This window comes from Haemorhous mexicanus, chromosome 3 (genome assembly GCF_027477595.1).
Source record: "Haemorhous mexicanus isolate bHaeMex1 chromosome 3, bHaeMex1.pri, whole genome shotgun sequence".
NCBI lineage: Eukaryota > Metazoa > Chordata > Aves > Passeriformes > Fringillidae > Haemorhous > Haemorhous mexicanus.
Genome location: NC_082343.1, coordinates 42,706,145 through 42,778,233, shown reverse-complemented (window position 1 = coordinate 42,778,233; position 72,089 = coordinate 42,706,145). Strand labels below are relative to the sequence as shown.

At 38.6% G+C, this 72,089-nt stretch overlaps 1 protein-coding gene across 1 annotated transcript; it reads left to right on the top strand.

Annotated features, from left to right (window-relative positions):
• Positions 1–18,708: 18,708 nt before the first annotated feature.
• On the top strand, positions 18,709–51,652 carry THBS2 (thrombospondin 2). The gene is made up of 22 exons (XM_059841530.1): positions 18,709–18,905; positions 20,023–20,097; positions 21,020–21,576; positions 23,034–23,118; positions 27,500–27,693; positions 28,489–28,629; positions 28,859–28,955; positions 29,682–29,852; positions 30,687–30,863; positions 31,611–31,784; positions 32,225–32,352; positions 32,465–32,617; positions 33,679–33,897; positions 36,955–37,062; positions 38,804–38,963; positions 40,410–40,528; positions 40,939–41,173; positions 44,034–44,261; positions 44,748–45,019; positions 46,004–46,101; positions 48,352–48,491; positions 49,138–51,652. The coding sequence occupies exons 1-22, from the start codon at positions 18,899–18,901 to the stop codon at positions 49,143–49,145; spliced, it is 3,546 nt and encodes a 1,181-aa protein (XP_059697513.1). The 5' UTR covers positions 18,709–18,898; the 3' UTR covers positions 49,146–51,652.
• The last annotated feature ends 20,437 nt before the right edge of the window (positions 51,653–72,089 follow it).

Sequence of the window (72,089 nt, the reverse complement as noted above, 5' to 3'; positions counted from 1 at the left end):
GTTTGGTATTTATGGCTTATTTGGATTGTATGGTCAGACAGTATGGCAAATGGCCCATAAGGAGATTGGGTTCTGTTCAGGTCTGTGAAATAACACAAACGTTTATCTGGCTGAAATGGTAAGATACAGGGAGCCTTATTCCACTCAGCAAAAATATGAGTGGAAAGAATGGGGTTTATGGTTTACTTTCCATGTCTACATAAATGAAGTCTTTACTTCCTGACATGGCATTTCTCAAAATATGGGTTATGGTACATACCAGGTTGACTCAGGTAGAACATCACTGCCATCCAAAAATGACATTGCTTTTCCAGTAGGCCAGAAAAATATGTCTTGAATAATGCATAGTAAATAAATCTTTCAATAGCACCTATTTTATTAATGGGTTTTTCCCATTTCTAGTGCCTTACTTTTTTTTTTCTCCTCTCTGCAATTTTCGCTCTCCAACTTCTCAACCTTTCCTTTTCTGCCTATATTTTATTTTATTTCTTCTGTAGATCATCACTTTAAGGAAGCATCACATGCTGTTCGTGCTGAATTCAATCTGAAGAGATGACCTGATGGCTTTTGGGCTGCAAATCTTGCAATTCTATAAGGAGGAGTTTGTAAGTCACCTTTCCTTTCAGTCACCATCATTGCTATTAAGGAATGCCAGCATCAGCCTCTCCAACTGGCTGCAAAGGATCCTAGATCACAAACAGCTGAATCTTAGGGCTGCACTAACAGAACAGCTTCTTCAGAGAAAAAACCAGGGAAATTTCTGTTGCTAGTGAAGAATGACCTAGACCCCATACCTTCCTCACATCTTTGGTCTACTCATAACTTCAATCCTTGCATCTCTCCTGCATATTCCTCCCCCTTTGCAAGCTTCTGAAAACCGATGCAATTCTCAGCAAGCTTCTTTAATTCCTCCTCAAGTAGCAGTCCCAACCTATAACATTTTCCCTTGTTATGTTTAGAAAAAATAAGATTTGGGTGTTAATCATGCTCAGGGCAATGTGGCGACTACAGACAGAAGAACTACGAGCAAATGAAGGAAGGGAAATGGAAGAAAGTATTGCAATGGTCTTTGTATTAGTGCATAGGCAGGGAAGGTATTTAAGGAGTTGCTACTTTCTTAATGTACTTTCCACAGCTCCATATAGCCTTTAAAATTATTCTGTGCACAAAACTTGGACAAACAGCTGGAAATAACAGAGGTAACCCTATCCAGTATCATAGAAAGCACTACAGTTACCCCAGGCCCTGCACCTACAGCATGCTGGTTCATATATCAATAACTGTTGGTTCCTGTTCATGTCCCTGAGGGGTCTCAAGATTCATTATGCAAGTGCATGCCAGCATCACGGTTTCAATCTAATTTCAGTGTCTGAACCAAAAAGAAAGTAAAATGAGTTTTGGACACATCTAAAATCCCAGACTTTTCAAAAGCCAGGAAGCCTTTTGTTAAGTGACCAAACTACTGAATCTGGGCAGGAAGCAAAGAAAATCTGCCCTCTAAAGGCAACGTTTGTGAGCTAACTCTCAAAATGGGCTCAGAGGGATGTGCTGAATAAATCCATCATTCTAAGTGGAATATGGAGATCCAATGGCATCAACTGAAAATGTGTGCTGCTTTGTAAGAAAGAAATCTTTCTGTACTTCTTCTGTAATGCACATCAGGTTCATTCCTCAGTTGAAGTAAACTGACCCAGCCTTGACACAGTCACTAGAGAAAAGCCAAATTATGTTGTACTCAAGGTTTTAAATGGGAAAATTCTCCTTCTCCTGTTTGCAAATTCAGTGAATAGAACAAAAAAATGCTGGCTTGTATTTACAATATTTTTTTCAGCAAAATATAGCACTTGAATGTGCATTTGCCTCACTTGACATTTAAATTAGTGTAGACAGCTTTAGCTGAGCTTATCCAGAATGCAAGTGGTGCATTTTCCTTACAGCCTTCAGGTCATCTAGTAGATAGCAGTCACATATCTTTCATTGGCTGTATTAAGGATATCAAGGAGCACTTATTTGCTAGATTCAGAGAGCACAGGTGTTAGTTTGGCTTTTTTTCTAATGAAACATTTTGTTTTCTTCTTGGAAAGGGCATCCAGGGTTTAAATATAAACAGTCTCTCCTCAACTGATTTCAAATGCTGAGATTCAACATAACATGAATTGAACCACTGAACTGTACTTCACCCACCACAGATTTCCTTTGTAGTCCTATATTTTCTCATCCCCTAAGGCTATGGGATACAGGACTGCTGCCGTAGTGCACTCCTGGCATAGTAGCGTGCACTGAAGTGAAACATATTTTAGGGGTCATGTAAACGGAAGTTCTCATTTCCCTTGGAGACAGAGATGTCTGGAAACCCTGCCCTTCATGTGAGAAGGATCTCATCTGGGGAGAACTAAGAAGCTGCAAGTGTCATTTCTGCATACTGTCATTTTCCCAGCAGGGAATTCCTCTTAGCATCAAACAACTAACTTCTCAGACTCTTCTCAGAGGTGTTTAATGAGAAGTAAGTGCTGTGCAGGTCCAAAAGCATTATTTTATTTAACTTCAAAAATTTTATCAGATCTACCACTATGACATGTAGAACTGAGAGAAGAAAAGGAATCAGAAGTAATTGAACAGATTAAACAAGCAAGAGAATAAATCAAGCCAACAACACACAGCCTATGAGGACTGGTTTGTTCTGGAAACCACTAAGCCAACCTCAGATGATTTCTTTTGCTAGTTTTGAGTGCTAAAGAGAAGATTTTCTTTTGAAAAATCAGGTGCAAAGCAACTTGGCAAGGGCAAGGAGCAATTCAAGGAGGGAACAAAAGAACAGAGAGAGTCATTACAGTCATCACTCATGCAGACAGAGAAGAGAAAGTGAAGGGAATTTTACTGTTGTCATGTACAGCATCAATCACTGCATGTCAGTAAAGACTTCTTTGGGCCAAATCCAAAAAGCTAGTCGAGGAAAAAAATTGCTTGTACTGTTACATCAGCCAAAGAGCCCCTATATACAAAGAGAATGCTTCACACCTTTAATTCCTTCCCCAGTCATTTTTTTTCAGATATGCATCTGTATTTTTTTCTGCAGAATTGTCAAGATTTTGCTCAAGATTTCTGACACAAGCCAATGAACATTTGACTAGATGAGTCTACTCCCTGCTCAACTTATCGTCCATCACTTTCTTGGACTGAGGAAATAGTCCTAATGGAATATGTAAAAAAGTAGTTTCATATTTCTTGTCTAAAATATTCCAGAAGACTTTTTGCAAACCATGACAGAGAAAGGAAATAGCTGATGGAGATATTTTTCACACTTGGCTAACCACAATGTTTAAACATACATTTATGATAAATATCAATAACATTTTTTCTCAATTAAAATATGCATTACATAACAACCAGGGGACTGATGTACTCACACTATTTGCGGACTTTTGACTTTCCATGGTTTGTCATTTTTAAATTACATGGACTTGAAAAAGCCATGGGAGTTCCTCAGTGGCTGTCTGACTGGTTAGAACTCAGAGACAAATGATATGTTTTCTTAGAATATCAAATTTCCTTCAAGACACTTCTAAAAACACTCGGAACAGATATAGTGTCAAAATGTTATGGTCTTAACTATATTAAATAAAAATTCTCTGAGCTTTATTATTAAAGAGCTTAGAACACAAAAGCTGCTACCCTATGTAACAGAAACTTCAACTTTAGAAAACAAAGAAATGTAATTAATGTACCTACTCTCTTCTCTTCTGTCTCTGTAGCACCCTCTTTCACTGTACATCCCAAAAAAACATCTGAGAAGCATCTGGAAGAGTTATGAAGAGCTTTTTATATAGGATCTGTATGATGGATTCCTTGACCACACAACTTAGTCACTTGTGCCTTGTTTATATTCAGTTCTGTTTGTCAGGAAGTATGCCAGGATAATCCTAGCTAGTACATTAGTGTTAATTTCCTTGGAAAGCAATTCTAAAACTAGAATCTATATATAGATCTTCAAACACTTTGAAAAAGTGTTTTATGCCCAGAAATGCAAAATTGATTTTATATGCATTGGGTTATAGCTACATTATGACATCTTTGTATGCTCCAAGCTTTCAGCTCTGCATGCACATACCAGATGTATGCATTTTAACAGGGGAAGTGATGGATTCTGCACCTGGAATGGGGCAATCCTGGCCGTATGTGCAGACTGGGGAATGAGAGGTTGGAGAACAGCCCTGCACAATCCTGAAGGGTACCTGCAGGGCCCTGGGGGTCCTGGTCGATGGCAAGTTGAACATGAGCCAGCAGTGCCCTGGCAGCCAGCAGGGCCAACCCTGTCCTGGGGGACATCAGGCACAGCATCACCAGCCAGGCAAGGGAGGGCATTGTCCTGCTTTGCTCTGCACTGGGGTGGCCCCACCCTGAATATTTTGTGCAGTTTTGAGCACCACAATGTAAAAAAGATATTAAACTATTACAGTGTCTTAAAGAGGGCAATGAAGATGGTGAAGGGCCTTGAGGAGCCACTCTATGAGGAGTGGCTGACGTCACTTGGTCTGTTCAGCCTGGAGAAGAAGAGACTGAGGGGAGACCTTGTTGCAGAACTCCCTTGTGAGGGGAAGGGGAGGGGCAGAGACTGATCTTTTCTCTGTGGTGACAAGTGACAGGACTCAAAGGAATGGCCTGAAGTCGTTTCAGAGAAGGTTTAGGATGGCTGTCAGGAAAATGTTCTTCACCCAGAGAGTGGCTGGGCAGTGGAACAGCTCCCAGGGAAGTGGTCACAGCACCAGCTTGACAGAACTCAGGAATTGTTTGGGCAGTGCTCTCGAGGACATGGAGTGATTCTTGGGACTGTCCTGTGCAGGGCCAGGAGTCGAACTTTGATGGTCTGAGTGGGTCCCTTCAAACTCAAAATATGATTTAATGTAATTCATGTTTCAAACAGCATCCATGCAAATTCTAGGCCCTTCCTTATGACCCCATGTATTCTCATTTTTTCATTTTCTTGGAAAAGAAATACAGCTTGCAGGCCAGAAAGTAGGCATCACTCATTTCTGTCATTGCCTAGACTGGACATCCCATGGCTCAGTGCACAGATGCATGCACATTCCGTACAGTTGTACGTGACCATGGGAAACTTCCCAGAATGCACCCATTGGCAGGTAGCAGGAATCCTGCAGGCTCTCCAGAGGCACCAAACCTGAAGTTAGGTTACCTGTCTTTTTGAGCCTCACAGACACTGAGTCAGTCCATGTGTGGAGCTCCTTTGCTACTCAAGACAAACAAAGCCTCGACATTATTGTGTCGCTTGTCGCTTCTTTTGGCTCATTTTCCTGGCTGGCTTTGAACTTCCACCTTAAACCTTGAGAAAGTTTTTATGTGAACTCCTTCCCACTACCTCTTTGCCTAAAAGGCCATGGCTATTATATGCTTGACACATATCCAAAAGGTCTTGGTTCTTTTTTGAGAAAGGTTGAGCCAAAGTTTGAGGCTCAGTTGTACATAGAAAATGAAGGATCAAGTGGCTTTGTGTGCTGTTCCATGGGTACAGGAGGGGGGTACTTTGGAATCAATTGCTTAAATAACCTTGAACCTGGGACACAAACCTTACCTTCAGCCTCAGGAGTCCAACAATTTTCCAAACAGCCGGGGTTATATGTGAATTTTGGAGTCTTTGGAATAGTCATCTTTGAAACAGTAAACCACTGTCAATCCCAACTGTAACTCAGTCTTTATTCTGGCACTGTTCCTGTTTCAATCTGTGACATTTTTGACTAAAGAATGATTAAAACTGAGTAGGGACATCAGAATTTGTTCCACACACCATAATGCTGAGACAGTGCACACTGCTGTTTCAACTACAGAAATGCATGTTTTCCTGGCATGACTTCCCAGTTTGATGTAGAGCTTAGTGACCTCTTCCCACTCCCTGCCAAAAGCAGCTGTAATGAGGAGTTAGTTACTTATGGCTGTCCATTTAAGTTGAGAAGTTCTTTTCATGTTGGTCTCTAGGATACAATTTAGTAGCGACCATTTGAGACTTCCCAAGTCTCATGGGTGAAAGAACCAACAAAAAAAAATCTTCTGGTTGTGGTGCAAGAAACATCAGACATTTCACCTGGAGATTTTACTTGGAGCTGAGCATTTTTATGTAAACTGAATACATAGAACTAACAAGAAAAAAATGTCAGGCATGCAAAATGTTCCTGCACAATATAAAAGATCAGCTTCACTTTGTGAGCAGTTTTCTGTGACTTTGTGAAATGTGCATGCCACTTTTCTTGGATATCTAAGTTTTCCTGCAAGACTCCTTCTACTTCTGGAGGTGAATACAATGAGGATCACTTTTTCTCTTCATGTTGCCTGCTTGAAATATGAGCAGTGTATTTACTGTGGATTTTCTTTCATGCTTTAAGACTTGTATTGATGCCAGTTCAGTTTGTGTCTAAAATAAGTCCAAATTAATTTTTAATCAGTACAGAATTCAAGGATGTTTTTATCAGTTTTTGGGTTGGTTTTGTCAGGTCTTTTTGCCCCAGCCATTCTTAACTTCAACCTTTTGGACCAGGCAAAGATTTAGAGAGAAATTTCTTATTAGAATAAACACTCAACAGATCATGGTCTGACTAGGAAAAATTCCTTGATCCTCCCTTCCTAGGAACATTCCTACACAGTGAGTGTCAACTTCTATTTCCTACTGACATAAATCTCTTCTGTTTGCTTAATATTTGGTAGTGTAGATAATCTGATACTTGTGGATTATCCCAAGGGATCCAGTAACAACTGCTATATACGTGATAGAAATATTACAGGCAGTGTAGATATCAACATTTCAGCATTGAGGCAATTTGATTCTCTTTTTGTTAGCTTTTAAGTTTTTCCTAAGCTAACACTCTCAATTCAAATTTTCTAGTTTTGAGGCTGTCCCAGAGATATATTTTTTGAAATGTTGAGGGAAAAAACTTGGGAAGGTTGTTTATAAAGTTGGGAAGAGCACATCTTACATATGATATCCTCAATTCAAACAAAAAACCCATAATTTAGAAGCAGCTTTGCATCTCCATTTTTGGAATAAAATATCAAAATTCAATCAAAAGAGCAAGCAGTTTTACTTGGAAATGCTGAGAAAGTAGTTTGGGAGTTACTTTGAAGTTCAGGTCAGGGGAGTCAGGAGTCGGGGAACGTAGTGCTGGTCAGGAGATAGAAGGACATTTGGGTACTAGACAAGAGATGAAGGCAGGAAGGACATCATGTGATTGGTGTCACACATGGGGGACAGATAATGGCATTTCTTTAAGAGAAAGACATTGGAGTATAGTAGCAAGAGAATAAGAAATGATGTCCAAGAGAGACACTGGCTTGATAGAGAATTCTTATAGATCGTTTTATCACTCTCACTGCAGAATTGAACTTTTAGGAGTTTGAGTTCATGACTCCCAAGAGATATTTGTGAAACCGGCAGGAAAGGGTAGGACTATCCTTGTCCAAATCCTACATCATTACTCAACCACTGCTTTTCCCACTCTTTAGTATCTGCAATTTTTGTCAGAAGTCTGTACCTGATGATCCAATATGCGGGCAAATGTTTGACATGAAGGAATTCCTGGGTGTTTTCATTGGGTCATGTATCACTTTTAGAACCTCTAAATAATGAGGTGTGGTACAAGAGCTGGAATAAATTTTCACTTTCTACCCTTTCAGCCTGTCAGTCTTGGTTTATCTTGCTCTAACAGAGCTTAGAAGGTCAATTTCCTTTAATGAAGGAAATTAACTGCCCCTCAGAATCTGAGTCCAGCACTGACTTAAACATCCAAATCTATACCTGAATCTAGAACATTCTCTGCTTCTGTGTTATGGATTTAGTGTCCTCATTCATTGATTCATTCGGGGATTTTAGGCATTGCTTCTTTGTTCTTCACTGTTAAATTTCATTATCTGCATTTTTCACATTTGTCCTTTTGGCCACATGTTGAATTGGGAGAGGAGGTAACGACTTGGTAGTCAAAGAACAAATTATTAACTCAGAGATTAAGCAAGAAAGACCCAAAGGGCCTTCAAAATGTTGGATACACGGCAACACTAAGGAAAAAATGGTGTTCAGGCTTATCAGAACAATGTGTGAACTCTGACAACTCAGTCATTTACCGTCACTGCAACTTTTAAAGTCATGTTTTGTTAATTTTGGTCTTTGGTAAGCATTTTGGATCTTGTTCATTTCAGACTAGCTTTTAAGAAGGGGAAAGTCATCCTCTGGAAATGCCTGTGTCTCTCTGTTGACCACAGAAAGACTAGAAGTTGTACAGCTAAGTGTTGTATAACCAGCTTCTGAGTTAATTGAGAAAAAAAAAGTATATTTTTATCGTTAGGGCAGCTCTCAATACATCACAATTGGAATTTTCCAAAATCTCAGTTTCCTCTTTGACAGATTTTTGTTTCTCGGCAAGCATAGTCCCATTAGTTTTAAAATTCTCCTTCCATGGTGCTGTGCCATGACCTGCTTACCACTTTTACAATGCACAGACGTACACCAAATGTGCTTTTTATCATGAAGACAGATGACTAAATGCAGTTGTGAAATAGGTTGCCTATAAAGCAATCCAGTAAAGATCAAAGAAGATCTTGGGCTGGCCTTCTGTTATGAAAATTCTAAAACACATTTCCTTTTGGCTGTGTGTTCAACCTAATACAGACCTCAGTGATGCAGAAGTCTGATGACGTTTTAATTATATCTGGGACTGAATTTCTAAGAAAATCAGCATTCTAACCAGCCAAGCCTCAGAAAACAGCTTTTATTGTCTTTTTTCCAGCAATAAATTGAGATAATTTCCTTTTGCGTTCTTGCATAGATTTGACTTTTGGAGACCATATATATAAGGCAGTTAGAAGCTACTGATTTTTTTGTAAAACTAATCATTGCAGATTTATAAGTCAAAGTCAGACTGTGTCTTACCAGGAGAAGAAAACTATTGTATGCTTAAAAGAGAATAGAAACCCTCTTAACTGAGATAGTAGCAATGGTCAATGAGCAGCTTAAACACCTATGGCTACACTACTCACATAATTAGCCAGGATGTCTTTCAAGCTTGTTTGAACTAAAAACTTTTAAGTTTAACTGTCACCGTCTCTCTGTGATGTGTTGAAGCCGTCAATGCAGAGATTGTATCAGGGCAGTCTTCTAAGCAACACATAACAACAGAGACATAACTCAAATTTACATCCTATTTACACTGGAGTGCTGCATGCCTCTGAGGAGAAAGGAGGGTGGAAAGACAAATTTACACTTCAGCATAAAAATGCAACCCAGTGAAAGCCACTTAGGACACATGGTGCAAATAATCTCATCCTCTGGTTATGTGTCATCCATCAGCTCCCTTCAGAAGATGGTTTAAGAGACTGGAAGCAGTATTTGGCTGAACACACCCTACTCCATATAAGGAACCCCAGGCCAGATAAAGAGATGATAAAGAGATTGCACCACTTCCATTTACAGAGTGAAACGCATTTTTTAGAGGTGGTGTCTAGTTTTACTTTTCAACCCAAGAGGCTAAATTACTAATTCTAAGCAAAGCTCAGGAAGCTAGATTTTTATTAATTACTAACAACTTGATTTCCAACAAACAAAGAAAGTTAATCTAATTTTGGATTAAAATATGTAGACACAACTAATATTCCACTAACTAACTTATACTAGAAATTAATCTGAGAAAATCACAAGAGTACTGAGAAATTAAGAAAGGACACAAAACAGGACTTAGTTAACCATCTCTGATGGTGTAAAAAATAACCAACTTTAAAATATCTTATAAACTGCCACTGGATTTAAAATCATAAACTTTATTAAACTGAAAATGGCTCCTCTTAACTTGTAAGAATGTGGTCTCGAGGGGACTCAGGTATTAGTTATTGAAAATTGTAGCTACAGTTCTCAGTGAAAGGTTGATGCAGGGAATACACTTTAGCACTTACTTTATATCTGAAGAGAAATGCATAAACAGTTGTCCAGGAATGTTTCTTCAAGATCAAACCTGAACAGGACTATAGACTATCTGGTAACATCTTCTTAACACAAGTCATATGTTGCAAGCCATAGAGAAAACTGAAATGTTGAGCAAAGTCTTAAAGTCCTTAAGAGGAAGTACCCCAAACAGCCATGTTATTTTTCATTTAGTATCCAAAATTCAGTGGCAAGAATATAAATTTCTCTGCAGAGTTTTATAAAAAAATTGAAAAACAACCCCTCATAAAAGCTTGTCTCTAATAATTAATAGAATTACGTTACCATAGACTTACGCTATAGGAACTAGTGTCTCTGAAGGTGTGTTGAATTGCTTAAAAAACAGAGGCTCAGTCACTTGTTTATTCCAGTGTGGGAGCCAAAGGCATTTTAGTATGATTTTGAGTGTCTGAAACAACAAATAAAGATATATAACCAGCTTTATGTAAGAAAACACTTCAATACTTCTGGGATGCAGAGGGTGGTAGTTGGATACCTCCCTCTGCCACCCTCGAGTGCCACAGTAATTCTGGGGCCCAATAGAAGGAGAGAGCATTTGCATAATTTAACAAAATTATTGATCAAAATTACATTCTTTACTTTGGAAGAAAAATATGGTTGACTTTTTCTATCTCAGTTCTAAAAGAGCACTTATTAAGAAATTTAGTAGGAAAGCTAGTACAAAAATAGTTCTCCCAGACAGAAACTTAATTTTCTTTGGAAGCCGGATCAAGAAAATAATTAAAGGCTTTTCTGAGCAAAATTTAAATTCTTCTGCTGACATTTATATTAGGAGTTTGTCATTTATTGTCTGAAGGATCTTTTCACCATAGATCATAGATTAAAAGCAGTAGTAAACAGAACATAGAACTCTTTTGATTGCAGTAATAGTTATAAGAGAAAGATCTTCACTGTGGGTGGCTGAAGAGAGTATTGCAGAGAGGTCCTACAAGGGGCTCTTCTCATTGCAGCCACCTTCACTAGTTGCATACACCTGAAACAAAATACCAAAACTACTGAAGTCTTCAGATGACATAAATATTTGACGTGGTGTCCCTTAAGAACACACAATTTAATCCAATGAAACATGAAAACATAGGAAGCAGTGACTCTAATCTTTGTAAAGTGACATACTGCAATAGTTAATTGAACAATCCATCAAGAACTACAATAGGATTATGAAAAAGCACTTACATCTTGGACACACATAGGTAGGCAAATACCAAGTAGAACAGGGAAAATATTTTTATCACATATTTTACTGGAAAGCTATATCTGCTTCTGGTGTTCATATTTCAAAAATATACATGGATTTTGAAAACAAGGAGGAAAAAGAAAAGGCGAAAAAAGAGAAAAAAATTAATTAATAAAGGGTATTGAATATTACGTCTCAGGTGGAAGAAAAGGCTAAACTCCCTGAGTCAGATATTCCCAAAATTTACATCACCAAATAATTTCTGCATCAGGACTTTGAAGGAATTGGCACCAGAGGTTCCAAATCCAGAATTTGAATCTGTCTTATCTGTGACAGTCTCACAGGAAATGGGTAAAATTAAAAAATAAAGGAGGAGAGCAAATCAGATCTCAGTAAAGCACAGTGCATTTTAAGATACTGAAACCAAGAACAAATGAAGACAGGAGGAAAAAACTGGATAAAAGTAAGATCTATTTGCCAAAAGAAGTTCATGGCGGTTTTTATGCTAAGGTAGACCTTGAAGAGAAGGAAAATGCAAAATATCTAATTCTGCAGTTGTTAGCGAAACATTAAGGCCCAACGGCAAATGAAGAACTATCAGTTAAATTGCAGGAAATGAAGATTGCTACAAGAGCTGGAATTTTGAATGAAGAGTCATCCAGGCTGGCAGATAAGTAGCTAGGAAACTGCCTCAGGCACAACTTTTTCTGATGACTGTTATTAAGCTGATGGGTTTTGGGTAGAGTTTTATAAACATGCAAAGGATTAGACCTTTAAGTGGGTGCAGAAAAAAAGAGGAATAACAGTAAGAACAATTAAAATTAAGTGACTAATTGCTTGTTTGCTATTTTGTTTTCAAGGAAAAAATGTATTAAATTCAAATTAAAAGCATATGAAAGGCATTCTGCTGTATTTGAACAAGGGGTATCTGATGACAGGATTAACATGTAGTATATATATAAGCTAAACAAAAAGAAGTAAAGCTACATATTTGCACCCAAGCTGCGTTCAAAATTCAGTGTCTTAGCATAACATAGCATAGCACAAGGAGCTTACCATGTTTATGGAATGGACACATCTTTGAACAGTTACACACTTGTCCTCACATAAATGCATTAACAGAACCCCACAAAATTCTCAACAACCTGCAGGATTCCACCACCAGTGACATGTGACACAGAATCACCCCAACATCTGCAAATCATTCATCCTATTGCAAAAGAGCCACAATCACCAACCCTACTTCTCTTTTCCTTATTGCTGTGAACCATGCAAATTGCCATGCAAATTTAGGATGCATTATGTGGTTAGCTGAAAGAAAAATTAGAAGCTTTATGCTCAGCAGAGCTTTTCTTGAAGTAGAGCCAGCTTTTTCTTGGGGCTTCATAGAAGTAAACATTAAGAAACAGAAAATAATTAACTAAATAAATGCAAGACAATAATAAATACTAACATGCCTCTTCATCTGACCAAGTAGTATTCCATTGCTGTGCCCCCCTTTCCACCATCTCGTTGTAAGCATTCATGGAAAGGAAAGTGAAGCAATTCCAAGAAAGCAGTATCACTTCAGAAAAATGCAGTTAATTTCTGTAAGGTTAGTAAACAAGTAAAAATAATATCAGTAAACCTTGTATAGGTTGAATTACATCACAGTTGTTTAGCTTATCATTTTCTTATTGTCAGAGAACAAGTATAGAAACAAGAAGATAATGTCTCCTAGCAAGGGGAACAAATCGCAAGGGGAACAAAGTTTCCTTGTAGTCTATCACTGAAGTGGAGGCAATCAGTCCTTGAATAGAGCAAAACATAAAGCTAATCACAAATCAATAAATTCATTAAAGGCTAGTAACTTGCAAGAAGTGGCAAATCTGCAATGAATATGTGTGAAAATACATGGCTTTGTTTCTGGTGTATGTTGTAAGGAACACTTTCAGCATTCCATTATATGACTACACCAAATTGAGTAGTCTACAGTTATCATCAGAGCAAATTTCTCCCTGTTCCCTCTTCAAGAGCAGAGACAACTACAGTGGAACACAGAATATAACAGCAAAACTGACTTTCTTTACCTTTGAACTCTTTCAGAGGATGGTTGAAATTATTTAATTCTATGTGGATGATGTCTGTCAGAGATATTTCAGAGCAAAATGGATGTTTGTAAGCATAAGTACCGTAAAAGGTCCTACTTTTAACATGTATAGCCAAGTATTTGTTTGGGAAGTGATGGTGTGCTAACAGGGGAGCATGAATGCTGCCATCTGACTCTTCTAACCATTTACAGATAAGCAAGATGAGTTGGATTTTAAATATTTATCAAGAATGAAAGCAACAACTATATGACCACACCCAGATTATTAATGTGCTAGGGGAAAATGTGGTCTGAGTGTGGATGATTTAGGAGGGGAAAAAGAGGAATTTGTTCAGCTTTAATCTTCATAATCATTATCAGGCCAAAGCTTAATGATGTTCTCTCTCCCAGTTACAGACACAGCCAGCAGTAGCAGCTTTATGAATTGCTTTCTTTCATCTCGTCACTTCACCCTGTGGGACTCATGACTCCATCCGTGGGAGTTTTGAACATATGGAGAGATATCAAACCCCCAGACTGTTCTCTGAGGCCTTTCAATTTTTTTGCAATCAATTTCAAGTCTTTTCAGTATTTTTTTTTTTTTCTTGGCCTGTTGGAGCATTCAGTTTCTCTACCCGGTTATGCCTCCCAATCTCTCCAGACTCTGTGAATCCCATGTTTCAGGGACACACTGTACCTGGTGAGGCCATATTTTGCTGCCAGCCAGCCAACCTGCCGTACCTATAGAAAAATGGGGCCCAGGGGAAGAGTTCGGATACCCAGGCCCCTGCTGGAAGGAGAGAGAAAACATAGCAGAGGCAGCACCCTTGGTCAAGGGACTGCATGTCTACCAAGAAAAGGGGTCCTCTCCTATGTTTGCACCTCCAGTCCCCAACAGTCACCATGCAGCAGTGGGAATAATCCACAATTCACAGGGCAGTTATGCAGGTAAGGCAAAGACCCACCATAATTCTGATGAAACCAAGGTGTGGGTCTCATTGCAATAAAAAATTCTTTTTAGACTAAGATCATTCAAACATTTGTTATAGCTCATTGAGCTCTTAGTGAGCATTTGGCATTTTGTTTCTCCTACTAAATGAAAATAAACTAGGTCCAAGCCTTCAAAAGTAGTTTGGTGCTACATCCTCCTGAAATGAATGGCATCTGTTCCCCCAAAGAACTTTTAAAATCCAGCTGGACCACTGAAGTCATAATTTTAGTTGTATTCACTTCTCAGCTAAAGCTACTGTCAACTTCAGCATGTTTTACTTCTAAATACAGATTTAATCCAAATAATTTAAAAGCTTGGAGATTGGGTTGGCTTTGAACATATGCAGATACAACAGAACAAATCCCATTCGACATACAGAAAGCATGGTATTGGAAATATAATAAAAATTATAATATCACAGCCTGTAAGGGTAATCTTAGTTGTTTAAAAGTCAGTGCTTTAGTGACTTTTTCCTGTTATAACTGAAAACATCAATGCTTCTGTGATAAAATGTGAAAGTATGTAACAACGTTGAATAAAAGCAGGTCTTTGGGTAATAAATCTGTCCTGAATCTGGTAAAAGGTTTGGGGTTCTTTTTAACCCAGAGCAGCAACACGGGATTTACAGAGCATTTCCAGTGCTCATTTGCACTGCACTTGGTACAAGAATGTTCTTTTTTGGAGGCTGAAAATACTTGGCACTCTTAATATGTTCAGCAGCTCACGTGGGGAGAGAGTACAAAAATTCTGTAAAATGTTAAAGGACACAGTTAACTGTTTGTAGATGGATATTTGTTTTGTCATATGTACTGCAAGAACAGGGAATAAAAAGAATTTCCAGATCCAAGTTTCTGACCATGAGTTAAGAGTCTTGGGTTCCACTTACGTATGGCTCTTTCCATAACTTACTGTGGGACACCAGTTAAATCATGTAGGAATCAATGTAGGAAAACACTCAGACATGGACTTAGCTTTAAACTCAAAGTCTTCCTGCTGAAACCACTGCACAAATTTTTGTGTAAAAAAAAAAATTAAGTTAAGATGAAGTTTGTTTGAAGCCTTTTTTAAAGTAAAGATGAAGTTTGCAAATGGGTGGTAGCAGTATTTCCCTCTTTGACAAGTTTATTGTAACAGCATACCAATTGGGGCTTGTGCAGTCGATGGCCATTTGTTCTGACAGAATGCATTAGCATTTGTATCTGGATATATTTTATACCTGGAAATTACTTAAGGGAAGGTTTAAAACAAGCCCAAAACACTTCTTCCTCTGAAATAAAGAGCAGAAGACTAAGTACCTGATTATGATACCCATTTTTATCTGGCGCCAGAACTTGAAATAGAGCATACATAAAGCTTTGTCAAAACTACCTCTCTCCTTCATCATAGATGAATTCACTCTCCCTTGTGTATTCCATTCCAGGACTCAAAATATGCATCTAGCTGAAGTACTTACAACTTGTTATCAGAGGAAACACTCAGGTCTCTCTCTCTGTCCCTACTAGCTCATTCAAAAAACTCAGTGACTGAGTGACACACTAATCTGAAGTTACCTGTCTCAGTTTTGGAACTTCAATACTGTGAATTATGAAAATCAAATTCAATGACAGGAAGAAAAAAAGAAAAATTCTTCATGTTTTTTTGACAGCTTTTCTGTGAGAATGATTATCAGACGAAATCCAGGACTGCAGGACAAAACCTGAAGGACCTTATCATGCTCAGGCAACTAGATCTATTTCAACTAGTGGGGATGTTATTGTCAGAAAAAGGAAAAAAAAAGATCAGAATTTCACCCAGAATAAGTCACAGAATTTGTCTTTTGGATCATGCCAAAAGCACAAAGTTTCAATTTTATCACAAAAGCAGAAAAAGGAAAAAAAAAAAAAAGCATGTATAGCATATTCAGCTTTATTTGGATTCCTTCTAACGTAGGAGAGTTCAAGTCTTCCCCAAAGTCAAGCTAAGTCAGAATGTCGGTGATAAAGTCCTAGGCAAAACCATGGAATATTTGGTGGACATCCATCAAATCACAGTTCTTTGTGAGACAGTGCCATAACAGAATCCTGACATTCTCCAGTGATTTTCAGTAATGCACGTTACCTTGTACAATGTTTACACGATCCAAAATGGAAAGTCCCAAGGGCTAGTACAGCAGGAAAACAGAAGCCTGAAAAAGGCAAAGGGAGGTGCATAAAGAGACAAGAAGTTAAGGACCTGTGCTCATGTCCGATGTGCCGGTCTGAAGCAGTGAAAGGTAAAATAATACAAAAACCCATCAGTATGAGATCTATTGCTATCTCAGTTGTGTTCCTATATGTTAGCAAATCTGACTTTACAATCTCTCTAATTACCATTGTTCGCTTTCCCTTTGCACTGAAAAATCAGGTAAATTGAGACACGTGAATGTTATCCCAATGTTTGCATGTGTACATTGGCTCACTGTGCTAAGCAGAGCACGTATTTGTTTCTTTGAGACTTTCCATCAGGAATCTTGGAAAGAAGATGATAACCTCTTCCAAGGTGGCCAGAGGGAAAGTGAGCAAGCAAGCATTTTTATGGTTGTGGAAAGACTACAATCAAAACTGTCTTCTCAAAGGTCATCATCCTATATATAAACCACTCAGCTCAAAACAATATGCTATCGATCCTTCATTCCTATAACACTCACAGAGACTGAAAGGAAAGATTTGCTATGAGGCAGCTGGTTAGAAGTTGACACAATAAAATTTGTCTCTTTATTATTATTTTATTGACTTAAAATTTTCTATTGTCAAAAGGCTCTCCATATAAATGTACAAATAATACATGAAACTATCTCAAAGATAGTTTCTTCTTGGTCTCTTAAACACTTTGCTGCATTCTCTTCTCCAGCTGTAATCCCAGAGCAGCTTCCTGATGAGAGTTATCCCATCACAGTTCAATCTAGTGGAAAACACACCACACAGCTACATATATAGATATAAAGACGAAGTCTTAATATAGCAGGGGGAATGAGTAAACCCACTAGAATTTGAGGTTTTGTGAACATCATTAACTACTTTTTTAAATTCTTGAGGTTTTGCAAAACTGAAAACCAAATGTCTTAGGAAGACAAAAAGCCCTCTCCCTCCTATCCTGGCTCAGTCCCCTGGACCCTGTGAGAAAAGGGGAAGGCTCCTTGGCTCCTGCTACCCTGCAAGGCCAAGGCCAGCCAAGTTGGAAGGAGGTTGCATGGCAAACGGAAAGGGAGCAGTGCTTGCATTGGCATTTTCTGCTGCAGTGACAGATTGAGTCTTTTGAAGTCTTCTGAGCTCTGAAATATCAACACCTCTTCCTATTGGAATTTCAAATTGTGATGGGCAAAGTTAATGACTTCGCGGGCTCTGGTTTTCTGTTTTTTGTGGGTTTTTTTTGTGTGTGTGCGGGGTGGGGGGAGGATTTCTTTTGGTTTTGTTTGGGTTTTGTTTTGTTTTTTTGTGTGTTAAGATTTGTGAAGTTTGTCCACCTATGCATTTGACAGGGCTACATTTCTTGGATTCTGTGGGCAACTGAGCCAAATCCATGCCTCTTCACACCAGCTGCAGGATTCTTTCACAGATATTCTGCAACCCCAGTTCAGGACTCAGCAGTCAGGATCATGGTCTTCTCCTTTGACTTCTGAAATGTATCGACGTGTCATGGCAGGCTCTGTGTGTAGACCTACTACAGGGATCCATCTTCCTGCTCTCTGTGGAGCGTGATGCTGGAAGCTGCGCTGGCTGCTCCTCAGGACATTGACCTTTAAAATTCAATGGTTGTGACTGAAGTCCTTGCTTGTGGAGATAGTTCCCACTTCTCCTAGCGATCAGCCAAAGAGTGAGTTTTTTTTCACTAGTCCTGGCCAAGGCTCCCTCCTCAAGGAGCACGCCTCAGTGAGCCCTCAACGCCATCCATGGAATGAAAGGGGATGGTGCTTCTCGCGCCCAAGAGCGGGACCGAGGTGCTAGCGCTCACTTGAGGAGCCGCTGGCTGACATCCAGGGAGCACTTTGCCAGCTGACCGGGAGACGGGGCAAGTCTCGGCTTTGGGCTGTTGTACAATTTAAAAATAAAAAGCATAAAAATGAGATAACTGAGCCCTGGAGAAAGCCGTATTTTCCCGCGGTGGCGGCAGGAGCACCGAGAACTCAAGCGACAAGTGTCCCCGGGAGAGCCGGGCCGGCCGGAGGGGCCGCGGCCGCACTTCTCGCCCGCGGGAGCCCGGCTGGCCCCGACGGCGGGTCCCGGCCGCGCTCCTGCCCCGCCGCGGGGCCTGGCGCCGCCTCCCGGGGGCTCTGCCGCGCTCGGGCCCCGCCACACCGACCGCGGGCTCCCCTGCCCGCCCCTCTTGCTCCGCGCCCGGGGGATGGCCGCTGCCGCCCTGCCCGCCCCCCGCACCGCCCCTGCACCGCCCGCCGGGGGCGGGCCCGGGCCGGCGAGGGCCCCGCAGGTAGGCGAGGTGGGGAGGGGGCGGCGGGGTTTATGTCACCGCCGCGGAGGGGCGAGCCGGGGGCGCGCCCCGGCGCCGCTGATTGACAGCGGGGCCCGGCCCGCAGCCCATAAAGGCGCGGGGCGCGGGGCCGTGGAGGGACTTGCGACGGCGTCGGCGGCAGCCCCTCGCATCACGCTCCGCTCCCGGCCGGCCTCGCCTCACAGAGCCCCAGCGGCCGTCGGCTCCCCGATGCCAGGTGAGGCGCAGGGCGGGGAGGTGCCGTGCCCGCCGCGGGGCCCGCTCGGCGGGCGGAGGAGGCTGTCAGCCCGCTCTGCCGCCGCCCGCTCGGAGCTCGCCGTGGGCGGTCACCCCGCTGCCCACGCCGCGGGAACTCGGGGTGCGGGGTGCGGGGAGCAGCCGCGGGGCAGGCGGTGTGTGGCACCTGCCCGCGGCAGCCCTGCCGCCGCCGCGCCCGCCGCCCGGGCAGGGTCTGTCCCTCCGGGAGCCCCTGGGTTCGAGAGGTGAGAGAGGTATCCTGGCGGCCGCCGCTCGTTGGCCGTAGCGGTGGTACCCCGGAGATGCCAGGTAGTAAGAGCTCCGTGTAGAATAAAGAAAATGTAGACAGGAAGCGCTGGCGGCATCCCTGAGTCCTTGCAATAATGTGTGGAGTTGGCAGTGCTGAAGTTATTTGGCTGTACCCAGAGAACTGGATTTCTGCGCGTTCCGGGGAATGCTTCATTCATTGTGAGCTGAGACACATACGGAGATGCAATTATGTGGTTTATAACTGCAGAGTGCTACAGGGCAAACCCGGCATCACGTTAAGAGTCACTTTATCCAGCTGTGGTTGGGTACAGAGGATTGTACATATTTTTATATGTATGGAAGAGAGTGTTTGTATCCTGGCACTGAAAAAGGTACTGAAAATAGGTACCCCTCTGACTTGGAGCTGTCATCCAGTTTAGATCCCATTATCCTACAAGGATTTTTGGCTGAAAATTGTGCTCCAAAGTAAGGATGTGCTAGCAATAAGGTGTATCTCCTGTAGTGTCATACGGTCTCTATGCCAGCTACCGAAATTTCATTAAGAAAATAATAATGTGTATGTTCTCTATGCCTTTCCTTTTTATTAAAGACATTTCCATAAAAAGTATCTTTAACTTTTATAATTCCTCTTCCCTTCACTTAATGTCATATTTTGCTTCTGCCATCAAGAATAGACCCAGAATAAGTGTTACAAGAATCAATCAAAATAAAAATTCTGACTTTATATATATAGTTGCTGTTTATGGCATTTCAAGAGGAAAATTGTATTATTTATAGTTGATAAATATAATTTCCCTAATACTTACTACTCTTGGGTTTATTCATAGGAGTTATGCTGAAGAGGAGAGAGTTGTTGTGGCTTGCTGTCTTGATAACCCTGTGGGTTTCCTCAAATGCTCAGGGTAAGTTCAGACACCTCTTAACTGCATACAGACTAACTCCCAAAGCTAAAAGTTGTAAAAAGTTGGCTTACCTGAACTACAGTGGGCAAAATAATCATAAAGGATTTTTTTAGAAGTGCCTGGGATATTTTTGGTAGATATACCTTGCCAGTGCTAAATAAAGATTTCTCAATATATCTCAAAATTGCTTTCTTTAGAAATTATTGATTAAAATGTATATAATCCCAGAAATAATTGATGTTATACTTTTCTGTGTGGTGGAAATGTATGGTGAAAGTAACATAAACAGAATCACTGAGTGTGATCAACATTTTAAAAAGATAAAGGTAGAGAAACAGACATCTCCAGACCAATATGAATAGAATACAAATTGGCACAGTGCCAGATCCTCATTTACATCTGATTTTTTAGTTACAGTCTTTAAAAGGTAAATCTCTTTATTTTTGGGATCGTTGTCTAGGCACATGGACTCTCATAATTTGGTTTTCCATTATCTGGTAATCAAAATGTAGAAATTGCCTCAAGTTCCTTATCCGATCATATATAAAAAAATATTTAATGAATAAATTGCTGCGTGAATCCATGTGTAGGCACATACATGGCGTACAGAATAGACATATATGTAAAAGTATGTACTATATAGTGCTATAAAACATGAAGCCATATGTATAAATGTATAATGAAAAGTGTTTGTACACACAGAAGGAGAGAATTTTCATGTAAATGAAAATGCCAGGCAGAAAATATGATTCACCTGCCTTCTTGTAGGAACAGTTCCATTTGTGGAGGCCAGAAAGTACTGGATTTGCTCTGCTGGTCCTTGAGGTCTGTCCTGCAATTGCAGTTACTAAGTGTACTGTACTGTGCTGTTTCTTGTAAGACTTCTTGTAGACACATTGTCACACGCTGTTAACTTTTTCAGATGGTGACAAGGAAGAGGAGACCACCTTTGATTTACTTCAAGTCAGTAACATAAACCGAAAGACAATTGGAGCAAAGGTGTTCCGGGGCCCGGACCCCACAGTGCCAGCGTACCGTTTCATTCGGTTTGACCACATACCTCCATGTAAACCTGAGAAACTAAAAAAGATCCTAAAACTAATACGGCAGAATGAGGGCTTTATTCTCTCAGCCACCCTGAGGCAGGACAGGCAATCTAGAGGCACTCTCCTTGCTTTGGAGGGTCCCGGCAGCAGTGAGAGGCAGTTTGAGATCATTTCCAATGGCCGGGCCAACACCCTGGACCTTATCTATTGGGTGGATGGCTTCCAGAACGTGATTTCCCTGGAAGATGTGGACCTTGCTGACTCCCAGTGGAAGAACCTCACCGTGCAGATAACGGGGGAGAACTACAACCTCTATGTTGGCTGTGACCTTATTGACAGCTTCATCCTGGAGGAGCCTTTCTATGAGCAGCTGAAAGCAGAGAGCAGCAGGTTGTATGTGGCAAAAGGGTCCACTCGGGAGAACCATTTCAGGGTAGGTGACCTGCAGAAGCTTGGGCCTCTGGTGTGGTAAGAAGGTAACTGCAAGTAGTTTGGGAAGATGCAGTGGGCACAGTTTTGTTGTCCCGGTGCCTCTTGGATTTGATGGGGTCACGGGTGTTCCCAAGCAGACTTTCTTCAGAGTGTGCTTTTATTAATTGCTGGATCTGTGTTGTATGATTTTGGGGTTTCTGACAGCAAGGGCAAAGTGAAATCTAAATCCAGAAAAGATATGCAAAACCAATTTTTGGTTGCAACCAACTCTTTAGGATGTAAAACTTCCAGAGATGTTGGATTTTTGTGGTGATCTGTTGAATTTTTTGCAAATTTCCTGAAGAACTGTTTTTACATTGAATTAATCTATTCAAATAGTGAGAACATGTCAATATTTTTTTTTTCTATTTGAAAGAAGAAGAAAACAAAGAATTTTTAATGGAGCTGAAGCATGTGGTGTTGGTCCATCCTGCAACAGAACATCCTGTTTTGCCATTTTGAATGTTTCTTTTCAATTTAAATTTTAAAAAGAGGAAAAATTTGAGAAAAGAAATACAACAAAAAGTTTTGATCAGTCCTGTAAATGAAATTGTTTTTCTTTTTGTGGAAAACATTTGAGATGAAGCAATTACCAGCTTTTTGGTTTTCCTATCAAATGAAAGTGACCTTCTGTCTCATAATCTAGTGATGTGATCTGGCCCAACTGCTTTAAGGATGGCTTCTTTTCAGTCACAGCTGAAGTCAGACTTGAACTCATGGCTCCAAAAATTTCAAAGAGCCCTTTTTTTCTCATGTTGTGCCATCTAGTTTTCAGCCAGAGCCTGACATGCTGGAGTTTGGCTCCATGGGATGACCAGTTTTGGCAGGGACTTCAAAAGTTCTTGCCCACAGCCTCTCCATTCCTGCCTCCATGACTATGTTACTCTGGTTCTGAAGCTGTACTGTTAAGTGGCTCACTGAAACAATCTGGGTTTTAATTTATAATTATTTTTTTTCTTTGAGGGTTTTTTCCCAATTGAAATAGATACCAGTCTGGTTTTAGAGTCTTGTCTCAGGGTAGAGTCAGCAAAATTGAGCAGGCAGTGAACTATGGTGCAAGGGAATGATTGGCTAAGGATGGAAGTGTGATGGTGCAGAAAAGTTGGCTTTGACCCTATGACAAATCTAAAATTCACTATGAAAATGGAGATTTGAGCTTGTAGCAGATTATTATCTTTTATAATTACATGTTTCAGAACATATCTATCTTTGTGGCTTGTAATACTGAAATTGTCTATAACAAAGCTATAACCACTTTTTTTTTTCCCGTGTGTCAGGTTTAATGCCTTGTAGATTGCTTTTTATGTATTTGCTTATGTCTGAATCCAGTCAGTAGCATGGAATTGAGACAGATCAGTTATTAGTTACTCAAAAATTGATCTTACTGCTGTTAATTGCTTTTTAAAATTATTATTACAGGGCCTTTTGCAAAATATTCAGTTAATCTTTGATACTTCAATAGAGGATGTTCTGCGTAAGAAAGGATGCCAGAGAAGCCAGTCAAGTAAGGCTTTTGTTATCTTGTTAATACTGTTCAGTTGAATGTGAAAATTAGAAATGTCAGTTGTGAAATATTATCCTAAAACCAGGCAACAGATCCCTTTGAAATTAAAAGGAGAATAAGTTGCTTTTTGGTGGGAAGGGGAACTTATATGCTTATATTATGTCATTTCTACTCTCTAGCCTATTATTTTAGTTCAGTTACTTAGGTTTATAACTCTGAACCTCTGTCTTTAAGTTGGGGAGAAAATGTGTTGAGCAATAAATTAGTAGAAATGAAAGGGAAAAGAGCACATGCAGGAAAATGCATATTTTCTTACATGAGTTTTCTGCAATTTTTTGCACACCAGACAGGTTGTGTTGCTTCTGCTGCTGTCAATGGGCCCACAAACTAGTCTGCCAGTCTTAATGACACTGAATTCCTTGGCAATACCTTTGGCTGAAAGAGGCTTTGGGTTTGATTCCCAAAGTATTGTTAATCAAAACAGCCTCAGGAAAATAAGAAATCAAAGGAAGAGGTATGGAAGGCTTGCATGTTATGGGCTGACATGTGTTCTTGTTAGTCCAGTTCATGCTTACCCTGGCAGGAGGGGGAGCACTCTGTGTGTAGTGGATTCCCTATAAAAGAATTAGGATTATTTGTTAAATATGTGCTAAGGTTTTCTACTCAAGCTTATCAGAGGTGCTGACTGTTTTACATCCCAGTGCTTGTAGCTGACAAGAGCTCAGTCAAGAATCAGAGCCAGCTCAATCTGTCAGAGGAATGTTGTGGGTACACAAGACAGGACTTCAGGGTTTTGTTTGAAACTCCTGCCACCTGAAATGCCATTATTTCTGTTACTTTGCTCAAATATGTAGTATATAGAAAATCAGGTCAGTAGATTGAACTCAATTTTTTCATTGTTTATGCAAAACCCAGAAACTAAATGATAGCAGATCTTGACTTCTTCAAAGGAGTACTAAATGTTTTGAAATATCACGAAGTAGAAATGCGATGTTACTGTACCTCTACTATGAAGAGGAAACCAATGGGAGCCTAAAGGATTAATTGAATTCTTCATGCTAATACATACCTTAGGAGGAATTATTCTACAGCTGTAATCGGCTGATAACCAACAGATAATATTTCCTTAATGTATTTTTATCACATCTGTCAACTGCCAAATTTTCAGTGTTATAAATTATATAGATTTGGGGTTTTTGTTTTATCCTTACTGGGAATTATTTAACAAATAATTCAATTCACAATATTTCTGCTTTTACTTTGCAACACCAAGAGAATAATACAAGATGGAAATTTCTTGTGCAGTAATAGAAGAGAACTAATAGCATAGTGAGGCCATCAAAATTACTTGAGAAGTTTTTATGTGCATGTCAGAGTCTGACATTGCCTATCAGCTTGATTACATACTCATGGAATGGGTCAGGTTGAAAAGGACTGCAAGGCAGCATTGGTGTAACCTCCCTGCTCAAGGAGGGTCATCCAAGAGCACGTGGTACAGGGTTGTGTCCAGATAATTCTTGAACATCTCCACTGAGGGAGTTTCCACAAACTCTCTGGGCAGCTGTTCCAGTGCTTGGTCTCCCACGCAGTAAGGAAGTTCTTCCTCATATCCAGGTGGAACTTCTTGTGCATCAGTCTATGTTCTTTGCCTCTTGTCCTATTGCTTGGCACCACTGAACGGAGCCTGGCTCCATCCCCTTTAGATATTTATGCACCTTGATGAGGTCCCCTATCAGTTGCCTCTCCTAGAGGCTGAACGGGCTCAACTCCCTCAGCTTTTCCTCATAAGATGGAGGCTCCAATCCCTTAATTAACTTTGTAGTCTGTGGTTGGACCCAGTCTAGGGTGGGTATAGATATATTTCTTGTACTGAGGAGCCTAGAATTGGACACAGCACTCCAGATATGGCTGAGGATGAGGAGAGGGGCAGAATGGTTCTTCTCTGCCCTTGTCTCCAGCCTGCTGAGGTCCTTCTGAAGGTTGGCACAGCCCTCGGGGGTACTGGTCACTCCTCCCAGCTTTGTGTCATCTGTGAACTTGCTGAGGAGGCGTCTGTCTCTTCACCCAAGTCGTTGATGGATAAGTTAAACAAGACTGGGCCCAGTATTGAAACTTGGGGGATGCTGCTAATGACAATTACCACAGTTGAAAAGCCATGAATGATCTTACTGACTACAAGATATTTTCTCATTTTGATGGCAGACTTGTTGAGCTGAAGTACAGGCATTAAGATGACATATTTCTGTATTAATGTCCCATGACAGCAAGGCTGATGAAGGTCCCTCAGCCCTAAGAACACAAAAGGAGACAGGACTGTGTTTTCCCAATGTATCTTTAAGCCTAATATGGGAATGTGACATATGGTTAAATGGTGGCTTGGGATTGCTGTTTGGTTGAGGGTAGGAAAGTATGTCTGTAGTGTGGTGACTCCTAATCCTTTAGGCAGGATTTATACACTGGACTGGATAGGAAAGATGACAAAAACACACCTAAGTAGGAATATCAATAAAATCCCTTCTTGAGTTGTATCAACAGAATGATATTTGCATATGTGAGAGGATGCACATTTTACTCTTCTGGTTTCTCATTTTAATCATCTGGTCCTTAGGAAATTAGCAGGAAGCCAGCAGCAGAGAACTGATTTCCCAGTGATCCCCAGGCATCTTCTTTCAGTCACTGCCAAGTACCAGTAGGAAGTGAGGATTTAGTTCTTCTAACATAGTTTTGGTTTATGTTTCCTGCTGAGATTGCAACTTTATTAATGTCCTCAGAATGTTCCGGTCAAGGCATACTCCATGTTGGCTTGAAAAATATGAAATTAATGATCTGAGAAGTGCTGTGGGGGGATCTGAGAAATCTAGTGTTCCAATGTGGTAGGAAAATTGCATTCTTTCCAGGGAATCAAAAAGTAGATGAAATAAACTGTTATGACACAGAGTTCTGATCTGCTATGTGGTTTTCGACCATACTGTAAATGAAGCTGGACAATTGCTTCAACTTTGGAAAACTGAGAACAATTTTTTGTAGACCTTGGCTAGTTGCAGATGTTTCATAGCTAATTTAAAAGCACATAAAGCCAATAATTTTAGGTTTGGTTGAGAAGTAATCACTTAATGTCATATTGTGGGTTGGTTCTTTCTTCTTTTATTTTTAGCCTTCCAAATGAACAAAGAATACTTTGCTCCTGTTTTCATTTCCTTTTATATTTATATATAATACTTTACATTGTATGGTAAAGCATCAAATCAAGCCCTTAATATTTCTGAAGACTTTTCGCCTTTGGTGATTTGTCAGCATGGAATGATATTGTGGTTTTGACATATATGCTTTATGTCACATGTTCCTGTGCTGATTTCTTGTTTTTAAATTGCTGTATCCTTTGCTTGTCTTCTTTGGTAACCTTGAGCTATTCCAACGTTACTACATCTGGTAAAGAAGTCTTTATGAAGAGATAGGGAAGTATGGATTGCTGTATAGCTGATACCAACTTTGAGTTTCTCATGGAGTCCTTAGAGAAAGTGCCCATGGAATCCATAAGATATTTACCTGATGGAGATTCAAATGCTTAAAAGAACATAGACTGTTTTATTTAGTTATCTATGTGCTTTGTGCTTTTTTATTAATTAAAATAATGCATTCCGTTATGTTATTTTTCAGGAATTTACTGTAGACAGGGATGTCTTTTAAAATTATATTAGAACATGTCCAGTTCTCCCTGTCTAATTCATGCAAAGTTCTGTTTTAATTACAATCTGCCTCTTGGAGGAGTGTTTGGAGTGACAAATTAAATAATCTGTCTGATCTTAGCTTGACCTCCATTTCACTTCAGAATGAAACTGTTTTTATAACAGCTCCTCTGAGCTTAACACTGGGCAGTGCAATATAGAGCAGCCCAGTCTGGTATACATTGCATGATGGTCCAAATTTGATCCAACCATGGAATTTATGGAAGAACAAGGACAATGACTTTCTGCAAGGAAACTTTCTGCTGCCTTTTTCTCTGCCTTGAGGAAATGTTATAGGTCATGAAAAAATCTGAAACCTTTTATGTCTGAGTGGATAAAATAGGTTTGTTTTTTTCATACAGCGTCCTTTTGTTAGCCTTCTTCATAAATGAATGTGTTGCAGTGCCAACAATTTTAAAGTGAGGGCCATGTGAGACACAGCTTGGCTCTTAAATTTGAAAAGGGAAAGCCTATAACTGGAACCAACTGACATCTAACTCCTCTTTTATTCATGGGTATAATAAGCACGAAGCTGTGCCAAAATAGATGTGTTTAAACCCTACCTATGGGTGCCAGTCTGTGATTTCAGCAGGAATCTATAATCTGTGGAAGAGCTTTGTATATGCTGCTCCTCTCTTTCATTCTCTTGCTACCAGCTGAAGTGAACACCATCAACGAGAGCACTGAAATCCTTCACTTGAGCCCCGCTGTGACAACGGAGTACGTGGGTGAGAAACCGGAGAAGGCCGAGTTCTGTGACCGCTCCTGTGAGGAGCTGGGATCCATGTTCACAGAGCTCACCGGCCTGCGCATCGTGGTGAACAACTTGGCTGACAACCTCCAGAAAGTGGTAGGTACCTGCAAGTCTGGAGAGCTGATGGAGGTCTGCTGTGCAGTGCTCTTTCCTTCCTTATTTTATGCTGGGGTATTTAATGGAGATTTCTGTATTGCATATGAACACCTGTTAGTATATCTACGTAATGTAAAGATTGTCCTCTTTTCATTGAGACTAGTTTGGTAGTTCTTGAGTACAACACTTTAATCAAGGCTTGGTTTTCACAGACTGGGTTTAAAAGAGCACGCACCCACACACACACACAGGGGCTCATACACAGGAGAAATCCTTCTAAAGGTTTGGAAATTGAAAGCTAGCAATCCCAACCTTGCTTGCATACTGTTAAAGCCTTATTACCATGTTTACACCATTTATGAATACCTCAGTAAGTGGCTACATGGGGCGCCTAAATTGTAGGTAAATGTATGGGATTTTCATAGTTGAAGTATGATGGTGATGTTTTTCTGAAGTCTGCCCCTCTTCTTATTCTGAATCAGCTAATTATTTCTGAATGAGTTTTCTTAGTATGCCATATGTGTCAGGACTAAAATCTTCACACCTGAAGATAAGCTGTAGTAGAGGAAAGCAAAATGGCTAAGAACAGATTTCCCTTAGTATTGTGTGACTGTGCTTGTACCATTGCTACAAGAATTGCTACGCAGGACTGCAATACTTAAGATCATCTTCCTTATCTGCATAAAAATAATTTTTTTGATGGAAGAATTTAGTCTGGTCGTATCTCAGTTTTGTCTATTTAAAACAGTTTGCTTATAAAATACACAGTTTGTTTTCATTAAATTCTTCTTCCAGTCTGAAGAGAATCAAATTATGTGGGAACTGATTGGGCCTAACAAAACAACAAAGAACCAACCAGTTTGCTGGCAGGATGGTCGTGTCTTTGCAGATAATGAAAGCTGGATTGTGGATAGCTGCACCAAGTGCGTTTGCCAGGTAAGATTTTGGAAATATTCTTCTCTGCAGAAATGGAGTTCCCGCTCAACTGTCCGTGTCAGGTCATATTTACTTAGAGCTTGCCTGGACTTAGTGATGTTTATAAAAAGGAGTCCCCGTATCCATGATAGAACAAATCAAAACATTTCCACATGAAACTTCCCCAGATGCCCACCTTCATTTACCTTTCTGTGAGCATATATCAGTAAATTGATTTCTTTGCCTGTAGGATTCCAAAATTGTGTGCAATCAAATCACCTGCCCAGCAGTTTCCTGTGCTGATCCAGTTTTTGTTGAAGGCGAATGCTGTCCAGTCTGCTCTCATTGTGAGTATTTAGCTGAGGAGAAAGATAGTCTTTGGCATTATTTAAAATCACTACTAGTGTTTTTGAAAGCTCAAAACAAGATGTCAAGGCAGGTAACATCAAATATAGAACTTGTATGTATACAAAGATCATACAAAATAATTTGGGTGCTTGAAGTTACCTTCTGAAGGATTTGGTCTGTCTTCATTGATTGTATTGGTTACTTAGAATTAAGGGGATAACCTGCTTAGCTACTTTGGGCATAAAATGTTAAAAGCATGCTTCTCCCCTGTCATGTTTCACATTTTTTTGCCCATTCAGAGCATAGGGCATATTCTTAAAATGTGCTCTTGATCATGTTCACCATTATGCAGCTTTCAAAGGTGGGGCCACATGTAACCTGTACTCTGAAGCCAAAGTCAGTTTGGACTCAGGTTTTGGCTTGGTCCATTCTAGAGACAAAATGATTTTCCTTCGAGAAGATCATTGCTTCTTGCTTCAAAGATCAGTGTGCAAACACACTGCACACATGTTCATGAAGATCCAGGATTCTTATCTGAACTAACCTCTCATTATATTACACCATAATTCTGTAATGACAGTGGCAGCTTGGGAAAGCAAAATTAGGAAAGGAGAGATCTAAATGTTAAAGTACATGTTCTGCAGAAAAAGAGAAGAATATCTTCTAAATAGGATAACAGAGCAACTTTCAAAGCTAAGCACTTTTTCTTACCTTTTGCTCTGCAGCTGATGACAGTGAGGAGGGCTGGTCACCGTGGTCAGACTGGACAAAGTGCTCAGTTACCTGTGGCTCTGGGACACAGATGCGAGGAAGGTCGTGTGATGTCACCAGGAGTGCTTGCACAGGTCCGCACATCCAAACAAGGATGTGCAGCTTTAAGAAATGTGACCATCGCAGTAAGTAATGCATTTCTTCCTTTATAAAAGGTTCTTTGGACATCTCAAAGCAAAACCAAGTTTAGTTTAGTATGTATGTAAGAAATCCTATATGCACCGTTAAAGTAGCTGTCATTAGATTCTTTGCCAATTTTCCCCTTTCAAATATGTCAAATGTCACTTTCCTGACAAATTATTAGGTATGTACATTCTGGGCTTAACTATATAAAAAAAAAAAGATGATGAATGATCCTTTCTTTAACATTATGACCTAGAGTCTTTTGTTTGAACTCAGTTTGGAGATAACACTTATTTTGTAAACATGATATTCAAGGCTGTCTTTACATCTGCCATTCAATGATTGTGGGACCATTCCATTAACTTAGCTGTGTTTAGGAATACAGTAATCACGGAAGATTTCCTAAAAATATCAAGCTGCTTTTATATTTAAGGTGCTTACAAGGTATTCCAGAAGTTTAGTTAATGCTATTGCAAATTACCTGTGATGTTCAGGCTAATATAGTACCTAAGACAATATATAGCAGCTGAGACTGCTAGATGTCCAAATTTGCATTTTGAATAAGTTTTTGTTTCATTGGAGATGTTTATTTTTAAGTACAATATCTGCCATAATTGTTAGTCATACGGTGGTTACTGAAATTCCTAAGAAAGCTGTTGAGTACCTGAGGTGGCATGCCTCTCACCACATCTGATATATGTCCCATCTCTTTCCCAGTGGTGGGGGACATATATCAGATGTGGTGAGAGGCTCATTAGAAGGCTGGCCTCACAAGTGAGTTTGTATTACTGCTGCAGGTGGGCTGTTTGGTTGAGTTGTGCTCTTTTCTCTGGCAGTACGTCAAGATGGTGGCTGGAGTCACTGGTCTCCCTGGTCTTCCTGTTCAGTTACCTGTGGAGTGGGAAATATCACCCGCATCCGCCTCTGCAATTCTCCTATTCCCCAGATGGGTGGGAAAAACTGTGTGGGAAATGGGCGGGAAACAGAGAAGTGTGAGAAGGTTCCATGTCCAGGTATGTCTGTGCTCTTGAATCAAAAGGAACACAATAATATTCCAGCTGAATTCCCTGTCTTTGTTCAGATCTAAATGGCACTGAATTTCTGTGTTGGAAAATACAGTTTTATCTTATGAGTGAAATAACACACAAGGGTGTTTTGAAAATGAAGACAACAATGCAGTCAGAGGTTTTGTAAACCTTCCAAGTTATAATTTGGCTTTAAATATTAAGAGTTTGAGAAATTTCCATTTTACTGATATGTCTCTGCATATCAAAAATAAACACTTCCTTTCTAAAAGGAAGCTGTCTCTGTACTTGTTAGGAATACACATAGAATCCTCCAATAGTCAGGTGTCTTTGATATTTGTGAATAAAATTTTTACACATTTAACACAATTGATTGCTATTATAATTCTCTTATTCATCTACACTTTTAAACCTTTTTTAGAGACCTTTCATTCCTTACATTTTCACTTTCCTTTCATATAATTTTTCCTCCTTTTTTTCTCTTTGCACCTCTAGTGGGCATGGCATGCTGTTTTGAATTATTGGCCAAAAAATGCCCATGAAGCAGTTGGGTATTTTTCATTCATTGGTTTGTTTCTGAAATATTGCTATCTCAGTGCAAACATCTGCCATCATTTTTCTACATACATAGCAAGGAACTGTCTCTAGTCAGGGGTCTGATGAAGGATTGTTGTCATTGGCACCAGATGTCCCCACTTTATTGCCTGTGATTCTCTGCTCTTTTACATATCTTAGTGAATGGCCAGTGGGGTCCTTGGTCCCCGTGGTCTGCCTGCACTGTCACCTGTGGAGGAGGAATTCGTGAGAGGTCTCGCCTCTGCAACAGTCCAGAGCCACAGTATGGAGGAAAGCCGTGTGTGGGAGATACCAAGCAACATGATATGTGCAATAAGAAGGATTGCCCAATTGGTTGGTATCCATTCTTTACTCAGTCTGAGTAGCTATTATTGCTGTTATCTTTTTAATGGGTAATTATGAAATGACACTGCAGGAATCTGCTAATTTTACCTTTTTTCAGTAGAGGACATTTAACTATTTTGAGTGCTGTTTAGTGGGATTTTATATGTATTTGTGATGCCAACTTTCTTGAACAAGTATGCTTTTCTTAAGTAGGGATTGAATATGCTGTAAAAAATTCAACTAGATGTAGCAATCTGTACTTTTTTCATATTAAATCAATAGTAGTTAGTCTTAAATGCGCTTAAAATCCCTTACTTCAGGAGTTTCATAAGAGCCATTGCATCAAGTGTGATTTAAGCTAATGATCAGAGAACCCCTCTTTCTTAAATGAAGTTTTATGTGACTTTTATGCTCCTTACTTAATTTTCAGTTTTGTGTGTCTTTGCCAGATGGGTGTTTGTCAAATCCTTGCTTTCCTGGAGCAGAATGCAACAGTTACCCGGATGGGTCTTGGTCATGTGGGGCATGCCCAGCAGGGTACCTTGGCAATGGTACCTTCTGTGAGGATCTTGATGAGGTATTGGCTTTGTTTCCATTAACATCAGGAAATGACCATAAAAAATTCATTATTTGGGAATTACACAGCCATCTAATTTGTTTCTCCTTTTTTTTTCTTTCTTCACCTGCAGTGTATAGCTGTGTCAGATGTTTGCTTTAAAGTGAATCAGGTCCATCGCTGTGTGAACACAAATCCGGGCTTCCACTGCTTGCCGTGTCCTCCACGCTATAAAGGAAGTCAGCCCTATGGAGTAGGGCTCGAAGTTGCCAAGACAGAGAAGCAAGTAAGTGGTATTGAAGGGAATTTGATGGCTTTGAGTAAGTCTCATCTGAAATGTGTTTGAATGATGGCATAAGATAAACTTGGGTACCAAACAAAAATGGCTTGAAATAACAAACTGTTGTTTCAGCGTATTTTTGTTTTGAGTAACAAAACACTGAATTTGGGATTGGTTTTTTTAAGAGTTTGGTTTTTTTTCTTTTTTTTGGTTGGTATCTGCACAGTTGTACCAAATGAGCCTAAAATTCCAGGAGCAAACATTTCCCTGCTTTGCATTCCTTTCTCTGAGGTTAACATACCTGTTCTGGAGAATGGAAACTGAAGAATTAGGATTGTTTTTTTCATAAGTATGACACTGTTAATTTCTGTGTTATCAGACATGTCTGATGTTCTCATTCCCTAAATTCCATTGGGCCAAAGCTTATCAGTGGTGAAGGACAGCAGGAAGCAGAAGTGAGGTTGAAGACAGTTTCCTAGAAAAGACAAAAAATGTTAAAGTGGAAGTCATGGTTTGCCTTCTCTTTGTTGGTGTTGAATCAATCTGTGGTTAACTCAGCTTGTGAATTCTACTCGTGAACCATCTGTGTAAGATTCTCAAATATTGTCAATGAAAAATATAGTGATAAGGAAGAGGTAATAAAAACATACATGAGGTGAACACAAGAATTACTTAGGATCTCTTTGATTTAAGAAAATAAGATAGTCCTCTTATACTGTCAGGCAGAACACTGAAGAAAAGAGGTGAATACAATCTCCTTTCTGTTGCAGTTAATTTCTGGGGTTTAATGACATCTGGAAGAAGGCAGATACAGTTCTGAAATTGTTAACCACTTTAATTGCTTTTTAAATTATGTCCAATTTTTCCGGTGGTTTGTTTTAATTATTTTCATTGTACATATTTGTTGGAGTTGTGAACTGCGAGAGCAGTATGATTTACTAACCACAATCAAAACAAAGTTCCTGTCTTCAGAGCTCTAAATAACTGGTCTGATTTTTGACAAAGCTGAGGCACATACAGCTGGCTGTGATTATCAGGTTTCATTGAATATGCTCCATCATTTATAGGTCTGTGAACCTGAGAATCCATGCAAGGACAAGACACATAGCTGCCACAAGTCTGCAGAGTGCATCTATCTGGGCCATTTCAGTGATCCAATGTACAAATGTGAATGTAGGACAGGTTATGCTGGTGATGGACGCATCTGTGGTGAGGATTCAGATTTGGATGGCTGGCCTAATAACAACTTGGTCTGTGCTGCTAATGCAACGTACCACTGTGTGAAGGTAGGTGAAAAAGATTGATAGAAATGCTATGTGTTAACAACATTTTCACTTTTTCCTAAATAGTTGTGAGTAACCCTTTAATTCATGAAGCTGCTGGTTGCTTCCAGTAAACTTTGACTGTTACAGCATGCTCATTTTCTAGGAGATTGTGAAATGTGTATTCACTTAATCTGGTAAGGTACAGTAAGGGATTCTCAAAATTAAATCCAGAGTCCTCTGCCTTGGATTTCTTCTGACTCAAAACACATGGACAATTGTGATGCTTGTGAATGGAGTTAGCACACTGAGCAGGAGTTGCCTAAAGCATGGGTGTGAAGCACAGAGCTAGTGAGAACCAAACAGGGATCTCAGGGCCCAGGCGAGTGTGAAATCCTGCCTGCAGGACTTGTTAAAAGACACTGACAGCCATGTTAAGGGCTAGAGTTCAAAGTGCTGTCTTGAACTACCCTTCCTTTTAAAGAGTTAAGCAGACCACACACTGTGACAACTGGATTCACAGCCTAAGATAATTTTTAACAATAGGAGCCTAGGAGAGGAATGAATGTGACTAATTAGAGGCGTTCTCCTTATTGTAAAGGCTCACAGGAACAGGATGAGAGATTCAGCCTCTCTCACCCTTCAGAGATGTGAAATCCCAGCTCTCACTCTCTCAAGGGGAATCACCTGACCTGCCTGCCCCCATTGGCTCTACACCTGGCAAATGGTACTATTTCAATCTTGCTGCACAGCTCTGCTGTTGTAGTGACCAATGAAATAAGACCAATGAGAAAAATCAGCATCAGGGAGCCTAAAAATGGTGGCATGTAGGTTTAGTAGGGTGTGTCCACCAGATATGTTCCCTGGGACCTGGTTCTGTGCTCATCTGAAGCACACAGTAAGTCCTTCTTGGTTTCATGGCATGAGGTTCCTTCCAGTGGGAGTTGCTCAGAAATGGTGCAGCCTCCTTGTAGCTCTTGTCCTGATGCTGTATGAAACCAGGCTGAAAGCTGTTCCACCAGTTTAACAGTGGCTCAGATAGCTGAGGGGCAAAGGCAGTTCCCTGGATCCTAGTTTTGAGTGGTGGCCTTGCTGATGGCTGAATGACAGGCACAATACAGAGGGGCATACACTGTTTGCAGCAGCAAATTAAGCAACTGGGATGGAGGAGTTTTGTCAGAGTAGCAGGCATGTGCAGGTGTTCAGTTTTAAACACCTACCTGCAGGGCCACTGACAACACTGGATGACCTGCATATGATCACTGGGCAGATGCTCAAGCATTTTGCTAATCAGTCATGGCTGTAAGGGCAAGATTTTCTCTTCTGAGGTTTTTGAGGGTTTGTTTTCCCAGACCTAAAACATTTTTGCTTCTCCTTCTCTGTGTTAAAGTGATCTGCCTATAAATCTTCTTGAAGTTCTAGCAGAAAAACTTCTGCTTAAAAAAAAAAAGAGGAAAGAAATGCAAGAATGACTGAACTCTAGACTACTATAGTGGTTGAAACAAATGCAGACCAAGAGACTAGGAAAGTTTGAAATCAGGCTGTTGAGAGAAGTCACTTGTGTGAATCTGGGCTCTATCAGCCGAAGAGTTTCAGATATGGATGGAAATTTGGGCCTCAAATGTTGGTCTTCCTTACTGTAACTGATGCCTGTTCATTGTGGGTTCAGCCAACTTAGCTGTTGCACTTCATATATTTTTCTTTCAGTTCCTGTCATCAGAATTTGCACATGTTCACTCTTGATGTAACACAAAGCATTAGTTTTGGTTAAACACAACATGCTGAACCCATTCAGAAAAAAAACCCCGTTTCCAAAGATTGTTTAATGCTTTGTGTAATATGTGTTGATCTAATAGATACAAGATTTCATTTAGGAGGACCTCTCAACCTGCCAAAAAAAAAACCTTTAAAAATAACACAAATTTTCAGGCCCTTGTATTCTTTACAAAATATACTAGTTGAGTAATTTAATTTTTAAATACTTCCTTCCTTGAGCTGATAATGATTGAAAATTAACTTACTCTTGTGACTATTTTCTTCCATTTCGAAAATCTTTTTGTATTCCTGGTAACCAGGGTTGAGGTGGACAGTCAAGACTCTTTGCAGGTATTTGATAAAAATTTTGGGGATTTGATATTTATCATAATTTTTCCAGTACTCTTTTTCTTAAATTGTCTGCACTATTAGAACCACTGAAATTTGAAACACCTTACTTTAATATTCATTTTTTAGGGTATGTGTTACAAAGGAGATGTTTGTGCACTCTTTTGACAGATTCAGTTTTGGGTGAGGTAGATCTGGAATGTGAGTAAAAATGAGAACAACAGTGTGTTTTCATAAATGTATTTATTCATAGCAAGTAGTAGAATTGAAATCCATTTTAGCTGTTTTTAGTATTTAAAAAAATGCATAATAAAAGTTTGGCAAGCTATTTTACTTATTTTTCAGTGTAACTTAAGAATTTTTTATATAAAATGACCATTCTTTACAAAGCTGTGTTAAAAAATAAAGAGATCAGTTTGACTTTTATTTTTAAAGCCATGGGAGTGCAAAGGTACTGTTTTGCAGAACACTATAAAGACACTTTTTTTCAAAATCCTTTCTTAGAGTGTTCCCCTTCATTGATGTGTACTACTTTCCATTGCTGTGTAGTAATTTTCTATATGAGCAGCTGTTTCTGAAGACCTTCTCTTGGCTTGGTTTTTTATTTTTCTGGCAACAAAACCTGGTGATTTTTTTCTGTAATCTTCAAACATATCTCATGAATTGTCTACAAAAAGTTGGTGTAAGATTGCATGTCTGTGCATGTGGTGTGTTTGTTCTTTGCTAGTTCCCTCTAAAATTTACTAGAAATGTCACACTAATAGCAGCTGGGAAATAGAATGATTTGCAGCTGCATTTCTCTTACTTTACAATATGAAAGCAGCAAATGAATTGGCAACAAAAAACCAGGCACTTTCAAAAATACTTTGCTGATTGCTCTTGTTTTATAGTCTCTGGTGTACCATATCTACTCTTCTGCCTAAGCAAGTTATCCTGACATAATGTAAGCATAATGTATTGATTATTTCTTTTGGCCAGGATAACTGCCCCCTTCTGCCTAACTCTGGCCAAGAAGACTTTGATAAAGATGGCAAAGGAGATGCCTGTGATGAGGATGATGACAACGATGGTGTTGAAGATGACAAAGTAAGATGTATATCTGTCTGCAGTACATTTAACCTAAACATCTGATTTTAGGGAAAACCATTATAATAGGTGTGAACTTTATTGTTTGGAGCTTCAGCTGAGTTATTCTGCACTTCATTCCCTGAATAATGTGTAGTGCAGAGTAAAGCTGTGTTCAGTCAAAGGAGAGTAGTACTGTGCAGAGCAAAGCACCTGGGGAACCCCAGGAACTATGTTCTCTGTATCGGTTTTGAGTTCAGTTATGTACGTGAAAACAGGTTAATGGAAAGTGGTATTGGATTTTTTATATTGTAATGGGAGAATAACAAATCTACTGTATTTGAAAAGCTGGTAAATATTATATATATGATGTTATTTTTATTCATTGTAACTTTCTTCTAAAACAACTATAAACACAGCCAGTATCAAAGGAAAATGATGGGAGGAAAATACCTAGCCTGGTTCATACTTTCCTTCAGATCTGCTAAGAAGACAAATGCATTTACCTTCAGAGCCTAAAAGATAGCCACTTAGTCTAAAACTGTAGCCCTGTACAATCAACAGAAGGATAGAGGTACTTGGAGAGTTTGCTTCACCCTGGCTTTTCATGTTTAGGATGAGTGAATTGTTGTTAGAATTTTGCTGTTCGTCTTTGGTCCCTTCAGAGGCAACCTAGATGCTCTAGAGCTTCAGATGGTTAAAGCTGCATAAGAACTGTGTTCGTTTGGCCTCTATATGGAAAACTTAAAAAAAAAAATAAATAAAGAAATATCATTTAGTATGTGTATTTTTTGAATTGTAGCTAGAAACTGTTTTATGAACAGCGTAAGATTTTGACTTGCCTCTATAAGTTGCCCTTGATTATATGAAATGTATTTCTGGGGAATTTAAAATATTGTGCTAAAAGAATATTTCCTATTAAATATGGGTTTTTTCTATTTAGCAGAGAAAAAAAGAAGTTTAAAGATTTTTTCCTTATTACCTCCCTTCAGATTCCAGGCCACTGATGTAGCCCTCACTCCCACTGTTTTGGTTTTCTTTCTTTGCATTATGCACTGAGTATTTCTTGTGCATATGAAAAAGTCTATGTGCAATTTGGAAATGTGTGAAATGTAAGAATTATTCTTCTGGCAGATTTTTAAATTAAAATGATAGAAAATTTTCAAAATTCCATTAAAAGGTCACAGGTAAAAGATTTTTGGTAAATGAGAGTATTTAATTTTAACTTTTTAAAAAACTTTTTACATTTTATTATCTTGTTCAATAGAACACAACCAATAAAAAGTCAATACTTGTTTAAATTGAAAAATCAAAATATATTATATAAACTTGAAAATACCAACACTAGTTTGTTCCAAAAAAGTCAGAGTAATAATTCTAGTTGTTTACTTTTCGTTTTTTGAAAGTTATAAAATGCAGCTGAAGTTGACCTGATTTTGCAACATGTTCTGATATTTTAAGTACATGTGCCAGTGATACACCTTTATTTAAATGTCTGAGTACTGATCCAGTTGCTCTCCCTGTGAGATATGGAATGCAATTCCCATGTTTTGTACAAAACAGACAGTGAGCCAGGCTGTCCAGGTGCCATCCTGTTACTGACCCAGACTTTCAGTGTATGTACAGCTTGTCCATTGAAAAAAAAAATGGATTCATATTTGATTTTTGAATTCTGTCCAAGATGAACAGGAGTTACTACTTCATAGTATGCTCTCATGAGTTGTGATTTATATTGTGAAATCTATTTTTTTTTCCTCACTAGGACAATTGCCCTCTTCTGTTCAACCCTCGCCAGTTTGATTATGACAAGGATGAAGTTGGTGACCGCTGTGATAATTGCCCCTATGTGCACAACCCTGCTCAGATTGACACAGACAACAATGGGGAGGGTGACTCATGTGCTGTGGACATTGATGGAGATGGTATGATTTCACTTTTGAGAATTAGGTGCTGTTCCACAAGTCTTTGCTTTATGGCCAGTAAGATATGCTACTTGCTTTTATATGTGGAATAAAATTGGGTCTAGCAGCTCAAAAATGTAGGACAAGACAGAAAAGGGTGAAGTTCATCTCCCCTGTGTAGTATGGTTGCCCATACAGTCCCTAAATAACTACAATTAATATTACTAAGAAATTAATCACAGCATGTCTTTATCAATGTAATCGTAACAAAAAAAAAGTCTTTCCTTCATTTGTGTTCCAAAATAATAAGGGTCTAATGTGACACTTCTGTTGACTTTTTCTTTTGGGAGGGAAGTGAACATCAGAACATTCACACAGTTAGGACAATATCCACAGTAAAATAATCTGCTTTTCTATGAATGTATAAGTATGCAAAACTCACAGTAATCCAAATACACATTTTTTTAGTATGTCTTAAAATATTGCGCTTATTTCCTCCACCCGTACATTCCTATATAACCCCATTTTGATCAGAATTAAGATGGGGGAAAACCACTTAAATCTTGTTCAGAAATCACATCTCTGTGGCATTTCAAATGTGTGAGGATAAGAAATACAAAAAGTTGAAGAATCTAGCTTTGGGTTTTTCTCAATGTTTTAAACATTTGGATGCTTATCGGACTTAAGGTTCTTAGCATTTTGAAGATCTCTTATCCTCCTTCTGATCATCAGGCTCATAGTAGTGCTTGTGGTAGTTCTGCATTTGAAGAAAAATCCAATCATATGTTATTGGCTGAAAGATTATGCAAATATACAGGGACCATATAATACAGGGAAGGGTCCTTGTATCTTTCCCAGATAGATATGCCAATATGTGTTTGTTTTGTTTCGTCTTATTATTTTGTAGTAGATTGTTGGTTTTATAATGAAGCTTCCTGAGGAGGAACAGTTTCTTATGAAAATTTGGCACGCTATACAATTAATGATGTTCTGGTAAAATTAAGTTATTTAATGGTGAGGCAGCTGAATATTAATACAGTTGTTTCTATGCAAAAGTTCAGAAGTTTGAATCTGATGTAGCTGTGCATTCTATGCCATTTCTTAGAATAGGGGAATAAAATCCAAAACAAATTATTTAAAAAAAAATCCCCCACCCCTTTACCTGTTACTCAATGAATAAAACCTTAATGCTTAAGACATAATCAGCCCTTATTCTTCCATAGAATACATACAGAAAATACATACAGAAAATTTTGTCATGATAAAAAAATGGAATTGATACCATCATTGTTTTTTCTAATGTTAATTTTAACTATTTGTAGCAATGATGTTGTAGCAGTCAGAAAGCTTATGAGCCCCTTAAGAGCCTTGCTTATCAGCTGGTGATTCCTACAGTCCATGGCTGTCTGCGATGTATGTTGTACCGTTTTAATTTTTTCAATATTTTGTTGGGTTTTTTCCCCCTAGACATTTTTAATGAACGAGATAATTGCCCTTACGTCTACAACACAGACCAGAGTGATACAGATGGTGATGGAGTTGGTGATCAGTGTGATAATTGTCCATTGATGCATAATCCAGACCAGGTAAATGAATTCAGTTTCCTTAATGGTAACATCAAAACAAGGGCAGAAAAAAGACCACAGGGATTGCTGTCAGTCCCTGTACTGAACAGCTGAAAAGGTGGATCTATATTGCTCACTTTCACATCTCGTATTTGCATCAGATGAAAGAGGACAGTGATGATTGCTTTAATCCATCTGCAAGTAAAGCCCTGCCCTGCAAGTATCCTGAGACCAGATCTTTACCCACTGATAGAAGAATAGGTTGCCATACTAGCTTGAAGTTATGCTTATGCTTTTAGCAGGGTTGTCATTGTGATATTTATCACTTCAGAAGCCCTTGAAGAGAAGGGTTGAGCAGTTAAGTACCATGCTGTACTTTTGTATTGAGTAAAAATAATAAAATTACTCTGTACAATTCTTTTTTGGGGTAGACTGATGCAGATAATGACCTTGTTGGTGACCAGTGTGACAATAATGAGGACATAGATGAAGATGGCCACCAGAACAACCAGGATAACTGCCCTTACATCCCCAATGCTAACCAAGCTGACCATGATCAGGATGGTAAAGGAGATGCCTGTGATCCTGATGATGACAATGATGGTGTCCCAGACGACAGGGACAACTGCCGCCTCAGATACAACCCCGACCAGGAGGACTCCGATGGTAAGAGCAAGGTCATATGAATTTCATTTAGTTCTTAGTATCTGATTTTGATCTTGGAGTATTAACATCTGGTGAAGAGAGACTTCACATCAAACTGATCTCCTTTTGACATTTGAGACACCAGGAATTCAATGGAACTGAGCTGCTCAGTTTGGTCAAGGGTTAGAGCATTAGGAAACATCTTTGACTGGAGCTCAGACATGCACATACTTAATTATAGGAGAAAACCTTTAAAAAATTTTTATAAAAACAAAAAAATCCATGTTTTTGTTAATATTCTTATTTTTGCATTTAATTGAAACACTAAAAGTGTCAGAAAATATTTCAAATAGCTTGAATTATAAATGTCTTAATAAATAAAAAGTGAGCTGTTTCACTTTCCATCTGAAAATTAAAATGGAAATAAAAGTGGTTTACTATGTTTCATTTTGAAAAACAGACTATTTCTTCAGGATTTTTAATTATTTTTTTTAAATTGACTCCTGAGCAGCTTTTCTCAAATTTTCTTTACAGACTGCTTTAAATAAGTCTTGATACATGTCACAGTTTAAAAAATGGATATGTAATTGCCCTCTTTTCCTTTTTTATTTTTTTTTTTTTTTTGGTAAAATATTGTTGGTCACCTCAGACAGTACTTCTCTGTGCTTGGCATTATTTAAATAATGAAATAGAGATAGTTTCATATATAATTTTAATTTTGAAAATGTTTATGATCCTTTAAAAACCACCAAATATATTTAAATAATGACCCTTGCAATAAATGCAGGTAAGCAATTTCAGTTCCAAGTTATACAACTTCCTGGAGCCGTTCCATGGCTGTGCTGTAGAAATTGAAAGCAGAATTTATTACCTGCACGATATGTTTTTATGTACATTTAGAAAGATAAAATGCTGAGCCTTGTCTGATTTCCTGGTAAAACAACTGCTGTCAGGAGGAAGTTTCTGGTTGGTAGTCAGTAGTAGCTCTTAATTTATATAACCTTTCAGTCCAATGATATGTGTCCGGAACATCTTTGTATTTCCAGTCCCTGGAACAGCCCCTTGATTTCATAAATCCAGAATAAGGGTGACCCTGATATGAGATAGTTAGTTAGTTAGTTAGTTAGTTATCCATTACCTGGTTCTTCTAAAGGAAACTACATTGATGTATGGATTAACGATTCAGAAAAAGCATATATTTAATCAGTTTAGCCAGATCCTCACTGTCATTAGCAGCAGGTCCAACAGAAATCTTGGAAAAGGGGTAAATAAAGCCAAAAATTGCTCCCATGCTCTTGAAGATGTGAGTTTTAACACATAAAGATGAGGCCCTGGAGAGAGCTGTTGGATGTGACTGGATAAACAAACACTTTCTAACTTTCCTTGACAGGGAATGAATGTTGTCAGCAGCAACTCACTACCAAATGAACATCAGTTGGACTTCCAGTGAATAATTAGATTCTTCTGTGAATTATCTTTTTGATTTGGCAAAGGAAACAAAAGAGGAAATTAATTCCCTTTTCTCCAGTGAGTGCTAAGACAAGCAGGTGGAGGAACACACAGCTGGTCAGGATTTGGAGTTGTCTATGGCAGATATCCCGGGTGGAAAATGGGACCATTTTACCGCATATCTGAGCTGCAGAGAGCCCTGAGACACTAGATGTTTCAATTTTCTCTCATTACTCTTTTCCTTTTGGCAGTTGCCTGAAACTCATTCTGCTTTCTGTCTGAAAGCTCCATACTTGGGTAATGCTGTGTTGGTTAGTCATGATAAGGTAGCTTTCCATTTTTCTGTGAAACATCTAGTAGTAGGTCACTACTGAATGAGTTGGGTCATTGCTATTTCCCACTGTGTTAATTCCCATGTTCTTAGGGCAGTCATAAACACTGTGGGGAAAAACCCGAAAACCAGATGCTCTGCTATGTGAGGATAGAAACAAATTAGTTGGCAGCATTGGTTTTGCATTAGTACCCAATGTAATATCCAGTGGTTTCTGTTGTGAAAGTTGGAGCCATTTGGGAATTTGTTTCTGTACTTGTCTAGCCAAGTTTTCTACATTATTTTCAGGTCTTTGTGCTATTTTATGCCATGGAGTAATAGAGTCATTGGCAATGACCTTTTTATATAGATGCCTCCTTTCACTTCTTGCAATTTGAGGCAAGTCATGTCTCCCGGTGTCCATTAATATTATAGGTAAACTAAGAAAGCAAATAACTTTTAGTTTTTCTAAAATATTTATTGTAGTTGAAGTGTTGAGCAGAAGCACAACTATAGATGAGCTTTACTTTTTTTGTTCTCTAAAAAACTTCCTGCAATCCATAATAACAAAACCCCATTTTTTCATTCTTCTGAGGCTAGTCCTGTTGAATGCAGTGCTGCCTTTTCCCATGCATTTTTCTGAAGCACTATGTTAATTATAAACCAAATTGTTGTACCTACAAGTGAGAGAGTGGCTAAGCATGTATGCATGTTTTATTGCAACGCTCTCTCTGCTTTTTTTTGGCATTGAGGTGACACATCTGCAGTCTGTGGCATCTTAGATGGATTGTTGCAGAAAGAATCTTAAGACAATGATAAGGGTCTGAAAAATAGTTTAATATGATCAAGAATATATAAATATATAGTAATATATTATATTTAGTAATGTGTGGAAGATTAAGATTTTAATGCTATTTTTTGAATTGATTTGCACGGAACATATTAAAATGTGGTGTTGTATCCACATCTGGAACAAATCACACTGATAATGTAATGCAAGCATTAGTGAATTACATCAACACAGCAAACTTCCAGCTTTTCCCACCCTGATTCCAAAGTGGAGTATAAACTGGGGCTGGATAAATTGCTAACAATTGCCTCTGCTTATTCACTTGCTTACAGGTGATGGCAGAGGTGATATTTGCAAAGATGACTTTGACAACGACAATGTTCCAGATATCTATGATGTGTGCCCTGAAAACAATGCCATCAGTGAAACTGATTTCAGAAAGTTCCAGATGGTCCCTCTGGACCCCAAGGGAACAGCTCAGATTGATCCCAACTGGGTTATTCGCCACCAAGGCAAGGAACTGGTGCAGACTGCTAACTCTGATCCTGGAATAGCTGTAGGTGAGTATCAGATGTGATCATCTTTGGAAAAGTAACAAGTGATTCTGTAATAAGGAAAGGAAAAAAAAAAGTAGATAAAATGATAGAAAAGGTAGGAAAAAGGGTACATAAATGCCCCTTTTTGGTGCTGCAAGCGTTGGACTAGTGATGGAGGCAGTGTATATGCCCAAAGTATGAACAGCTCAATGCTGTCTGTATTTTTTGTCCATTCATCTCATCACTGACTGTAACATACATAAAATACCCAATTGAAAATATTTATGTAAGTATAGTGCCTGCTGTCTTCAATGCCCCTTGTAAGCAACTTATTTCTCTCCAGAAATATCCATGCAGGGAAGTGTAATTACCTCTTCTTCTACAGGTGAAGAAACTGGGAAATACCACTTAAGTCTCCTGCCAAAATACAGGATGTAGCTGGGACTCTTGGGTGTGTGTAACTGGACCCAGCTTGTAACTCAATGCTTTGTCTCTCTTGTCCTCTTCCAGGCTACGATGAGTTCAGCTCTGTTGACTTCAGCGGGACGTTCTACGTTAACACAGACCGTGACGATGACTACGCCGGCTTTGTGTTTGGCTACCAGTCCAGCAGTCGGTTTTACGTTCTGATGTGGAAGCAGGTCACTCAGACCTATTGGGAGGACAAACCCACCAGGGCTTATGGCTATTCTGGTGTGTCACTCAAAGTAGTGAATTCAACAACTGGTACTGGTGAGCACTTACGAAATGCTCTCTGGCACACAGGAAACACCCCTGGACAGGTGAGGGATTTAAAACTTTAGGCCAACAGTGCATGATTAATATTTTAAAAATAAGGGACATGTTTCAAAAAGAATTCCCTTTCACACCTCAATTTTTGTAGATGTTTATCAGTTTTTCTTCAATTCCCTTATTAGTAGTGTCAATTGTAACACATGCTTTGTATTTCAAAGACAATCACATAAAAGGTAAGATGAGGTGTGATGAAAAAGGAAGATGAGAGAGATGTCTCAGTTATGCACAAATCCTTTTTTACTTCTGTGTTGGCACTTGCTTCTTTGGTGTTCCAGCTTGTTTGAATTATACATGGTTTAGAGTACAGTAGCAGAAAAAGAGAAAAGACATTGAAAGAGAGAAAAACTGCTGCTCTTCCAAATAGGGTCCAAGCATGGAAGAAACTTGTGCATTTTGGAAATGAGGTTAGTAGGGCTTCACTTGTGAATAGGAATTCACAGGACAGTCACTGAGTGGAAGTTTTCAAGGAGCAGCCACGGGCAGTATCATCTGAATAAGCTGCAGTTCCTCTCCCTCACTGGAGGCACTCATTCAGCATCAGCTCTGTCAGCCTGGTTGTGTGTATGTGCAAACCCCAGAGTCCCAGAAGCATTTGGACAATACTCTTGGACACGTGGTGTGACTCTTGGGGGTGGTCCTTTGCATGGCCAGGAGTTGGATTTGATGATCCTTGTGGGTCTCTTCCAACTCGGCCGATTCTGTGATGTCATAAGGGAAGTAAATGTTCAATGCCATAACCATCTTCAGTGACTCTAGCTATGAAACTGCAGGTGAATAACTGATCAACACTTTAAGACAGAAATTCCGATTACTTTCACCCCATAAAAGAAATCTTTTGATGATACAGTCAAATGTTAAACTATTTTCAGTTTCATACTCTGCAGAAAACAAGCTTTGGCAGTTACTGTGGTAGATGTGGAGTTACTAGGGCACAGTGTGTTTCTAACAAGGCATTTGTATTCCTGCTGTAGGTGCGTACTTTGTGGCATGATCCCAAGAACATTGGCTGGAAAGATTATACTGCTTACAGGTGGCACTTGATTCATAGGCCTAAAACAGGATTAATAAAGTAAGAAATATTTTTGTACCTCTGCATTTTCTAGTAGCAATGCTTTTGTCTCTGTTGATTTAAAAGCTATGTTCCTGGTTTCATTGTTGTTTCTGATTATAACATTACTTGTGTGACAGTTTATCCAACATTTTGGGAACATTTTATTATCTTCAGAATAATTTATTTTCCTTTTCAGATGTATTTAATTTAGTCTGGATGGTTCAATATTTACATCAGCTAAATACCCTTAAATTAAAGGAAAAAAAAAGGCCTCTTTCTCAATAGCTTTTCTGTAAGGAGACCAAAAATTCCTCAGCAAAACTCAAAGCAAGATTAGAACATGAGATTGCTCCCCAGCCTGTGGAATTTCAGTGAATGAAAATAATTACAAACATGAGCATTGCCTCAGGGAAGTAGTCCAAGGGCCTGTCTGCTTCAGGATCCTGTCTCCTGTAGTGCCTTACACAAGACACTGCCGAAGTGGCCATGAGCACATCTGTAATGCACACAAGGAGCTGTGGCAAATGACTTTCTGTTGAGCCCAGCTGTTTAGCTGATGTTCCAAAGACTGAGCAATAACTACCCATGTCAGTTTTATCTTCTACTAACTACTGGAACTGTAAAGGATATCTTTCATGGGGTAGAGTCAGACCTTACCTCCAAAGGTCTTGCTTGTGGTTATGTGCAGGAGGTTTTCATTTGTCTATGAAAGACAAAGTGTAGACAAATTAGGATAGACTAAGTTACCTGTTTTTTGTAAAGAGAGAAGTTTCTTTATGCTTCTGTGTATTGCAATGGAAAGCATTGACTGATAAAGGTCAAAAAGAAGGTTTATTTTTTTTTCATTCATGTTGCTGTTACTTGCAACTTCCTTTACAGAATCTACATGGTGTCAGACAAAAGATGTTACCACAGGTATCACATTAGATTAGTCTAGCATGGCAAATTCTGTGGTTTGGGGCATTAAATTCCTTCATACTTTAGGGTGTTCTGATAGAAAGTGAATTAATTATTTTTCTCACTAATAAAGTAATAAAACAATTTATTTGTACAGAAATACCAATTCCATATGAACATAAGAGCTATGTAATTTTTTTGTTGGGTTGAATGAACTAATAAACTCTTTCCATATGTTTTAGGTTCCTGATATTTTGAGAATTATATTAAATAGGATTACATGAAAATGAAAATCTGTCATTTTTTTTACTGTTCTTTTCACCATCCATTAAATACTGATCTCAGGGAGCAGTTTCATACTTGTCTTTGTAGACTTTTTAGGAAGCAGAACACTTTTTTTGACTAGTGCTGGACATGTATTTCTGTCTAAACAGAAATCTGCCCCAGCCTAACTGCTGAGTTCTAGGAAGCTGCTCAAGTGTTTACATCCTCATGTGAAGCCATCTTGCTGTGTATAAATAATGTATTGTCAACTGAAGCAGGACAATAATCCCTGACTCCAAAGACTAGTCTAATTAACAAACTATAGCGTAATCTCTCATTTGGCCAGGGAGACTGAGAGCCTAAAAATCTAGACTATCTCAAGGTCTCCCAGGAGAAGCAGAGGATCCAAGTTTGTGGAAATGCAGTCTCTCTGATAAAGAAAGAAAATGAAGTGCTGACTTTCGAGGTCTTTTGTCTCCAGGGTCAATGCCTGAAATACTAAAAAAGACCTCCAAGAACCAAAAAAACCAAATTCTCCTTTTCCAATTTATTAGTCTAGCTCTTTGTGTCCAAATCCTTCCAGCTTTCATTAAGCTCTTAAAATGCCTGAAATCGAGATTCAGCATGTCTCCAATTAAGTTTGTTCGAATCTAAAGGGATGGTTCTTCCAATTTCTGATGTTGGCCCTTGTACCTAAAGATAAATAAATCAGCTGTTCACACAGCTGCAAAGACAGCTTTGTTCAGTGATGTGACAAGGCCGTGTGCTAACCCCTGAGTTCACTGGGACAGGGGCTTATCAGTGAATGCTAGTACATGACATAGTCATGTCTCCTGGAATGAACTATTCTAAATAAAGAACTGGGAAATCTTTTGCAGATGGTGTGCATGAAAGCACTAAAGGAGCAGCCCCACTGCTTCTGATTAATGTGTTATGGCTGCCAGCCACGTGGGTGTGAGATAGAGATGAGAAGTGATCCCTACAGTGAGGCTGGGTTTTCTGGTGCCTTGTTAAAATTAATTCTGTTCCAGTTTTTAGAGACTGTTACCAGCTCTTACACTGGATGCTGTATATTCCTCCTTGTTTAATTTATGTTCTTCTTTACAGAGTCCTGGTTTATGAAGGGAAACAAGTCATGGTGGATTCTGGACCAATCTATGATACAACTTTTGCTGGTGGACGATTAGGTCTTTTTGTCTTCTCTCAAGAGATGGTCTATTTCTCTGACCTCAAATATGAATGCAGAGGTTAGTTACAAAAAATGTCTGGAAAATGCTTAAGCCTTTCATAACTTGTGGAACAAGCACAAAGTGTCTAAATGAAAAATATCCTATAAATGAAAAGCAATCTGTAATATCATAGCATGGCATAAACCTTTGGTGAAATGCCATGAATGCCCCTTGCCCCTAGAATGATCTCAATTTGAATAATAAACCCCAGATGTTTAATAGTATCCGCCTGGAAAAAATGAGGTAGAAATTTCTGAGACTTGCTTAGAATTCTCTCTATATATCCACTGTCCTCTGTAGGTTATTTCAGGATGTCCTGCAGGCAGAGAGATACTTCTGGGTCACCCCTCTTTCAAGAGTCACTCTTGGAAAAGAGAGCAGATATTTTTAATGAGCATATCTGTCTGTATTGCCTTGTCTGAAATGTTTTGAAATACAGATGATGCTTTTCTAGGTTTTTATGTATATGATTTTGTGCAGCTAGATACATAGCTGCACATACACATGCTTCTCTCTCTATGTAAGCACATGTGGTTTTATATAAATGTCCTCCCATTTGTAGGAAAATGAAGTGTTGTGCTGCATCTCTTAAGTGTATCATGGTGGTTGACTTCCTAACCAAAAAAAACCCAATCACAATTAATGTTTTTCTCATTTCTTTCAGATGCTTGAGCAGTGGTTGCTGCATTACCAGCAAAGTACTGTAGATGCTATGCAACCCAGACACCTCAGTACACCCCGGTACTCCCAGTTTCTATTTTTGTGTACCTCCTGTCCTCTCTCTTCATGCTCCACTCTCCAGGATCCTCCCAGCTGCCAGGAGTGCTTCAGCCACCCTTCCACCCAAGTGCCTTCTCACAGCCAGGACTAAAGCAACCTAAACGTGAACGTTGGACCCACCACTGAAGCAAAAGCAGATTGATACATTAGAACACTTGTGTAGAGTGAAAACTTAGCAAAACGTGTTTGTTTGTTTACTTGTCTTTTTTAAAGAATGACGTTTACATATAAAAATGTAATTACTTAATGTATTTATATATATGGAGAAAAAGAGGGGGGATGATGATTGTCAGTTGTTATGTTTAAGTAAGGAAAATGCGTCTTAATTTTTTGGGCGTATGGTTGACACTTCCTAGCTCTGATCAAGACTGGACTTCAGTACACAGAGCTTCTGGGTCTAATTTTAGCAAAGTAATGGAGGGCCACACCAACAGTGAAAATTACTTTGGATATTAAAGATCAATTATAAACATTTCTTGATTCAAAAAGGTGCTTAGTTGATAAGGATGCTTTTAGTAACACTCTTTAAAATTATTATTGGTAGAACTGTCAAATTTGCAACCTAAAGCATTCTTTAGTAGGGGCTTTATTTAGGCCAAACAGAATTGAACTAGAAACTCTCATGTGAAAGGGAAGATAGATTCATTTAAACATCTGAAGTTATCAGTATTGTCTGACTTTCAAAAAATTATTTCCAGTTGCCCTGTTTTCATCATATTCTGCATTGCCTTGTAATAAAGAATATACCATGACTATGTGGAGCAAAATGAACCTGAACCACTTTTCCACCTCTGCTGCAAAAAGCACTTTGACATCCTGAATCCTGATGTGGGTTTTTGAAAAGGTAGCAACGCTGCCATAACTAAATTTGGTAATATATGAATTTAAGGTTCCATTTATAAATATTTTGTTAGTATTTATTGTGATTATCACACCAAGCTACCTTCTCTGATAATTGATTTTATAGCATATAATCCATCAATAATACGTTCATTAATAATGGTATTTTAAAGCTATTTTTGAAAGCATATCACAATATGTAGATATTGTCAAAGCATGGCCTACACTTAAGTATAGTTCCATGGGTTATAGTCATATATACTTTAAAGTTAAATGAATAATAATAAGGAATTTACAAATGGAACCTTAATATATATCCAGTTACCCTAATTTTAATATTTTTGTATTGTTTCCTATGTCTGCTGTATATAGAACTTCTTAAATAATGCTGAAGGGGTACCAGTGTTTATTCTAAACAGATACAACAGTTAATCTGATAAACAATAGTATAGACATGTTTAACATTTTTGTTTTGTTTAAGATGTATGAGCTTTGTTCACAAAAAGAACACAGGCTGGTGTAATTTTATTCATAGGTGCGATACCTGATGGAAGAATACAGTACCTCTGCCTTCTTCTAGGAGCTAAATGTTGAATCAACTTTTTCTCCTTTGAAATAGATTTTGTGGCTATATTAATTAGAAAGGAATCAACAGTTGCTGGCTTTATTGCACATTTTATAGTATTCATATTATCAAATATTTTTTTTAACTTCAGTTTGTTTTGTTGCTGGTTTTTCTTTTGTTTTGGATTTTTTTTAGTTCTTTACACAAATCCTCTTTATGAGGTTTTAAATATTTCAGTTTCTTTTGGTGTTTCAAATGGCATCCCAAATTTCCAAATGGAAGGGAGGATGACTTCATTAAATATAATGAGTAATGGCTGTGTAGGGTTTTTTGTTTTGTCAGACAGAGAGATCAGTTTAGGGATGAAGATGTTAATATTTGGACTGTATCATAATTTTCCTATTCTATGTAAATTATTTATGATGGGTTTTTAAATTTCTTTTTCTTTTTTTTTTTCCTTGCAAGTGTGTGTGAGTGAGAGTGATGAAATTTCATTTTGTTTTGCCAAAGATTGTAAATAATTATTTATTTGTTTACAAGGACAAACATTTATCAATTGGCGTCCTGATTCATTTAGTCAGATCCTCATTTATATATATATTTTTTTTAAGAAATTAATAATAGGAAATAAACTGTAAAAAGGTTTTATAATCCAAAATCTCTTTACCTTTTTTATAGTTACAGTTTTTCATTAAAGAAAAGGTTCCATTCTGCTAAGCCCTTAGCTAAGCCTCTTGCCTTGCTGGAAACCAGTTCATTTCAAGCAAACCAAGAAATCTGTTGCTTTGCTAAAAAGTCACTGACTGTCTTCTCAGTTTGTAAACAGCAGGTTTCCCAGTATCTCTGACAAGACATCATTCCCCATGAAGTCTTTATCTGGCAAACAATCACAAATTTTATTTATAGCGTTGTGAATGAGAAATTTTGGTCCTGCTTCTCTGTACCGTGTCTTGGCCCATGTGTTTGAACAAATATATCATATTTTGCAACTGCTGCTTCTCTGAGTCCCATCTGAGTCATTGGGATTCGTTGGTGTGAGTGGGGATTGCCTTCCTGCTGGAGAATTTCGGGAACCAGTGAATCATCACAAACCAAAGCGAATAAAATACAATAAAATAATTCCTAGCATGAGACAACTTTCCTATGAATATAAAAAACTCACAGGGAGGGGAATTTGAATTGCATTAGGAGAAATAAGAATGCAGAGCATGTCAAATGCCTGTTTTGAGCTGTGAACACAAGTTCTAACTTTTCTTGGCCTTACAAATATCCCAACTATTTGGTTTCCTTGGCTTTTCATTCCCATGAGCGTACTTGAAACATTACACAAGAAAGCTGTGTAGCCTTCAGTACATTTCTTTGTGAGTCCTTTAAAACAATACAAATGTTCAGTCTTGTGGACATCTGCAAGGACATCAATGGTTGACATTATCCAGCTAATAGAGTGTGATCAAGAATTTATTCTCCACTTTCTCAAGAGTTTTGTAAGCTCTTCGGTATGGATCTTCATGAGAGTTTTGAACATGAGCACTTATTTATGGTTCTAGGGGGAAAACATCTCTTTGTGGCTCTAAAAATCCACCCACAAAACTAAAGACAGGGAAATAAAATGAATGGAGATCCTGTATTAGCACTAATACAGGATCTCTCAGAAAAGCAGAAGGGAAGGACCAAAAAAAGCAAAATTTCTGGGAATGAGCAGGTTCACCTAAAGCAGTGGCATCCTCTGACCTGTGTCTATTGCTCTAATCACCTTTTTTAAGGCTTTTGAATATACTCAGAAGTATTTGCATAATCTGGTAAAAATACGTATTTAAAAATTATACAGTGTCTGCATGTCTGGTTCCCAAAAAGAGATGGGTATGGAAGAAGGTCTGAAATTCCTGTGGAGAGGCTTTTTTTCTCACAAGGGGAAGCTGAGTAGAGCAGGTGAGTAACACTAGGCAGAATTTTTTTCGCTTCCCTGGGCATCATGTTCCCACCTACTAAAATTTAGTGATACATTTCCTTACCTTTAAAATACTTGTTACATCTTATGTATCTAACTGGTTTTGGGCCAGCCAGAAAAACAGGAAATCCTGAAATCATACTAAAATTAAGTTCTGATGAGACTTCTTGATCACTTCTAAAATGTGGGGATTTTGGGTAAACTTCAGATAAGCCACTGAATTCTGAACAGTTAAGATGAGCTCACAGTATTTAAGGATTTGTCCATTATAAGAGAAGCAGATTTGCCATGGTTTCTTCCATAAAGAAAGGAAATAATTCCACCCAAGGATTATACCTGTGATTTTGCACATCAGGCAGCCCAAAAATATATCATGAACACTAACATCCGTGTGTACACCCTGCTAGCCACACGATGGGACAGGAGCAGCCCAGACTGTCACAGTCAGAGGGCCAAACCCTCATCTTGGGCAGCTCAGTGGGAGTTTTGCTTGAGTGATAGCTGGATGAGATTCAGTGTTTGGTTTGTGCTGCAGACATCCACAGAGCAAGAGCTCTAATGCTTGCATGGGAACATCTGCTCTCTAAAGCCATTTGAAAAAAAATTATAACTATGTAATAACTTGGCACAGCGTTGTTTCCATTGTGGAGAAGACCACCCTTGTAGATGAGGAAGGGGGCCTTTGAAGGAAAAGAAACCTGGTGCTGATTAAACCAAAGGTTCTTCTAATCTATTATCCTACTTCTTGAAAGCTGCCTATACCAAATTCACTAGAGGAAGGCGTCAAGTATTTATCATTAAAAACTATAGATTAGCACTCCTAGAAGAAAAACATAATTCTTAGCCCCAGGCAGTAAATGGGTGGGTCTGCCTTTGTGTCTGCATGGTTTATTTTGCACTAATGTAACTGCAAATATTATTGTTATTCATAAAAATATCCCAGATTTTTAATCCCAATTCTCCTCCTATTGAGAGCTCTGGAGATTGGTTATACAGTCGGTACAGTATAAATTTCCTTTTTACCAATTTCAGATCTGTTGCTGTTTAATTTCATTGACAGGCTTGATTTCTCCCAGACTTTGGAAAGGAATTAATATATATTTCATCATAAAGCTGTGTGTTAGAAAAACAATATCCTACTTTGCTTTTACTGCTTTGTGCAAGTGTCTGTAGTGGGTTCATGTGGTACATCAAAGGTAGAAAATTTCCTCTGCTTGCTGAAAATATCAGCTGTTGTGTTGATATTTTGTTGTAGGTACAGGATGCTCCCCATGTTTATGACCTTCTCCAAATTGATCGTTTTAGCTCTTGGGCAGATATGTTTTATATATATATATATATATATATACACATGCACACACAGAGAGAAAAATCTACATATTTTGCAAAGGTTAAGTATCATTCTGCGCTTGACTTGTTCTTAATGCCTTCCCTAGCCAGCTGCTACTGGCCACAGCTGGAATCAGGCAAATGAGATGGATGGATCTCTTACAACCTTTCCCCTTGTCAATTATCACTGATCATTGCCTGGTCTTCTTGATATGTTTAGAGCTAGAAGTGTTCGATTCTCTTTTAGAAGCAAGTGAATTTCTTTTTAGACACTGCTGTCATTTCTGAGTTCTTTTCAGCACCATTAAATGCACCAGCCTCTGGAAGCTGGAGGGTTGCATTACAAATCACACTTCAAATCTTAGTAACAGCTGTTCTAAGGTAACATTTAATTTAGAAAATTATTTTAGTCATTGAGATTACATAGTCATTCAGTAACTTCTGGCAGATAGTCTTGACAACCCCTTTATGAGCTGATTGTTTTTCTCTTTAAATAATATTGATGGAAAAGAAAACAAAGGAAAGAGTAGCAAGCTGCAGGCACTGTTAGCAGCTGAAAGGATAATTTTTGATCAATGATTTTTCTTCATATGAGCAAAGAAAAAGAAACCCAACAGTTTCAGTTTCATGCCAAGCAGTCTTCGACTGATCATTCAGTCTAGTGTACTTCCTGGAGCTGCTGCTTCTGCTTTCTTGCAAATAGCAATAACCTCCACTAGAAAGACATTAAGGCACTCCTTCCTGGTGAGACTGGAGTACTTTTGAGTTTGCAGCATTTCAGAGCTGGAGCCCAAGAAAATTAATCTGTTCTGGTTTTCAAAGATTCAGCTCAGTGTCTAGGTTTTTGCAGCCAGAAGCAAAGGACCACCCATCTGGATGTGGATGTAATCCAGTGGGTTTAACTATATGCAGTAGCTCGCCCTGGATGCTGAGGAAGTAGGGACAGCGTTTTGAGCTGAAACTAGTGACAACTGGAAGATCAATTGCCTTCTCAAGTGAGATTAAGTTCCAGTCAACCACTGCTCTAGAGAACAACAGTTCTCCATTTAAAAAGTTCCAATGCTCGTAAAGGAGAGGGAAGGAAAGCAGAACATTGTTAAATGCTCAGATTAAGATCTGCACAATTTTCAGAGAAATGGAGCATATACAGGCAGTAAAATGGCAATAGACCACATTATTTTTTGTGTTTTTTTCTTCTTGGAAATTCTTTCTTTTAAGTAATTTTTATAAGACAGAAATAAAGGGCCACTTTACTTTCAGATTTGTTATATATGAATGTAAAGTTCCCACTTATTTGAGAAGGAAGCAAACTCAATTTTACGCAGAGGACACTGAGACAATTATTTTTTTCTGCATTTCCAAATCCCTCAATAGGATTTAATTCATTGCCTTTTGTTGAAGACTTTATATTTTTTTATATTTATATTAAAAAATAGAGTTTATATCTATTTTTTGTATTTTTTATGTTTATTTAACAATATTTAAATGGTCATCAATGATAAATTATCTTTTTGGGTCAGGTTATTTGATGTCTCCACCAAAGACTAGTGTCCAAATACAGCTTAAATCAGTATTATTCATTAAATGAAATGCATTTAAGCCATTCATGCTTATAGACAGGAAGATTTCTCAACTCTGCAAAGAAACTCTATTGTCCATCACTGGACAATCAAACTTTGTGCCTAGCACCAGCCATCGTTGTGGTGTGAGAAGATAATATCCTCCTGCTCCTAAACATAAGGAAAAGGGAAGCTGTAGCTGAACAGAAATGAAACAGAGAGATTCTGCACACCAGGGCAATGACTTTATCACAAGACCATCTGTTTTAAAACACAAAGGCACAAGTCATTATGACAACAATATGAAAAAAAGTCAGCTCCTGCTATTTCCTGTTCAGAATTTCCTCTAAATAATGAATTGACATGCCTTTAGGAGAAATTAAGATAGGCAATCTTAACTGAATGCTTCCATATTCCTTTGTTTACCTTCTACTTATTCAATCAACCATGGGGCACTATGCTCGAAGCATAGATGAAAAGAACTCTTTCCTGCTAACTTGTTATATTTGGCAGATTGAGACCAATACACTGTAAGGTCCAGACTTTCAAATATATCTGCAGTTTTGAGTTCAGAAAAATGTTTTGGAGCTAATGCCTAATTAAAAAAAAAATGACCCTGGTATTCAATATATTATCTGAGTTTATTATTATAACAATATCTATGGAATAGTTTCAAAGTGGGGGTGAAAGATTTACTGTATTATATTTGAAGATGTGTGGATAATATCCACTTTTTTGCATTGATTGAAGGGTCTTTCATGTAATCTTTTCAGTTCTTAGGGTTGGTTTTTTTTTTTCTGTTTCCATCCAGAGTAACATAAAAATGAGGAGATGATTTTTGTTATTAACAACCATTCTTAACTGCATGGAATATTTAAAGTCTGGTTTGTACTGAAATCACATGCCCTGAGCAGGAATGTTCTATCCAGAACCATTTGACTCATCTGCAGAAGGGAAGAACTGTTCTCTTCCAGGTCTCTTCCAGAAGGGATTAACAGCCTTCTGATGAGAGATCAGTACAACAGAGTTACTGAAATCAGAACCTGGCATCTGTGGGACGAATCCACTTTACCCACCATGACAGCCAAAGAAATAGCCAAGGTGAGAGTCCTGCTTACAGCTGTCCTGGGTACAGTCTTCTGCAGAGAAGGGGGGAATCTGTGCCAAGGCCATGGATGGTTACTTCACCCACTGAGGTTTGCAGATCAGCTCCATGGCTTCTGTGTTGCCTGTACAAAAAATATGTTCCCCTAGCCTTATGCCAATGCATCTGTGTACAATCTAGTTCCAGATTTAGCACCTGAATACTGCACTTAAGATTTATTTCTTTTCTTAATGATGCATACAGACTAAAATTAAACAGTCTCACTTGCTTATTTCTGCAGCATTTGTGCCAGCGCTGCTTTTTTTTCCTTCTGTGCACTGGGGTTTCATAGCACTCCTGCATGTCCCAGAGAATAGGTTTACTTGAAAGATTTCTTAGAGAAACTCCAGTGCAAACCACTGTAGTGTTATAATACTGGAAGGATCATTGCTTGTGCATTTCCATTCCTGTCCAGGAAAAGTTCATAATGTGGTGGGTCCTATTTCTCAAAAAATGTGCATTGATTACCTAATTATATGCATACTTTCTTCCCTCTGTTGATTCTCCTGGCAAAGCAATAAATATGATTTACCAATGCAGCTGGTAAATCACAACCTATTTCATATCAGCTATTACTTCATATCAACTTCTTATGTCATGCACAATTCCCAAAGAAGAGTGGAGCCACTAGTTTTTTTAGTGCTTTCAGAAATAAAATATTTTTTGTAAAACAGTTGCATTAATTTCTATAGTTTCAAAATAAATTAATGCGTGTGTTGGCACATATGGCCTTCTTATAAAGAGGAAGTTCACTTTTCTGTCCAATTTTGATGCTGCATTTCCACATGGATATGGAAAAGACATTATCAATGCGCGTTTTTGTACCCCTTCCTGCAATATTCTGGTAAAGTTTTAACATGGGGAATGGCTTGGAAAACCTTTGGGCTGTGACATCTAAACAACTCAAGACACAGAACTGGTATTTCTCAAGAAGATTAATTTTTGCAAGAAACTGTAAACATTTCACTGTGATTAATAAGGTAATAAATGAAAGTATCTTTACCTCTTCTACTGTTCATTCAGTAGTCTGCATGGATGTGTCCTTGTGGGATTATCCAATGTTGGCAATTTGCCTTATCATGACTGCCAGTTTTCCATTGACATGTTCAAAATTTTGAGATACATACATCATTTTTTAGCAAAAAGCTTGACAATTATGTTGCAAATGTTTTGCATTTGAAATGTAAAATATAACTGTAACTGTGACAAATTATTAATTCAAAAGGAAGCCATCTCAGAGCATTTTAATTTCCTGCCATAACTATAATATTCTGTCTCATCATCTGGGGCTGTGTCACAGATTTATGTCTGTAATGCCCCTATTGTGTGAGACGTTGTTCCATTTCTCTTAGGGTAACCTATAGGAAAGGTAGAAAATCCCCCCCTTTTACCTACCACAAATCTCAGAAGTGCATAGCAATGCCAAGGTGGTGGGAGTCACTCAGCATTACAGACCATCAGGTTCTGAGAAGGAAAAAAAAGAAAAATTAAGATAAAAAGGCCAATGGTAGGAATTGCTACTGCTACTTGACAGGTCTAAGAGCATCAAATAGCAGTTTCTGATGGGAGCTTTCAGGGATTTCTAAATTTTCTTCAGTTTAATTTCCTGAAATATATTAGGCCAAGGGGATTTTTTGTAAAACTTTTCTAATATAGAGCTGTGAATGTCAATATATCTGTTACCTTATCTATTTACAGTTCTTTTTCATTCCCTTTCTATTGATGATATTTCACTTCAGGGAGTAAATTGCAAAAAAATAATCCTCTTTATTTTCCTAATAAATAAAACACATTCTGTGTACTATAAAGAGAATTGTTTAACTGTCAGAGAGAACTTTTTTGTTTATTTAGAAAGTATTATGATTCTTCATGAGTGCCAGAGACACTGCCATAGAGGAAGGGAAAAGCCTGACCCATGTGGTAAGACTAAGATAATGCATAGTGAGGAGAAGGGGGAGTGCATCTGAATTTGTGTGGTCTAATTCTGAGGCACGAAACCTTGGGAAACTCATTTAATAAAGTCTATTAATATAGGTTTTATGTTGATTACTGAGTCAAGGATACTAACTTTACTCATTTTACTCACTCTGTGAGTCAGTCAAAAAGCACTTGCTACAATGTCTGTACAAACAGACAAAACTGTATTCAGACATATTCAAAGTAAATGCTCACGTGCACAGGACTTAGCATGCAATTCACAATGAAAAATATACTTATTGCACAGTTCCTGTTAACAACAGCATAGCTGCTGACTCAAAATAGTCATAGACAAAAAATATCAGCACTAAACTTTCAGACTCAGTGGCAGATGGAGACATATTGTGATGATTTGTGCTGCAAAGGGGCCTCCACGTTCTTACAGTATTCATGCCAATATCACTTTGCTAAAGCTATTGAAAAGCCAGCAGAAATCTGTCAGATGCAGACATGTAACATTCCAGATGTGGCTTAGGGGAATGAGTACAGGAAAAGCAGCAGCAATAAAATTGCACGAAACTTTATAGCAACTGACAAACCACACAAAAGAGGTGGGCAGAGCTAGTAAAATACTCTGCCTAAGTCGTACTCAGTACTTGCAGAAATGTATGGTCTAGTCTGCAGAGACTATCAGCCAGTATCTGAACCACCTAAGATGCCTGGCAGGATACCCTGGGGAGCTGCTGTGCTGTGTCCATCAGCATCCAGCTGCTAGGCTTTCTTTGTTGCTGTGCATTTTTTATTAAATAACTATAAAACCAGAAAGCCAAATTCTTGCTTCACTGGTGCAAAAGCAGGATTAAGAGTTTGATGTATGCATAAAATACAGACGTTATCTTCCTCAGAGTGAGTTTACAGAGTTGGCAATCTTCACTTATATTCCTTTTGCTTGGAAGATTATTTCTATTTTCTTAATACTTTCAGAACAGTATGAAGGCCACTGATTCATGTTCATAGCTAGGAAATACTGAGGGCTCTTAGAGATGAAAACAGAAATGATTGGAGATTGTTAATGTTGAGCTGAGGGCAACTGTTAAGTTTCCCAATGGAATGCAGGTCATAAAGGGTTGGCCATTCCATCTGGGATGTGTACCACAACGTCCCATTTGCAGATATAGCTGTAAGTAAAGATTTATTTCCAGATGTGTGAGACAGACGATGTTATGGTAAATAAATGGGGTGGGAGGGGTGTGGCAGGGGGGAAGAGGGGAGAAGGCAAGAAAACCAACTACCAAACCCAACCAGAAATGGCCTTTAGCCATCTAAGTAGATATCTACACCTGGCTTAACTTTTTATACATTCTTTTCAGTTAGCGTAGGAAAACAGTCTTTCCTTGGAACATTATTTTTTTTGTTTTTTAATTTAGATGTATAAGATAGGACAACTAAAGCTGAAAAGCTCAAGTCTGAGCCAAAAGAAGACTTAAAAGAAGACTTCAAAAACTGTTCCTTTGAATGCAGAGGGAAAAAACCATTCCTGTTGTGATCTACTCAAAAGTGAATATAAAATCATTATTATTCCATATCTTTCTGGTACAGCCTTTAAGTGAGAAAATTTATCTTACAAACTCCTAGTGGGATATAAATAAAATCATTATTTTCAAGGTGCACTTAATTTTATCCAGGTAGACAAGAGCAAGTGTTTGTTTGACTGTGTAGATTCAGGAGGCTTCACCACCTGTGTTCACTGGAGTGACTTCATCCAAGCTGACCTCGTGTTTGACTCACATCCCTGCCCTAAGGCATTGGAATAGAATGACTTATTAATGACTTATTTCTGAGCTTAAGCAAAAATCTCTGATCAGACAGAAGGACCCAAATGCTTGTGATTCTGGATCCTAACAGCTGCATTCACCTGACATTGCTAATTTTAGAGTTATTAACAATATTGGAATAGATACACATCATCTCCTAAAAATTTAGTAATGCTGCTGTGATATATAGGCCATTCCTTGGATATAAGAAACCTCATCACTAAAGCAAAAATCAGTTTTGAGTAACTGCTCCAGCTGGCTCTGCTTGGAGCAGGGCTGTCGGGCTAGACATTTTCCAGCAGTCCATTCCCACTTCAGCCACTCTGTGACCCTATAGAAAATGATGGAAAAATAAAGGAGCTCTTACACAGATTGCTAAAAGCACTGGATTCAGGTGCTTCATTGTTAATGGCAAAGCTTCAACAGCAAATTAGACTGAGCAAGAAAATCTGAAATCAGTGGTGGACTTAAATCTGACTTTAAGACAGTGATATGTGAGAGGCTGTACAGTTATCTTCTATTTAACCTGTATTTAGTACACATGCAGACTACCAAATTCCACAGATCTTGAAGGAAGACAGAGTCCTTACTACCCTATTAGACAGATGCAGAAAGTGAGTACAGTCCTACTTAGACCAGTAGATGTCTAGAGCTGGAACTGGCTTTAACCACTAACAGAACTACCCGAGTGGTCCCAAGATACCTGCTTTCCATCAGAAAATTAGACACTTGGACAGAATTGTGATGATGCATCATTGCAAAGGCTTTCATCTCTTTATTTCTCTGACTGAAAAGAATTTGTATTGAGAGCAGTCATAAGAAAAATTTAGAAAAGAATAAACACAGTCAAAAGAAGTAAACTATTAAGGATACAGAACATGCTTTGTACCATTCTTACTGTGAGAAATTAACTGGTAACTGGAGGAGGGTTCTTATGAATCCCAGTTTCTCAAAAAATTGAAGCTGGCACAACCATGCTCTCCATCTGCCTATCATCTGCTAGTAGACTTACTAGTAGAAGTTTTAAGCTCATTGGAAAGTTTTTTAATTGACTTGACAGAGCTGAATTTGACATACATTTTGGAGATTATAAAGTACATATGATTTTGTGCCAATAGAATTGGTTTTGTTTTCTCTTCCATGCGGATTCTCTCTTTTTTACTAGTGAGTTACAAAAAGACTGAAATCTTTCCTCATAATTAGCAGATCTCTAATCTCTTTCTCTTTGATGTCTTATAAAGCTCCTGAGGAATCAAAATTCAGCTAAAAGAGTGATTGGAAGCCAGTCATTAGTTCCAGTGCCCCTGGAGTTGCATGGGTCCCTGAATAGACCATGAGTGGTCTATTCATGTGGAACTAAAGCAAATAAACAAAACCAAGTTGCAATTTCTTTGTTCTGTGTTAGTACTAGTCAAGCCTCATGGGCAACTTGCTAGGTACTGCACAAGCACAGTTGAGGTGCATTTTGCTGTCCTGGAAAATCTGTTAAGTGCCCAAGATAGACTAAAGGTACACATGTTCAAACCTGTGTGGAAGTCATGAGAGAAGAGCAGGTGGAGAACTGTGTAATAGGCAGGTCTAGGGGATTTCCACAGATTTCCACAGAAGGCCATGGAGGCACAGAACACAATTTTCCCAAATGTCAGATTTTTCTCTTTCTCATTGGTATCTAATGGGAAGTCTTAGGCAGGATTTGAAAAGCTGAGAAGAATGAGTTTAGTTTGTCCTTTAGCAGGTAAGATCTTTAGAGTAATTATCTTTCTTCATGGTATTGGATATTGAAATTGTCCATGGTAATACAGATAAAAGTAAAAAGTATGCATTTGGGGGAAAGGTAGAAAAATATTTAGGGGGAAAAAAAAATGCACCATTCAAGGGTCTGCTGCTTCTATTTCAATGAAAAATAGTTTTATTCTATATCAAATTATTGCTGTAGAATAGGAAAGATCCATGATCCAGATCCATGCTTCCTCCTCAAGACAGGGCAGCCTCTATCTAACCCATTCCTGACAGATGATTTTCTTGGTCTGTTCTTCAGAGAAGGAATTTCACAAATGCCCTAGATATTATGCTTAACCACAGCTACAGACAGAAGAATTTCCCTAATTCATGAAGTATTTTTAGCTGCTCTTTGAATCAATTAATTCTTGTCCTATCCACAGTGAACACAGACAATACTTCACTGCCAAACTCTGTGGCAAACTTTTACATATTTGAAGACCTATTTTTTATATATCACTTCCTCCCATGCAATCCAGTATCAATTTATTCTCATAAGTAACACATCATAGGCCCAAAACACCTTTCTTGTTTTCCACTGCAGTATTTTCAGGTGCCCTGGTTTTTTAACAAGCTTGTTAAAAAATGCCCCAAATCTGGTTAGAAGCAGAACAGAAGGATTGCATCACGTGTCTTGCAAAACCACTCTCCAGTTTATAAACATCCAGTATGAAGTTTAATTTTTTTCAGAAGTTTATTTTGTGGTCACCTCTCATGTACAGTACTGCCCAAATTCTGTGCAACCTACTTTCTGTTTGGACAGTTGGTTGCTTTTCCACTTGTCTATATCAGTTGTCCCCTCCTGTGGGTGTCCTGGAGGAATGGTTGGCCCCTTCGGGAGCAGGACTGTTTTGTTCTTTCAAGATCTGGATGTCCTTTGCTGCTGTGATTCTACTCAGTGCTCTGAGTTCCTTTCTGAACCAGCATGTTCATAAGGTAAAGAAACAAAATATGTAATGATTCCTTTCTATTATTGAACTTAACAAAGCCTCTGGTCTCTGTAAAAAAAGCTTAGCAGTTATTCCAGTCTCCACATGGATAATTAGGTAAGAACATGGCTACAGATGCTGACTAGGTCTCCTTAAATACTTCTTGCAGTTTCTGAGGTCTTTCTTGGTAAAAAGGTGCTTTCTTTAAGCAAGAAGTAATTTTGTCTTAAAAGATGGGCATTGTTTCAATCCAGCAATCCCAGTGTGGAACAGTTTATCCCAAAGAAGGAATCTCATTTGATTTATGTGTACAAACTAAATCTAATTAAAGAACTTTCAGGGAACAGTTACCTAATTAGCACTGTTAAAATAACACTACTGCATCTATTGACTATAGTACCAATCATTATCCTGGCAGAAGATGAATGCTGAGAAGAAACTGTGCTATTTATTATACATGAACTGCCCCTTACAATTTGGCACCACAGCAGGTGGACATAGAAGAAGTAGGAATGTCCCCAGCAGATCCTGCTGGTCAAAGATTTCAAATTGCAGCCCCATACTGTGTGTGCATACCAGTAGAGGAGTACACATATGGGCAAATACTCAAAGTGGAAATTAATGTTTCAGCAGTCACACTTCGTGGCAGTAGTGAGAATCAGAACCTCATGTTTGCACTTCTGTGTGGGAATATCTGAAAGCCTTAATTGTCCATGGACCTAATCATGAGGTGATGATCACTGCCAACAAAGTGCTGAGAGCTCTCAGCTCTCACTGCAGTCAGAGTGGGGACATGAGGACACTTGGTACTTGACAGCAACGGCAGCATCATCCTGCTGCTCCAAACACATGCTGTTTGCTGAAGTTCCTGACTTAGAACAATTGTTGTTCCTAAACAAACAACAGCAGTTCAGCTGGAGTCCCAGCTGCACTCAGGCCAACAGCCTCAAATCCCTAGTGTCACTTTGAAGCAATCTGTTTCTGGCTCTGGTGAAGAAAAAATACATTTGACCTGTGACTGGAAGAAGACCATTCTTGCCTCCATCCTCCTGAGCCTTTCACATCTCCTTGAATTGCATCTCCTACCACCTGAGTACAAGGGAAGCCAATTCTGTCCACAGGGCTCCTCCAAGCAGACTATGTGTCGTGAAAGAGCTGCTCCTCCTCGGAGACCTGGAGCAGCGCCTGGAGTGAGCACAGGCTGCCAGCCTCGGAGAAACATTCCTGCTCTTGAACAGGGTCAAGGGGCAGTGGCAGCCCAGTGATTCATCAGATCAATCAGGCACCAAGGAGCAATTCCAGAAAAAGGCTCCAATGTAAACACTGTGGTCCTGAGAATGATAAATGTCACAAGAAGCCAAAGGAGCCCTTGAAGAAATGGTACAGTAATATTTCATTAGACCACCTATTGCCACAGTTAAACAGCTCCATTCTGCACAAGCTTATGCTTGTAGGTCTTGAATGATGAGGTCTTGAAAAACAGAGAAGCTCTGCAGGAAGGATGGGATGTGTTCTCACTCACAAAGCAGACTAAAAAACAGCTATGGATATTCTAGTCCTGAAGCTCGCTTAAAAAAAAAAAAAAAAAAAAAAAAAAAAAAAAAAAAAAAGCAATTTTGCATACAAGAATTTTCTTTGAGGTGGGTGTTCTTTCTGAATGTATATTGGCATTAGCTGTTTTGGATTCTTTCTAATACACAACAAATGTTTACTGATGCCACGGCTATGATAATGGGACTACTATCAGTGTTTTAAATCCCATAACAAACAACTATGTGTACAGTATATTATTTTCATTTTTACTGGTAGATAGAAATGATATGTGTTTTTTTTAATGCCAGTCTCCTCAAAATCTGTTAGGTTAGATTTATTCAGAAAAGTGAGACTCTTTTAAAGCTAAGTCCCATATTACTAAATTCATTATTATCTTGTAGTCCTAATGCTTATGGTCCAGATCTTTGACTGATCCTTCTGACAGTGTGGTGATTTGAAGGGATCCGACAGCCCAGCCTCCCTCCAGCTAAACCCCTAGGAAGAAACGAGGGAGGGAAGGAAGGAGCCAGGTCACACAGAACCCTGAAAAATTTTTATTCAGATGTACTCAAATCTTATCCTGAACTTCTCTGGTCTGAAAGACTTGGCAGGGCTGACTCTTTTGTAAACCTTGAGGTTATGTGTGGTTCATACCAGGTTTGATGGTCTTTTAGTGGAGCACAGGAGCAGGCCTGCCATACCAGGTGGTTCAGAGATGTAAAGACTGTGTGAAAAGCTTTTTCCAGCCATACACATAAGTTACAGTTGCATTCATGCTCACTTTTTCAGAAACAAGAAAATCAAATGCGTAATACCACACAGGAATTAGAGCCAGAGTTTTTATCTGTTCCTTAGAGCTATTTTCCCTGCTGTGCTTTTTCAGTATGAAGCTTTGCCTTCCAGTAGGACAACCGCCATCCCACTGCATGAATTTCTGCTGCTTCTTCACTAGGGAATTAAATAGGACATGCTGTGTTGCAATGTAGCTTCAGCTTCGCTGGCATCCCACTGGAAATGACCTTTGGCTTTCTCAGACAAGTTATGATACTGACACAGGCTGTGCTGATGGAGGCTTCATCCTTTTATTTCAAGAAATTCTGTAATAGAGAAACATAAGTTGTAGGGTTTTTTTAAATGTCATAAAAATTGTTTCCCCATTTTCATGATAGTCACCTCTACCCTTACTGGTACACTCTCAAAAATGAAACCTCAGCCCTGCTGTTCTGTTTGGATGGATGAATGGAAGGATGGATGGATGGATGGATGGATGGATGGATGGATGGATGGATGGATGGATGGATGGATGGGTGGGTGGATGGATGGATGGATGGATGGATGGATGGATGGATGGATGGATGGATGGATGGATGGATGGATTCAACATCACACCTGTTGAAAGGGTTGTGAAAAGGTTGTGTATGCACTAAGGATTCCACAGCAACCAGGTGCAGGTGCAGATCAGTGGTTTCACTGTGTTCTGAGGAGTGCAAAAAGTTAACTTTGTGGACATGTATTTATACAATTAAATCAATACATATTAAATGTATGATTCTATGAACTTGTGGCTTGGGACAGTTCTGCCATGCCTAATTTCAGTGAGATGGTTCTGCCTACCAATAATACTTATAGTTTAACAAGGTGTTTATTACTTTATTAATACTTATGGTTTAACAAGGGCATCATTTATAGTTTCTGTGTGGCAAGAAAGTGCTTAATATGAGCACCAGCTGATAAATAGCCTGGCCTTAGATTATGGGCCTGTAACCAAAGAGCTCTGGAGGCAGGGGTGTGATTGGGGTTGCAGGGACTGAAGAATTGGGTAACAGGGAAACCTGTGTGAAAAGCGTCATTGAATAACTGCTGTTTGATATTTAGATATAAGTGGATCACAGTAACATTTTACATATTTTATTAGATACCCAAAAACAAAAGTGCAGACACAGGGCATTGACTTTAATTTTTTTTTAATAGAACTAGCTTGAATGGAAAGTAGAATTAACCATACATGTTTGTAAAAAACATGAGTGCATGACCACACATGATTTTCTTTTTCAGGTCAGTGGATGACTTTGCAGGTGTTTCCCACATTCGTGAATTTGACATGAGAGGATGTACCCATATTATCATAGAAAATGTCAAACACAATTAGTGCAATTTTATATTAATGAAATGATTATAGTAGGGATTAAAGTTCAGACATTGGAAAAGAAACAAAGGGACAGAAGAAATTACAAATAGGATGAAACAATAAATAGATTTTTTCATTATATAGGCACATAAATCATACTTGAGTAATGGACAAGAATTAATTATCATTAGGTAAAAGACTTTTAATAAACTCTGAGTAGCAATTTAGGACTTTTCTGTCTTCCCCTTCTTTCTGCCAGTCTCAGTTTGTTTAATCTTTCCTTTTAACTCAGGTTTTCCAGACAGTTGATTGGTTTTTCAACTGTCTCCAGTTAGTTCACATCTTTCTTGAAGTACAGAGCCCTATCCCTTACATTGCCCTTCATTAAGCAGTGTCTGCACAGTGCAGCAGAAAGCAGAACAACTTCATTTATTTTTCAGGCTGGATTCTTATTTGAATATGCAGACATGCTTTGTTTGGGTTTGTTTGACCGGTGGTTTTTTGCATCTGTATGACAATGCTGACAGATTCAGCTGGTTACTGTTAGTCCCACATCACATTCTTTAGTAGCTGCTCTCCATCTTGTTTATGTCAGCTCGATTACTTCTTTCAGACACTACCTATTGCTTGTTCTGATAAATTTCATCCAGAATTTTTTTTTTGAGAGTAGCCTACACGATGATATGTAAATATTGAAATTAGTATAGTTTTTTTACATTCTGCATGGGTTAATTTGGTTTCTAAAAAGGCATGTAATAACACATCAGCATTATGTGGTAGAAAAAAAGGATTTTTCTTTTGTGACTTTTGAGGTCGCAAACCCAGTTTCAGCTGCACTCTCTACTGTACAGACAGGAAAATGTTTCTCTTTGCCAGAGTTCCTTAGTCTGATTTACCACACTCTTTAGTCTAGGTCTCCTCTGTTTATGAAAAATTACCTTGCTGACTCCAGTGTTTGACCTGAGCTATCCTCTTGGGCACTAGTGCACAAGTCAGCTCTTGGAGAGCTTGGTCATGTAATCACACTTGCTTCCAAGAACAGTGAGATTTGTATAGCTAGATAGATTGAGAGTTTTTGGCAAAGAGACACCCTGACAACTGACAGCTGGAGCAAGCTCTGCATAAGTGTCTCAATAAACTTTGTGGAAAGAGGAGGAATAGCTACCATCTGAATGTATGTCTTAAAACTTAACCAGTCTTCAGCACTGGGCAAAAAAGAGTGGCATGTCTGGATTTCTGAGGGATGCTGTAGCAATACAGTCTCTTCCTTTAAAACACGCTGCTATTATTTATCAGGACATGATAAGAGCTTTTTTTCATTTTCTTCCTGTTTCAAGCAGAGTAAAATATGTAGAGAATCTGTAGTATGCACTTCTACTCATTAACCTCCCAAGCTGCTTCATAAACACACAAAACCATCATACTGTGAGAGGATTGTACACTGCTATTTATTAATTCATCTTAAGTCTATAGTCTCAAATGTCATAATCTCTGGAAGTCTATATGAGGGCTATAACCTTTGTGAGATCCCAGAACTCTTTTCTCATGGCTAGTGAGGGTTAGATAAACCATAGTAGGGTTCTGTTATTTATCTATCTTATATTTGTTTTATTTACTAATTTTTTGTATTCACTCCCCTTGAACCTTTAGAAAGAAATAGTATTGCTTAAGTCAAGGAAAAAGAAATGCAAGCCAAGGTTAAAGAAAGAAATAGGAATATTTATAGTTCAGACAATTCTGTAATTGTTTTGTCTGGGTCAATATGATCTACAAAAGCTTCCTTGGGAGTGAAAACTCAAATGAAAAAATTTGGTCAAATCTGATCAAATTTATGCAATTGTGATAGAAGAACTAAATCCCTCTGTCTGATAGACACATTCTTCTCTTTTGTGCATTATTGTTTTGCTTTTTTTTTTTGCTATACAGTGGTCCTTGGAGGTTCCAGTGGTCATTAAGTCCCATTCTGTCAGCAGAAGGTAAGAGAGAGTCTTTGGAAAGGTCCTGTAATGGAAACAGCAGGATCTGGAAAGGGTAGAAATGCATAACCCACATGATGATTTACAAATCTGTTGTTTCAAAATTATTTTTTTAGTCATTCCAGTTTTTTATCCACTGGTGGATTGGACTAGAGTTTATTTACTGTATATTAGTATGTCAAATGTGAGCTAGAGCAATGGTGGGCATAAAAGGAAAAAAAATTAGATAAAGCAAAGGCAGAATCAGGTGAAAGCAGGGTGGGTGATGATGGTGAACGTACATTCTCTGGCCAGATATGTAAGCTTGTTAAGGAACAGAAAGAAAAAGTTAACTATGTAGAGAGTATCTTTTCAGAACCATATCAGTTCCTGAAGATGCCTCAGAAAATGTTTAGTGCTGGAACCAAACCTCAGTTCAGTTTTTCTCTCTACTGTACAAGTCCCTCCAGGGCAAGAGTAGAAGAATGCCTAGTTCTATTGTTACCCTTGTCTGTACACCTTCAGTGAGTGAAGAAGAGAGGGACTATTGTGTTATAAAATCACTTTATTCCCTCCTGACTGTAGCAAATGAACTCAGACTGACTTTAGTGCCTTAGGTGACCTCAGCTGTGTGTGCTTTTCATGGGAATCTCCTGATCTCTCTCACTATCCATAGTGGTTCTTGCTGCAGAGTCATCCTGGAGTATATGAACCTGGAGCCTATGAGTAAACTGAAACCAGCAGACACGCTCCAGAAGCAATGAACTGGTCCTCCCCATGACCTGCTGCTGCCAATGAGATTTCGGACCACAGGACAGCCAAAAACCAGAGCATCCTGTTCCCCATCCTTGGAACAAATGCAGCAACGTGTCCCGCCCCAAAATGGCAGATCTGTTGGTCCTTCTTCCACATTTTTGTTTGTCTTTACCTTCTGAATAGCGGTGTTATTTCTCTGAAGGCCCACTGGGGTTGAACTGAAATCTTGCTTTGGTTTCATCCTGTGAGCTAACTCCTGGGCACTTGGGCTTTGAGTCAGGTGGTCAGAAATGCCGAGATGAGTCCATTGCTGCTTGTAATTACCACTGGCTAAAACGTTTGCATGCCTCACACCAAGACAGTATAACTGATTGATACTTAAAGGTAGAGAAAGTAAAAATATGGAAGAATGCAGAGGCAATAAAATAGTGCCCTCAACATTCTTCTGCTTCAGCTGCATGTTGAAGCTGAAAAACAAAACAAAACAACAGCTTAAATAAACTTCAAATAGTGTGTAAGTTAACATTGGAATAGAGTTAAAAATTCAAGCTGACATGAAATTCAAGCTGACATGACTAAAAAAAAGTTCCTCTCTAGAGTTTGACTTGTATGGAGACAAGATTTTACATATTTTTGTCCTCCCATCTTGGTTCCTGCAGTGACATTGTCTTTCTCTTTTACAGTAAAATTTACAAATTACTTGGGAAAATACAAGCTCACTCAGTCATACAAGGCAATACCAAAACAATCCAGGCAAGTTTTGAAAAACATGAAAAACAAGAAAACAAAAATGTATCATTCATCATCTTTGCATCTCTATGAGTCTGTAGATCAATCTATTTCACTACAAATATGCAATTTAACTCAAACAATTTCTTTCATGTGCATAGGGAGATTTGGTAAAAAAACCCCAAACAATCATGTAGCAACAATAAAATGGATTTTAGCCTTAGCCTATTGCTCCAAAAGCATTTGGCCTTGACTCCTGTAGCAGGGCTCAGCTGGTAGGTAGTCAACAAATTCAGGGTTTTATTAAACTCTTTTCTTTCTCTACTGTATATGTTTATGATCTAGTTTTCCACTGCACCTGGTCCCCATGATATATTTCTGGTGCACTTCTAAATTTTGTTTGTCAGAAATATTTCTGTTTATGCTTAGATCAAGCCCACAAAAACATGAGATCATTTTCATGTTTTCAAACCTGGTCAGAATTGGCACCTTTACTGGACCACACAAAAGGTAATTTGCAAAGTGGGCAACCCAGTGGAAATTCTCTTGTGATATATTCTACCTTGGTTATGGAGTCTGGGCTGCTAAGCTCTGTGATCAGATCATCTGTGGGGAAATTTCAATTCTATTTGTGTTAAAATAGGCTTTCAGCTTTCAAGGTTGATGTTAGCCAAATGAATTCTGCTAGCAGTGAATGCCCTACTGAATTTCTATGGAGTCAGGCCAATCTGTAAGCCAGGTGGAAGCAAGGGAGAGGAAGGAGAAAGGGCTTGTCTGAAGTGTGAAATACTGTGATGTACTTGGGTCAGACATAAGGAGGAACCATGAATTTCAGGAGATGGAGAAAACACTGAGTATATACTTTGGGAATTTTTGCCTGAATTAGGACATGGATCATTATCTACAATTCCTAACCATTACTGACTTCTGGTGGGCTTCACAAGGCATGTGCAAAAACTTAGAGTCAATTATGTTCCTAAACACAAGTAGGACTCAAACATGACTAAGAAGTGTCAGGAGACCTGACACTTCTATATCCCTTTCTACTAGGACTGATTTCACCTTAGGAATATTAGGAAGTGACCTGCTCAAGGAAAAAAAAATCAAGTGACCTAGCTTTTCTAATTGTTGTTCTAAAGGAAGGATTAAGAATCAGGAAGAGATCTATCACCAGAATATTTTCTCAGTAAGAAGCACTTCTGCACTTCATTAAGATGGAGAATTATCAATTGGCAGGGAAGCCATGTAAATGAGGCCTTGTAAGGAATGAAAAAAAAATCAGATTTCACTGAGAGCATTTGAATATTTTAAAAATATTTTGCACTTGAACATTAGAACTGATTGAAAGACTCGAAGAGGTCATAATAGAGACTTACTAGCCATTTTGGAAATATATACCTATACTACCTTAGCTCTAATAAACTATAATCTGGATGACCAGGTTTGTACAGACACTAACATTATTCCAAAGAGGAGCATTTTGCTGTTTTCTGTCTCTCTGGACTGCTGCTAGCATTAGTGAGAGAATTCTATGAATATTACAATCTGCTCTGTCGTTTCCTAGCATAGTAAGTGTCATTAAGAGAAGAATAAGTGCATTGCAGGTTTCAGGTTATTTCATATTCATTTGAGAAAAAATATTTTAATTTAAGTCCTGACAAAATTTCTGCATGGATATTAAAGGTGAAAGACCAGAAGAGTCCTTTCAGAAAGATTAATAATTTTATTATTAAGCAGGAATTTAGAATAGTTTGAATATTCTGTCTAAGAGTGTCTTTAATTTGTAGATGTATATATTGTCTTTAAGAAGCTTGATGAAAAATCTGATCAAATTACAGCTGTCTCTTAATTGACTAAAAATCCTCAAAAATTAATCTCAAAATCTAAAAGTCTGTCTGAGCTCCTTCTGGC

What these genes read in the sequence shown, in the direction of transcription:
- THBS2 (XM_059841530.1), top strand. An exon ending in CTGACAACCTCCAGAAAGTG is followed by an intron (nt 27,694 to 28,488) that starts GTAGGTACCTGC and finishes TTCTTCTTCCAG; the next exon opens with TCTGAAGAGAATCAAATTAT. An exon ending in GCACCAAGTGCGTTTGCCAG is followed by an intron (nt 28,630 to 28,858) that starts GTAAGATTTTGG and finishes CTTTGCCTGTAG; the next exon opens with GATTCCAAAATTGTGTGCAA.